This window comes from Musca autumnalis, unplaced genomic scaffold, assembly GCF_047663935.1.
Source record: "Musca autumnalis isolate F117 unplaced genomic scaffold, ASM4766393v1 scaffold_4, whole genome shotgun sequence".
Taxonomy (NCBI): Eukaryota; Metazoa; Arthropoda; class Insecta; order Diptera; family Muscidae; genus Musca; species Musca autumnalis.
Genome location: NW_027411977.1, coordinates 231705077 through 231776851, shown reverse-complemented (window position 1 = coordinate 231776851; position 71775 = coordinate 231705077). Strand labels below are relative to the sequence as shown.

General features: G+C 37.2%; 5 protein-coding genes across 54 annotated transcripts; 2 read left to right on the top strand and 3 right to left on the bottom strand.

Annotated features, from left to right (window-relative positions):
- Positions 1–11827: 11827 nt before the first annotated feature.
- On the bottom strand, positions 11828–14586 carry Pex3 (peroxisomal biogenesis factor 3). Its single transcript, XM_073987658.1, has 3 exons — positions 14136–14586; positions 14007–14062; positions 11828–13609 (listed from the first exon to the last, which is right to left on the bottom strand). Exon 3 carries the CDS (start codon positions 13294–13296, stop codon positions 12175–12177), a length of 1122 nt encoding a protein of 373 aa, XP_073843759.1. The 5' UTR covers positions 13297–13609; positions 14007–14062; positions 14136–14586; the 3' UTR covers positions 11828–12174.
- A 12306-nt stretch (positions 14587–26892) lies between these two features.
- On the bottom strand, positions 26893–53903 carry FoxK (forkhead box K). 50 transcript variants are annotated; one of them, XM_073983650.1, is made up of 11 exons: positions 53410–53517; positions 53185–53283; positions 51722–52592; positions 34990–35808; positions 34391–34917; positions 31887–31987; positions 31574–31797; positions 31327–31511; positions 31151–31261; positions 28269–28329; positions 26893–28192 (listed from the first exon to the last, which is right to left on the bottom strand). In XM_073983650.1, exons 4-11 carry the CDS (start codon positions 35790–35792, stop codon positions 27847–27849), a joined length of 2358 nt encoding a protein of 785 aa, XP_073839751.1. In that variant the 5' UTR covers positions 35793–35808; positions 51722–52592; positions 53185–53283; positions 53410–53517; the 3' UTR covers positions 26893–27846. The 50 variants fall into 50 exon arrangements, with proteins under 50 accessions (XP_073839751.1, XP_073839752.1, XP_073839754.1 ...); XM_073983651.1 differs by having other exon boundaries at positions 53377–53472; XM_073983653.1 differs by lacking the exon at positions 53185–53283 and adding an exon at positions 52685–52862 and having other exon boundaries at positions 53377–53418.
- Positions 53904–60999: 7096 nt separating this feature from the next.
- On the top strand, positions 61000–61751 carry LOC141402428 (uncharacterized). Its single transcript, XM_073983702.1, has one exon. It carries the CDS (start codon positions 61125–61127, stop codon positions 61737–61739), a length of 615 nt encoding a protein of 204 aa, XP_073839803.1. The 5' UTR covers positions 61000–61124; the 3' UTR covers positions 61740–61751.
- Positions 61752–63520: 1769 nt separating this feature from the next.
- mRpL2 (mitochondrial ribosomal protein L2) lies at positions 63521–64651 on the top strand. The gene is made up of 2 exons (XM_073981835.1): positions 63521–64083; positions 64144–64651. The coding sequence occupies exons 1-2, from the start codon at positions 63600–63602 to the stop codon at positions 64560–64562; spliced, it is 903 nt and encodes a 300-aa protein (XP_073837936.1). The 5' UTR covers positions 63521–63599; the 3' UTR covers positions 64563–64651.
- On the bottom strand, positions 64551–65970 carry Ufd1 (ubiquitin fusion-degradation 1-like). Its single transcript, XM_073981836.1, has 5 exons — positions 65807–65970; positions 65619–65745; positions 65127–65554; positions 64889–65071; positions 64551–64830 (listed from the first exon to the last, which is right to left on the bottom strand). Exons 1-5 carry the CDS (start codon positions 65807–65809, stop codon positions 64666–64668), a joined length of 906 nt encoding a protein of 301 aa, XP_073837937.1. The 5' UTR covers positions 65810–65970; the 3' UTR covers positions 64551–64665.
- Positions 65971–71775: the final 5805 nt, after the last annotated feature.

Genomic DNA, 71775 nt, shown 5'->3' with positions numbered 1-71775 from the left:
TGGAAATTGAAAAAATATTTTTAAAAAATGCACGTCGTTGTTGCAATCTAAAAAAAAAAATATTTTTAAAAAATCCACGTCCTTGTTGGAAATTGAAAAAATATTTTTAAAAAATGCACGTCGTTGTTGCAAGCTAAAAAAAATATTTTTAAAAAATCCACGTCCTTGTTGGAAATTGAAAAAAATTTTTTAAAAAATCCACGTACTTGTTTACTTACTTACTTAGCTGGCCCATTACAGAACATTTGTTCTATAGGCCGAACTAAGAAAAGATCTCCAATTCTCTCTATTTGTTGTTTCGCTTTCTGGAATACAGCGCCTTTTCATCTCATCATCCACTTGTTTGCGCCATCTATTCCTTGGCCTGCCAATTCTGCGTGCACCGCCAAGCGGTCCGTGTTTTTACACCTTTTTAGCGGGGTCATCATCGCTCATTCTTTGATATGGCCTAGCCAACGCAATCGCTGCATCTCGATACGTTTAACAATATTGATGTCGTTGTACAGCAGATACAGCTAGTGGTTCATGCGACGTCGATATTCACCGTCAACGCAGATTGGTCCGTAGATCTTTCGAAGAATTTTTCTCTCAAACACACCAAGCACTGCCATGTCTGCTTGCGCAAGTACCCAGGCTTCGGAGCCATACATCAGCACGGGTAGTATCAGTGTTTTGTAGAGCGTTATTTTTGTTTGACGAGATGTGGCTTTGTTTTTAAACTGCTTACTTAAACCAAAGTAGAATCTGTTGGCCAATACAATTCTTCTTTCTATTTCACAACTGATGTCGTTTGTTGTGTTTACGGAGGTGCCAAGGTAGACGAAGACTTTTACTACCTCAATATTATAGGAACCAACATCCACAGTCGGTCCGAGCTCAATGGATGCATTGCGCGTCGACACCATCAACTTGGTCTTCTCACCGTTTACCGCCAGACCCGCTTTAGCAGATTCTCCTTCGACCTTCATAAAGGTATCAGTTACTTCTTTTACTGATCGGCCTATGATGTCTATATCATCAGCATAAGCAAGTAACATGTGACTATTGGTGTAGATTGTGCCACTTCTTTTGACGTTTGCCTCTCGTATAACCTTTTCTAGCAGGATGTTGAAGAGATCACACGAAAGGCTGTCTCCTTGTCTGAAACCTCTTTTGGTACCAAACCCTTCGGAGACTTTCTTTCCTATTTTAACTGATGACCTCGTGTCAGTTAAAGTCATTTTGCAAAGCCGGATGAGCTTTGCGGGGATACCAAATTCAGACATGGCTTAGAATACCTTTGAACGAAGCGGGCTGTCGAAGGCTGCTTTATAATCAACAAAAAGGTGATATGTGTCGATCTGCATCTCTTGGGTCTTCTCTAGGATTTGCCGCAGGGTAAATATCTGGTCAATGGTGGACTTGCCAGGTCTAAAGCCACATTGGTATGGTCCAATTATTTCGTTGACCATTGGCTTTAGTCGTTCGCACAATATCCCTGACACTATCATATAGGCAATAGGGAGAAGACTTATGCCCCTATAGTTTGAGCATACAGTCTTATCTCCTTTCTTGTGGACGGGACATAGGATGCTCAGGTTCCAATCGTCGGGTACGCGTTCCTCCTGCCAGATGGTGCTAACTAGCTGATGCATACACCTTATCAGCGCGTCGTCTCCGGTTTTAAACAGCTCGGCTGGTAAGCCATCGGCTCCTGCCGCTTTATTATTCTTCAGCCGGTTGATTGCTGTTTTTATCTCATCTTGGCCGGGCGGTATACATTCTATACCATCTTCTGGGATTGGATCTGTGGTATCATCGTCTTCGCTGCTATTGGATACCAGCAGATTGGAGAAATGTTCCTTCCATATCCTGAGCACGCTATCTGTATCTGTTATCAGATTACCTTGCTGGTCTCTACAAGAGGATGTGCCTGTACCAAAGCCATCTGTTTGATGTTTCACTCTTTGGTAGAATTTTTGGACTTCATTCTGGCTCCTGTACATCTCGATTTTTTTCACACTCCCACTTTTCCATTTCTCTCTTTTTCTTGCGGAAAAGACGTTTCTCTTCTCTCCTTTTCTCCAGATATTTCTCTCGTGCGCTACGCGTTGCTACTGATTGTAAAGTAGCTCTATATGCCACATTTTTCTCTTCGGTAGCAGCACGACACTCCTGGTCATACCATGAATTCCTTTGCGGAGGTCTCTGGAATCCAAGTATGGATTTTGCGGCTGTTTGCATGGAGTGGCCAATATTTTGCCATTGTGTTGTTATGTTATCGGGACAAGGAGTGCTCGCGTTAAGCAATTGGGCTAGTTGAGTGGAATATGCTGTGGCTATCTGTTGTGTTTGCAGCCTATCGATGTCCAACTTCCGCGTTGTGTCTGTTCGTGCTTTATTTGCAACGTATAGACGGGTACGTACCTTTGCTGCAACAAGGTAGTGGTCCGAATCAATGTTTGCGCATCGGAACGATCGTACATCCAACACGCTCGATGAATGTCTTCCATCTATCACAACATGATCAATTTGATTACTTGTTCTTTGATCTGGAGACAGCCAGGTGCCCTTATGAATATCGAGATGATTAAATTTGGTACTGCTAACTACCATGTTTTTTGCAGCTGCAAAGTCTATCAGCCTCATACCATTATCAGATGTTTCACTGTGGAGACTGAATTTCCCGACTGTTGGTCCCAAGGTATTCTCCTTTCCAATTTTGGCATTAAAATCGCCTAGAATGATCTTAATGTCATAGGCAGGGCAACGGTCATATGTTTCTTCTAAGCGCTCGTAAAATATATCATTGGTCTGTTCGTTCTCTTCTTCAGTGGGAGCATGAGCGCAAATAAAGCGGATGGGAAGGGGGTCTCTGAGTTATGTGGGGTCAGCAACGCCCGAGGGAAACTGAAGGTGTTTCTGTCTTCACATACCTCAGAGACCCTAAGGGGTTGTTTTTCAAATCGGGGTAGTTCCCTTAAATAAATCAACTAAGATGGGTAAAAGACAAAAAAGGAGTAAAGTTACGGTGCAGGGAGTTAATAACCCAGTACCGGCGGTAAGCGTTGGTGAGATCACAAGCCACGTGCCGTCGAGATCAAGCGATTGTGATCCGGCTGTCTTAGGTGTGGATGCCTTGGCACCTACAGCCGTTACTGCTACAAGTGCAGAAAATGCAACCCAAATTATTATTGACGAACCGGATATTCCAAAGGACAATGCTTTAGCCAAAACTGGTGTTAATCAGACCTACACGGAAACCTCAAAGTGATTGGAGACAGTCTTGAGAGACAGAGTAGGGAACTCCTTGACCAACTGGAGAGACTTGTTCCGACCATACCACCAGAGGACATGCTAAACAATCTCACCCTCACTGACGACGAACTGGACATTACGGTGATCCCAGCTGAGTCAACAAGGAGGTCTGACGATGACATGTCCACTGACGGTGATGTGGTCGAAGAGGTTGTGAACCTAGGTGCGCAACCAGTCTGGTCCTGTATCGGCTCTAGCCGATACTAAGCTTCGAAGGCAGATTGCCACTGAGTGAATGGATGTTGATGGAGAATCAAAAGAGGATCCATCAACAGCCACTGACTCTAAGTCGATGACCAACGAGGGGGAATCGACGGAAACTCCAACAATAGCCACTGACTCTGAGTCTCCGGCCTGCGTTGGGGAATCCAAGGAAACCTCATCGACGGACACCGACGCAGCCGCAATTTCCGCCAAAGAGGCTTCAGATACGTGGCACTATAAACGTGGGGCTTCGTATCTGCGCAAGTTCGTGGGAAGGGACGCGTGCTCGCATACTAAGAGGGATATTATGTTCTTCAAGAGCAAGCTCAAGTACATCAGGAAGTTCGAAAGAACTTATCCATAAGGTGGAATCTAAAGCTGTTCCGAAGCCGAACCCGAGCCAGAAAGGACTGGAAAAGGATAAGGGGCATAATCCAACACCGAGAAGGTGACTGTCCCAAATACGGATCCTACCCCAACTGACGGGGGTAAAGCGGATGAACAGAAGGTGTCTAAGACCTGCGCAAGCCACTCGGGAGTAACGACGGGTGGATCGACTGGGACACCATCGACTTCTGAGAAGACGAAGAAGTCCTCGCAGCCAAAGACTGTGAAGCGGGTTCGCTCTTCAAAAGGCCCACAGCCTTCGCCAAAGAAGACGATGATCTCCCAGACGGTCAACACGGCGGACTTTTATGCTGGTGTTCTTGCTCGCAAAGCCAAGAGAAGTAGCACCAGTACTGAGAAGGCGTCCACCTCCTCGGGAAAAGCTGCTACCAAGGACGTAGGAAATCCTACACCAAAACGGCCACAGTGACAAACGATGACGAGCTCCTAGTTGCAATCATCGGAAGAGCTGACCCCTTCGGGAAAATCAGCGAAAGTCACTGGTTGCTCTTCGGGACTCGACTTCGTAGAGCCATTGTGTCCACTGAGGCGAACCAGGGTGACCGTCAGTTTGGTGGTGTCTTACTTCAGAAGGGAGTTAAGGTTATTTAATGTCTCAACAGGAGCTCGCAAGAGTACCTTAAGAAGACCGTTAATGACTTTGACGAACTTTGGAAGGGGGCAAAAATTGCTGCTTTCTCTGTAGCGGAGATTCCATCTAGGAAGGTATTCCCGGCATGGGTTCCCCCACCTCCCGTGCATAAGGAACTTCTGCTGAGGATGGCTGGAACTCCAGAACCCAGGTCTCCTTACTAAGGACTTCCATCAAGGAAGGTATTCCCAGCATGGGTTCCCCCACCTTCCGTGGATAAGGAACTTCTGCTGAGGATGGCTGGAACTCCAGAACCCAGGTCTCCTTACTAAGGACTGGACTGTAATGAGTCTAACCCCTTGTAAGGAGAATGGAGGGATGGACGTTAAGATGACGGTAGTCTCCTCAGGAGAGGAGTACCTTAAGGTTCGTGAGGGAATGCTGAACTTTGGTTCAGGATGGGTTCGATTACGACTGAGTCCACCACGCGAAAATCAGTAGGAGTAGGTAGGCGGCAGGTGCTACGCATTTTGCAGATTAATCTGCATCATTGTAAAGCAGCTGCCGCCGAACTACTCCTGTCCCTCACGAACTCAGAGGTGGACATTGTTCTAGTCCAGGAACCTTATATATACAAAAATAAGATCTCTGGACTGAACAATGCCAACTTCGAGGTCTTTGCATCGTCCGAGGGGGACAAGGTGAGGACCTGTGTTGTAGGTAGGAAGAACCATAATCTAATCTTTCTATCTAATTATAGTAATGGAGATATGTACACGGTGCGACTGGAGAACGGTAGAGACAAGCCCACTCTCCTGTCCTCAATCTACATGCCATATGAGGACCCTGATCCACCAAATCAGGTGGTACACAGGCTGCTAAAGGAGTATGTGACGCCAACGCCCACCATTTCCACTGGGGCAGTAAAGACACAAACACTAGAGGTTAGTCAATTTTCAATTTTATATTATCTTACAATTTAAGAATATGTAATAAAGGAAATGACCCTAACTTTAAAATTAGAGACAGGGAGGAGGTCATTGATCTAACCCTGTCAAATTTAGATGATTCTGTCGTCAAGAACTGGAGGGTATCCAACAAATGCTCCTTTTCGGATCATATGAGGATATACTTTGAAATCTCTTTCGACCGAATCCGCCAAAATCCTTATAGGAACCCGAGAAGGACGGACTGGGGCAGGTTCACTGATCTGACAAACCATCAACTGACACTCACCGGAAGGATAGTATCAGTTGCTGAGCTTAACAGTAAAGTGTCCAAAGCGAAATCGTCTGTACTATTCACTTTTGCTGGCATCTTTGCCGGGCTTCCATAGTGGGACCACCCTGCCCATTTTCCAGACTTCGGGAACAATGAGAGTGGATAGCGACAAGTTGAGAACTTTAGTGAGATACTCCACTCCCGGCTCATCCAGCTGCTTCAGCCTTACCATGGAGATTCCATCAGGGCCCAACGCTTTGGATGATTTAGCGTTCCTGATGGCATTGGCAACATCATCCATTGTAAACTGTGGTGGTTCCTCTTCGGCAGGAAGAGATCTGATAATCTACGCCCTGTCACTCTCGGAGTGCTCGACAAACTGTCGATTGAAATAACTTGCGCACCTCTTCGGGTCAATCAACGTAACGTCGCCAAACGTGACTAATGTCATATCTGTGACACTCTCCTCTAATTCTGGTAGGGGCGCCCTCATTGACCGTGCAAAACGTAGAGCTGTCAATCTGCTCAGCCAGCGCTTTACCTCTCTGGTCGTTTCCGAGGGCCGAATGCCACATCCCATGATGCGCATTAAAGTCCTCCAGGACCAGACGATTATGACCTTCCAAGAGCGGGCTAATGTCAGGCCTAAAATCTGAGATACAGCTATTTCTCGGCGGGATGTATACGTTCAGCAACTCCACTTCTGGTGCGATCTTTCCTTAGCACATTGTAACCATCACAATGCTCTAAGCTGTGGTTGTTGTTGTTGTAACAGGTTGTCTGCAACCAATTGATTTCCCCTGTTGATAAATAGAGATGTTAAATCATTCGTGTGTCATAAGTTGGTGTGGGTGTGGCATGCAAGGGTTATTGTGTTGGGATGTGTAATGGGATATTGTGTTTGGATGAGTATGGGCTGAGAATTGATTGTGGAGGTATATTGTGTTATTGGGATATTGTGGGTTAGTTGTGTGTGTGTTGGTTGATTGATGTGTGTGATATGTGAGGATATATAAATATGGCTAATTGTCTATTGGTAGTTGTAGAAAACGGGCCACTTCCACCGGTCTTATCCAGAGATCCACGGGGCGCAAATCCGTGGGTTTATTCGGACAAGAGAATAAATGTGCGGTATTGTGCGGAGACTGTGAGCAACTTGGGCACTGGTCCAATGTGCCTGGAACTATTCTGGCACGGTAACAGTTCAATATGTTGCTATAACCAGATCTGAGATGTGCCAAGATGGTTCTGGTTGATCTGGGAAGTTGTCTCTCGCTATCAGAGATTGCTGGTGGGTGTTGGTTAAGGACTTTGTTAGGGCTGTATCTGTTGACGGCCTCTTGGACCGCCCGAGTGTGCAGCTGTTTCAGACCTGCTGCTATTGACAATCTGTTGAGGTCTGATGGTATGACGTCTTGGATGTCCGGGCAGTAGCGCCTGATGTCCTTCCGTATGTGTCGTGGAGGAGGATCCTGCATCACTATGTGATGGTTGGGATGACTAGGCAGATGGCAGGCCAGGAGGAACTGTCTAGCAAGCAACACATTATGTTGCTGTACCGACAGTACCCTCGTCTCCTCATGTAGATGATCCACACTCGACATCAAAACACATCCGGTAGCAATCCGCAAAGCACTATTTTGAACTACCTGTAATTTACTCCACTGGGTGTCACTCATAAACGATGTCCAAACGGGGGCAGCATAGCTCAGAATTGAGCGACTGATTGCCTTGTATGTCGCTGTGAGCGTTTCTTTGTCTTTGCCCCAAGTGGTACCTGCCAGCGCTTTCAGGACCTTGTTTTTGGCTTGGACTTTTGTCTTTATGTATGCGGCGTGTCCTGTGAAGTTGAGTAAGTTGTCGAACACAACACCCAGGATCTTCGGGTGCTGGACGGTCGGTATTGTTCTTCCATCGACGCTTATGTCTAGTTCCATTCTTACTTCACGTGTCCATGATGTGAAAAGGGTAACTGTTGATTTCGACGGTGATATTGAGAGATGTCTTTCCTGCATGAAGGCTGAGATGGCGGCTAGGTAGTCATTCAGTCTAGCGCTTATTTCATCTACATTTACTCCAGACGACAGGATCGTGCAGTCGTCTGCGTAGGAGACCATCTTAATGCCTTGAGGAGGAGCAGGAAGCTTCGCAAGGTAAAGGTTGAAGAGGAGCGGTGACAAAACTCCACCTTGCGGTACACCCATTTTTAGTTTGCGGTATTTTGACTTTCGGCCTCGGAATTCCACATATGCCTGTCTTCCATTGAGATAATTACCAAGCCAGCGCTTGGTAATATTGGGCAATGTGGAATCCATAATGTCACCCATCAGGATCGAGTGATCTACCGTATCAAAAGCCTTTGACAAGTCCAAAGCGGCGATCACAGTCCGTGCTGGCGGTCGATACTGGTTGAGACCATTCGCAATATGAGTAGTTATCTCGTTTAAAGCCGTCGTTGTGCTATGAGCCTTTCGAAATCCATGCTGATGATTAGCTAGTTGGAGATGTTCGGTCATGGATGGCAGCAACAGCGCTTCCAGAACCTTGGCAATAGGTGATAATAGGGAGATAGGACGGTATGATTCTCCAAAGTTTGCCGGTTTATCAGGCTTAGGAAGTGGGATAACCCGTGCAACCTTCCAAATCTCTGGTATTACCAACAGGTTTACCGAGAGAGTGAGCAGTTGCGCCAGGAATCCCAGGGCTATTGGACCGAGGTGCTTTAGCATCATCATGGAGATGCCATCGGGGCCATGAGCTTTTGATGGTTTAGCCTTGGAGATTGCGGCTTCAACTTCAACAGCTGTGAAGGAGCAGGGATTGGTCTCGCGTGGGAGTTTCCTGAATTTCCGAAGGGTTGCTCTTTTGGCCCTGTTCTGCGTGGTGGGATGGGCAATAAATTGCTGGCAGAACTTATTTGCGCACTTTTTGGCATCTGACTGTTGGGCGTTGTCGAAAGTTATAGCAATGTTACCCTGGTTGCTATGTACGCCAGATAGACCTTTGATCGTAGACCACAATTTATGTGAACCAGCATCACAGTTGTTGAGGTGATTGATCCATTTTTCCCGACGGTGCTGGTTTACCAGAGTATTAATCTCTGCCGTCAAGGATGCAATCCTGTGGTCATCAGGGCTTGTAGCACGCAGGTGGTCGCGTTGGTCAGCAAGTCTTGCTGCAGCCGTAGGATAACCCGGTCTACACTGCGGAATTCTTCCAGCGGGGATATGACGCTTGGCCGCCCGGAGAATAACATTCCTTAAGATATTCTCACCCTTTCTGGCACATGAGGGGGGCGGCTGTTGACTAAGTGCAGTATCAACTTCATTCGTGAAGCCATGCCAGTTGGCTTTGTTGTAGTTCACGAATGTGCGTATATCATGCTCCATAAAGTCGCTTGACTTCTCCACCGTGATCAAGATGGGGATATGATCAGAGTCTAGGGCCACATGAGTTTGCCAGGATGTTGTGGCAATGAGCGACGCGCTGACGATCGTGATGTCTGGGGAGCTTGAACAGTTGGCCGTAATTCTGGTGGGGAAGTTTTCATTGATGGCTGCGAATTCCGAGTCGTCTATCTCATCGGCAATACTGAGCCCACGTTGGTCTTGGGCAAGCGGCGAGTACCAGGTCTCATGATGCGCGTTAAAGTCACCGAGTATTATCCTGTTATCACCCTCTAGGAGGTATCGGATGGAGGGATGATAACTTGACCCTATGCTGTTTACGGGCGGGATATAGACATTGACTATCTCTAGCATATTGCCTCCTTCGGTTCGCACTGAGATAGCCATCGCCTCGAGGTATTGGTCGTGAGGCTGGGACGGGAGGTGGGTTAGCTGATAATTAACGTCACGGTTAATTATAAACGCAAGTCCTCCACCATGGTTGCGCTGCCTGTCCTGTCTGACGATGATAAAATTTGCATGAGAGTTGAGCCTGGTATCGCTGGTCAGTTTAGTCTCCTGTATTGCAGCTATCGGGATGTTGTTGACATGCATGTAGTTGGTGATCTCCACTACTTTATTTCTTAGACCGTTGCAGTTTAGCTGCAAGATCTTAAAGGAGTGGGAATCACCAACACCATGATGTGATGGCTGCAGATGTTGAGAGGAGTGGCTCTGATTTTGTGGCTGTGTGGCAGCATTAAGCAGAATCTGTTGTTGTTGTGGCGGTATGCTTATGCTGCAGTGTCCTGAAATGTTAGATGGAGGGGAGGACAGGGTGCTGTTAGGAGACATGGATGTTAATGTGCCAAAATGACTGCTGTTGGTGGTGTTGCTCGTTGAGGTTGGTGTGCTGCTAGCTATGGTAGAGTTTGCGCAGCAGTCCGCCACAAAGTCTTCTGACCAATCTCGATGTGAGCGCAGATTTGTGCACCGTCTCAAGTGGCACCAGTTATTGCATCTATTACAACGCACTGATGCAATATTGCTCCAAATAATGTTGCTGCAGACTGAACAGCGCCAGACTGTTGACGTTGTCGCAGTTCGGCCACGAGTTGTTGCTTGGCCAGCAGCTGGAGGGGTACCACAACAGCTTGCCACAAATGTGTCTGTGTAGTCGCGATGACTTGCCAGACCAGAGCAGCGCCTGAGGTGACACCAACCTAGGCACTGACTACACTGAACCTGTACTAAATTACGTGTAATTCTAGTGTGACACACGGAGCAGATTGTGACCTCGGTGGAAGTGGGGCCTGGATTCTGCTCGATGCCAGCCATAATCAACAGGATCTTGAGCAAAACGGCTGGCATGATTTGATCACCTGGGGAAAAAATTGGTTTGTACAGCTGGTGCTGGGTTGACAATCCCTGGCCGAGAAGAACTCGGGTCGTTCCGGAGCGTAGATCCGATTGTCGTGGGAACGAAGCTGTGGTTGTCGTTCAGCTTGGTTTCTGGATCTTACCTCGGAGTCCATTGCATTTAAATTGCAAAAAGGATGCATTCTCTGGGATTGGGACAACAACGGCTGGTGTTAAAGGCTGCGCGTGCGGTTGTTGTCGAGGGGACTGCGGGGGAGTTTCGTAGTCAGACGACGAGGGAGTCTCGTAATCCGACGACGACTCACTGGGGACTGTGTTCACGCATCATGCAGCAACATAGTCCCTGTCGTAGTCTCACACGTGGACGAGTTCAGAGCAACCCCTTAGATGCACCCACTCCTGACATCTATTGCATCTCACCGAAGGTTGGATGTGGGTGAAGATGCGGATGTGACAAACTGAGCACAGATATATTGGTCCTGGGTTTCCCTCCGTCCCGGCACGGACCAAAAGAATTCGTAGCAGGCTTTCCGGGATATGCTGCTCCCAACACAGAAAAACGAAACAAATACAAACATATGTACACTGAGGTGGCAGCCGCTGGCCGTAACGATGATTTTGTGTTGTTCCGGGTCAATCCGGTACGAAAGAACCCGCTGCCATGGGATTGCTTTGTTGTTAGTGTTGTTGTGTGTCCTTTTAATGATGTCTTAATAAAACCCGTTTTTACTACTGTCGTATGCTTTTCATAAGGGAGAGTAACAGTATGTTTACGCTATGGTTTAGAATATAAAATAAAGCATTCTTTTAGGCGCTATTGTAAAAACGGTTTAACAACACGAGAGAAATCGAATAAAACGGGAAATTTTAGTAAAAGCTGTTTAATGATTATTTGATTTCCACGTAATGTTGACTTTAATGCTGTCTTTTTTGTTTTTGTAATTCAACAATGTCTACCAAATTTGTTTTGAGAAATAGAACGTTTAGATTTACGATTTCATAGAACATTTCTGAAAGAAAGCGAGCTTCTATAGACCATTTCTTCTTCTATAGGCCCTTTCGGAAAGAAAGCGTCATCTGTGGACCCATTCTGAAAGAAAGAAAGAACTTCTATAGACTCTGAAAGAAAGCGAGTTTCTATAGACTCTTTCTGAAATAAATCGAGCTTTTATAGATCCTTTCTCAAAGATAGGGTGCTTCTATAGACCCTTTCTTTTAGAAAGCATGCTTCTATAGACCCTTTCTGAAAGAAGCGAGCTTCTATAGAGCCTTTCTGAAAGAAAGCGGGCTTCTATAGACCCTTTCCTCCCAGATCTCGGAAAGTATGGAAGTTCCTAGTGATCTGAATAAAACCATTAGCTTTGTTTATATTGTCCAAATTCAAATTTTTATTATATTATTTATTTTTTCTGTACACAAATAATTATTATTTAAATTTTATTTTGTAAACTAAAAACAAAATTAAAATTAAGAATGGGAATGGTCGTTAAAGTTAGAGGCATACAGAAATGGATTTTTTAAGTTTCGATATTGCAATTTTTCGATTAAATAAAAAACATAAAAAAATGTAGAAAAGAATTTAAAGTTTTGTTGTTGTTTTTTTTTTTACATTATTACACCATACATAAACTAACATTTGTTTTTTTTAATATAAAGCTAAAATGCTCCTCGCACACCCACGCTCACCATTTCTCGGACCCTCAACTTTTACGTCGAAGAAAAAGTTTCATAAACATTTGCACCCAGCACTTTTGTTTTGTCCGATATCACATAGAATGTTAGCAGGGATGTGGCCAGATTCTGGGGTCGTGAATCACTGTCATATCCTTTGGCTGTTAATGTGCCCACAATTGGAATAACACGCGCCAAGGCAATTTGTATGCCATTGATATTGAAATCATTTTGTTGATGGCTGGTTGATGCACTGTCATTGGCGGTACTTAGTGTGTGCTTATAACATTCTGCCATCGCATCCACAGCCAATGAAAAACCACGACAAATATTATTTGAACAAACGCTGCTGGCCTCATCACTTTCCAAGAGGTCCAACGTTTCGTTGAACATTTTTTGCATTAAAGCACCACCACACATGTAATCTGGCAGCTGGGAAGGTAACAGGTATTGCGACATTTTGGAACAAGGATCTGTGGTTGGGTCACTGTTAATGGCCATTTGTAGAGACCAAAATAGTTGTTCAACATCCGCCAGTCCAAAGGGTTTTGTTAAAGGCAATTGACGCATAACCGCAATAACTTTGGAACGCACCAAACGTATCAATTCCGAAAGGCCACCTTCTTGGATGAAATATCTTATCAATGATAGATATTGTTGTTTCAGTTCATCTGTTATTTTTCCTGAACATTTTGGCTTTTTACCAGTTTTATCGGAGCTAGTTGTTGTGTCCAAATAGAGATAGCCTCCAAGTAAGTTTAATTGTATTCTTAAGGCCACCACCAGCATTGAGGAGGCATAAATGAATGTTGTTAGACGAGTAAATGATTGTATTTTCATTTCTTCCCACAACTCCAGCTTGTTGGGAGGATTTTGTTTTAACTGTTCCAATAACTCATCTGTGGAACATTCTTTGATAATGGCCTGCATTAGTTCAGCACCCATACCCAGGATAACTTGATTGCAGGTCTTTTCTGTAGATTCAAAATGTTGCAGCCGGCGACTTTTGTCCAAAAATTCTCTGGCCTGCTTCTCTTGCACCTCCACCAGCTTATTTTGGGCATATTTGAATAAGATTATGGAACCACCAACCACAACACCGGTTACAATAAATTTCCGACGATGGCGTGTTAAAAATTCACCCATGCGAGACAACATCTTGGCGGGTTTAAAAAGGTTCTCGTGATGACGTCTATTAGAGACTGTTTTTAAATTTCAATTTATTTAAAATTTATTCCCCTCCTCTCACAATGCACTCGATTTGGTTGGTGGTGGGTGATTGATTTGCTGTTATTGTTATGTTCTATGTCTCCTTGGGTGGAATGTAGGTGTTACTTTGGTTTTGGTAACTATCGTCTGTGAGATCCGTAACAGATGTTTGTTCTAGTTTCCCCCACGTTTATTGTTGTCAGCTGTTGGCACTGTAACCCCAAAACCTTGTAACGTTGTTATTGGAATGTTGCAGGTAGAACTGTAAAATGAAGGAAAAATAGAACATTTAATTGTTTTCATTTAAAATAGGACAGATTGGGAAGGATGGTTATAGTGAAATAAATGCCGACAAGGCAGAAGTTGCAAATGTCACACTTATTTATATAAAAAATCAAATACGAGAATGTGAAGCAACGGTTTTTAAGAAAATAGGAAATGCTTCCAACGTGCATTTGAATCGTCTAATTTAGCTGTGTGTAAACAAACAACACATTTGAACTTTACCCCCTCCTTGGCTTTGGCATCGATAGAATAATTTTACTCCTAATGCTTCGTACATATCAGTAAAGTATGCACTAAGATTAGTGAACAACTTTTCATTTCGATAAGATTATCTAGAATACGAAATTACCAAATGTTTAGACCTTTTTACCCACCTTTTCCTCAAATATATACGGTCTAATTCCTCCTTTATTTCTCTTTGGTGGATGACCTATAATTGTTCAAAAAAATTGAAATGAATAATTAATAATTACAATATTGATTTGTAGATAAATTATACTTACTATAATACGATTCTCTTAAATTTACAATTTGGCAAAAAGTTGCAAGTTTTTGGAGAAATTTATTTGTTTAAAATACACAAAATGATTTTAATAATAAAAAGCGTACACACAAAGTTCGAAAGTTCGTCGATTGTTGTTGTTCTTGGAATTGTTTATTTTATGACATCAAGAGAGTGTCTTGTAGATAGATTAAACACAAACGGTTGAAAACGAGTTTTCACGTTTAATGACTCCCTTTTTATTAAAGTTCTTCCTTTTTGTTGTTTAAGAATGTAAGAATGTTATTTTATAGTTTATTCCATTAATTCTGCGTCCAGAAAATAAATCAATGAACTTTATTCCGTATTTGACGACTGTCTATGAAATGCTTGTTCTACCATCTTATGTTATCAAACACATGTGAATGATAGCATTCACAAGTCATGGTATCCCTAGACAGCTGTTTGACACTGAGGTTAGTGTAAGACGTAATGTAATTGTTTGGTAACAAAAACATAGGGCATAAATAGAATACTCTCCCACCTGGCGGAAAAATCTGGAAAAATTACCACAGGTAGATCTTGATCCTGATCACAAATATATAAACTTTTCCGGGGGAAGTCCATAATTCCCGAGATATGGGCCTCTTAAGTTCCGAAAATTTCCTTGTTAAAGTAAAAAAAATTTTAAATTAAAAAAAATGTTGTTTTCCTGCCCTAAATTGGCTCCTGTCCATAGGAGAAAGTCTTAAATACCCGGCCGAATGCAGGCTACTTAGGAAAAACTTACAATTTAAAAAAAATTTTCAAATTTTTTACGTCAGCTGGTAGAGTATTCAATTTGTTCCAAAAATAGAATTACTTGTTATTTGAAATAATTTTAGCTTTGTTCCCGTTCTATTTAATAGTAAAACTTGTAAAAGAGAGGAAGAGAGAAAAATTGTTCTCACACAAATGTTTTTTTTTTCGAAGAGTCAAATAGAAAAAACGTCAAAAAAGCTGCAACAAATGTTAAAGTCGCCGTAGCAGCCAATCAGACCCCGGCACCCAAGTTATCATTTTTTACTCGCCCAAATTTGTCGTGTAAAAAGTTTTTAAAAAGAGCGTCATTCGTCGCCATGTTTGTTTAGAGAAATGAACACTTTACAACTTTTTTGGGTGCGGGAACGGTTTTTCGGTGCATAAAAGTGGTAAAAAATTTAAAAACTCTTTAGTTCTGGAACAAAGCTTTAATTTGAATAATGTTTTATAATGCCTTGTTCATACTAAGGCTAATTCGCTCTCTATTCGTTGTTCGAACCCAAATTACGATATAATTACTTCATTTCCCATACAAAATTTTGAGAACGAACAGCGATTTTTGTACATTGTTCAAATTAAATTACTCTCAGAACGACGATAAAATATATCCCATCTCTAACAAATGAGAGAATTTATCAAAATAAATTAAATGACAGATAAAAATTTATTAAAAACCCAAACATTTTTAGAAAAACTGCAAAACGTGAATGAAAAGTAAGCGGTTTAACGACTAGTATACATTCAAGTCATAGCAAGTTTTGTCTTCTCTTTCGTTGCAGTTGTATTTCTTGTCCATCGTTTCAAATTCGCGTGCAAATCTAGAAACAAAAAGTTATTTTGACAGGTCTCTCTCTCGTTAATTTTTAAAATAGAAAAATTTGAAAATGTACTGAAAATACCAAAATTGTGAGAACAAATGGAAAACATGAAAGAAACTGATATAATTTAATATTAAATAGATATCTGAAAGGACAAATATTTTTTCAGTTCACACAATTAACTTAACTCGTCTTTTGGCTGAAACTTTCTTTAAAATCGGTAAACAAAAACTATGAAAATATGAATCATGTTGCTGTGAATTGTGTACCATGTCTTATGAATGGATTAATTCGTGTACGTAATTATGAGAACGAACGACGTTATTCGTATGCTGGTATGAACATGGCATAGGGTAAAGAAACGCCATTGCCTTCACAGGTGAAGTGCATGTGTGATGTGAAATGGATACACCGTGAATTCCAGAACATGCCCGATAAATACATTTTGAAAATCCTCCAAGATAGAACAAGTGTAAATATAATAATAGGTTTATATATAACCAGATTTGACAAGCCCACTGGGTTTCAAATGTCAATTCCTTTGCGTATATCTTAAATAAATGCTCATTAAGAAGGTTAACCCTGCAAAAGGCTATAATATAAACATGGCCTAAGTAATCAGAACCGCATTGGGTCCTTTTTATTACACGTTTAGGATGGACCCTATTACATTTTGAAAACCAAATTTACAAAAAAAAAGTAAAAATACAGCTGATTGTCAATTCTACCCTCTATAAATGTGCTTTGGACGTAACCCGCAAAATCAAAATTTTACAGGAGAAGCAAAAACGTTTTAAAATGAAAAACTGTTTTATATAATATCAAGGCCTCGACACATAAGAAGCATGACATTCTTGCTGAAGTAATATGTATCTGATAAAAGACTCAAGACTAAGTTCGACCTAATAAAAAGATTTCAGAATCACATTTGAATTAGGTCAAACCTGGTCATTAGTCATTTACCAGATATGACTTAAGCAAGAATGCCATGCTTTTTATGTCTCGAGGCCTTCAGTCTTATGAGGGCGAATATTTGGAGTATTATCAATCATGTACGAATGGGAGTAATAGTACATTTGTTTTCATTCACTTACATTGTAAGTGAGAGAGAGAGAAGCAAATGCAAAAACAACTCAGTGGGCGCGATCACTATACTGTCTTTGCAAAGATGCGCGTCCCTGATTCAGACCAGGGGCTCAATTCTGTTTCTATGAAAATGTGAAATGAAAACTTTTATAAGGGCCAAACCCTGCGTGTTGCGTGTGCGAAATACATGTATTTTGTTTTTGTATTTTTGAACGCACCCGCAACACGCAGAGCTATAGGTTTGGACCTAAAGGAGAAAACTGTCAAATGAAAAAAAATTCTAAAGGAAATATTTTTCATTTCAAATTTTCATAGAACAGGAATCCAGCCCCAGGTATCGGCACCAATACAAATGAAGTATGTACGGTCACACGCATACAACATCGAGAGCGTAATTTTCGCTCTCTCTACAAACATCGTGTGGGTTAATGCATTGCTAAAATTAAAAATCATTGGAAAAAGCGACGACACAACCTTCTTCATTGACTTCTGAGTGAAGACTAAATGGTGGTTGTTTTGTTGTTACTCTCATCAAGGGCACGCGAGCCCCTTTTTGCCTGATGCTGGTTTAGACAATAGTGGATTTAGCAAATCCAGTCGATTTAAGTTGTTATTTTCATACAATATACATATGTATGTCAAATAAATCGAGATAATGCTCTTATACCCCGGATTAACCCAGTGGGTTTGAGTTTCAAATGTCAATTCCATAGCGCAAATGTCAAATAAATCCTCAAAGTGGGTTAACATCGTGGTGGAATAAGAACGTGTTACATCAAATCATGTCAAACGTCAAATTAGCTTACAATGATGCATTACTGTGAATTGCTTGTTTACATTTTGTATGTGATTTTATTCACAATAACGCATTTTGACAACTGGCATGAAGATCAGCTGTTTTTGGCGTTACATCTTATTATTCCACCATGGTTAACATGTTATAAGTGTGTAGTATAACAGGTGTTTAAGTAATGAAACTGAAACCGCGAAAACGACGAAATGCCATTTCTTGAATAGGATCGTTATTTTTGAACGTTGAAGCTTGAAATTTTGGGGTCGATTATGCATTGCCACTAAAATTGAGCGCGACTGAGATGAAATGTTGTATTATTGATGTCCATGGTGTAAGAAAGAAGGTGATACAATAATAGCAACCTATGTCTTCATTTGCTGTCAAAACATATTTTTAATCAAAAATAAATAACAAATATTTCGCTTCTATAAAAAAAGATCTGTGTACAAGATCTTTGTTTAAGCTTCGCGAATAATATTTTAACGTTTTCTTCTAAATTTTGTGGATATTTCGCGCAAAAAAATTTTGACAGCAAATGAAGACTACAACCTAACGTCAACTATTGGATCACCTTGTTAAATTCGCCTTGATTGATGTCAACCCAACTGGGTGGTCGATAAACGTGTTATATCGATCAGTGTTTTTCCAAACTTGTGAACTCTATATTCAATCCAAAACACACAATTCACCAAAAAAAAAACCTATTTTAAAATGATAAGTTCAGGGAAATTATTTTTTGATGATGAAGGAATGTACAGGACATTACATCTATTAGAAGAAATTTCAGGGCAGCCAAGATCAGCCATATACGTTAACGTGACTGCAACAAAAACATGTGCTCTCTTTTTTCCATGATACAATTAGGAAGGTAGATGCATCGGCGAATTGCTACAACAAAGCAACTTTTTTTGTAATGTAAACTGTCAACATTTTCGCCGAATGGTCTCTTGTTGTCTCTTTTTATCGCTTGTGTTTGTCTTTAAAGTGATGACATGCTATCTCTCACTTGCCCAATCATATGGTTATTTGTTTTGATTTTTCATGGCGAATTCCTAGTTTTTTGACGTTTTAGATTCGATCAGCTGGGCTGATGCATCTACCTTCCTAATTGTGCCATGCTTTTTTCTCATCTGTCGTGGTTTAGCAAAGGAAAGACTCGCTCAAAGAGACTAAGAACGTTTTCACACGATAAGGTTTGCCTGCTCAAAAATGCGTTGTCCGTTTTGGTTCTCATTCGTAAATTGTGTCAGTGTTGAAACAAAATGTGGAAGAAGTGAACGAACACGTACATAAAGTACCATACATACAACACTAGCATGTAAGATATTATCTACCTGTTTCATCATATTTTTTACAAATAAAGGTGTTCTTCAAAACATGACTTCTATGTACCTGTTAATAACAAAGGTATTTCCCTATTTCATAAAAATCTTTCTTGAAAAATTTACGCTGGTAACGCAGGTATCATCTTACCTTCAGGTGGTAAGAATTATTACATTATTTTTTACATGGCATGCGCGCATGAGGCAACAATTTTAACAACGCATACATTTTACCCAATTTTATGGGATTCACAAGAATTACTTTTTTAATTTTCAAATACAATACACACATAAACCTTTTTGGTACATTTATGTAAAACCGTACTTCTTTTTGTTCAAAAAGTACGCTTGTATAAAATGACTTCAAAAACGCAACACTAGATGTGAAAATTACGAATGAGAGTCAAAACGGAAACCACGTTTTTGAGCAGTCAAACCTTATCGTCTGAAAACGTTCTAATGCACAAAATATTTTGAGCACCACTGTTTTAGGGACAAGACTAATCAATTGGAATTGCCATTTGCACTGTAAGTCCCAATTTACATTAGGCGAGTTTACTTGCGGCAATTGTCAGTTTGTGGGTGAGAGAGGGTGTTGAGAGGCAAAGGGTTACCATATGCCTCACCTCTCTCTCCATCAAACTGACAATTGCCGCAAGTAAACTCGCCTAATGTAAATTGGGACTAAGTCCCAATTTACATTAGGCGAGTTTACTTGCGGCAATTGTCAGTTTGTAGGTGAGAGAGGGTGCTGAGAGGCAAGGGGTTACCATATGACTCACCTCTCTCTCCTACAAAATGAAAATTGCCGCAAGTAAACTCGCCCAATGTAAATTGGGACAAAGTTGATAGTCGTGTTGGAAATAGGTGTGTTCGTTTACGCGATAATTTGTACAAATTTGTACAAATTGTTACGGGATGTTGTTCGTTTACACAATTATCCAGCAAAAGAGAGCGAATTGAGAGAGTACTTTTGACAGTTGTGTGACTGAGAACTTACAAATTCTTGCTGGGAAAATTTGTCCAGTAAGAATTCGTAAGTTAGATCAGCTGTTCATTAATCAGTTGTTTTGCGGTAAACAAACAAACTGAAAACAAAACAAACAAGAGTTTTCAGAATAAATTTATTTTTTTAACACTTTCAAAGGAAAAAAGCAAGTAAAAATAAAAAATAACTTTTGCAGCTGTTATCTTGCAAGTGTTTTGCTAGATGCTGTTCGTTTACTTTTTGTAATTTATTCTCTTGTGAGAGTAAAATTTGTATTTATTCTCAGTAACTTCTTGCTGAGTAAATGTTACGGGAAAAGTAATCGAACACACCTAGTATCTGTATAATCAGTAAACTATTTTAGGTTTAAGGCGTATTTTCGATTGCCAAAGGATGCCGCAGTTTACTTTGTGGAAACGTTAAAGGATGACTTTTTGCGGAGGGAAGTTTCCAAAAGTCCCATGGCAATGATTACATTGCATTTCTCAATCTACATTGTCGAACGTATTGAAGGAAGTTGTCCAATTGATAGAGGATAAATTGTGCCAATATTGGGTCGTTTCGAAGTTGTTGTTTTGTGGTTATTTTCACCATATTTTTGATACACAAAATTAATTAATGATGCAAAGAACCAACAATTGTTAAGAAAAATAGCCGCTTCGTCAACTGAGATTCGCGACTTCAGTTGAAAGTTGCCATACATAAAGCAATTTTGGCAACTGACAACGCCACTCAACGATAATTGCTATCGATAAACGACCCCTTTACCAGAGCATGTATTTTAGCTTTATGTATCAGATTACAACAAAAAAAAAAAAACTAATTTCGATTCATGTGGGTTACGTCTTCGGGCATTAATGGTGACGTTATTTGGTGACTTGAATTATTTTTATTTTTTATACCCTCAGCAACGAGGGTATATGCACTTTGATACAACCAAAAACGTGCCTCATCGAAATAACGGTTTTGGACCCCAAGTATCCAAGTATGTTTGGACCAAATTCGTTTCAGACAATTTGGAGTCGATTTAGCCATGTCCGTCCGTCTGTCTGTCTGGTTGGCTGGCGCGCACGATAAGTCTCGAATCGACCGATTCGAACCAAAATGTTTTAAGAACCCCAACTATGAAAAAAATTCTCACTCAATCCATTCCCATATTTTTTGTTGGTAGTTACGTTTTATTAAAACGAAGCTTTTTTGTATAATTTTATATATACGTTACAATACATTCCGTAAACGACGATACATTTGTTGGTTTTGTTTTTCAACGGTTTGTGTTCTTTTTTTGTTTATTAATTTCTTTTGTTGTTATTTTTCTGTTGTTTTTTGGATAGAACTTACAATAAATGAGTTCAAAGATTTCTTACATTTTGTTTTACGTTACGACGTTATCTGATGCAATCTCTCTCACAATACCTATTGGTTGGTTGTTTTGTTTGTTTTTTTTTTATTATTTTATTATTATAATAAACTGTTTGTGGTTATAACACACATTGATCAAATTGTTTGTTAATGCATAATTGCCAATAATTTTGTTTTGTTAATATAGTTTCTGTTCTATAATATATATTGTTTTTTTTTTTAAATTTTGGTGGTATTTTGTTGTTGAATTTTTTTTCCGTTAGAAGAAGAATCATCATCTCAAAGCATTTTGAATTCGTCGTGTTTTCTTTAAGAAAAAAAAAAAAAACATGCACACAAAATGTTTAGTGTTTTTTGTAAATACATATATATTTGTTAAAATATATAATGATGACGATGTTACGATGTTTTATTTACTTCAACATGTGTGTGGGTAATTGTTATTTTATTTCCTTTGTTTTAAATAAATTTAAAAAATTACATTAAAAATGAAAAAAAAGAAAAAATTATTTTATATATATTTTTTGTTCTTTTTTAATATTGCTATAGCAAAAATAAAAATAAGAGAATCAATAGCATAATATATCCGTTTAACGGATACAGACAAAAATGTGTGTATTTTCTTTTAAATAAAAATAATAATAAAATTCCTTTTAGTTTTTCTTTGATAGATAAGTGGAGCACAAGAGCAAATTTTTAAAAAAGAAGACACAAAACTAACTTATTTTATATAAACCCATAAAATATTTTCTCTTTTTTTGCGTTAAAACTCAAAAAGGAGCTTTCATAATTTATAAAAAAAAAAAAAACAATAAATGGAGTTTAGGAGGCACTTTCCCCAAAATGCCATTTAAAAACAAGAGTAGAAAAAAGTGGGGAAAATAAAAGAAGTATTGTTTCCTTAATTGATTATTTGGTCAAAAACAACAATTCAATATACTTTGCGTCAAAACGCTAATTTTCAAATGTAATTCGAAAGATGAAAACTTATTTTATGATAAAAATTAAATATAAAAATCCAAGGGATTTCTTTATTTCAAGAAAGAAGACTTTCAATTCATGCTGAAAACTTGGCTCTAAATATTTATAGAAGAATTAAAATAAAATTCATAAATCCTTATGAAGACTTTCTCCTTTTAGGCTTACGTTCAGTTTGGAGGCACTTCAAGGATAGCTGTAAGATTAGTACCACTTCTCCCTTCTTCCTACTCTGTTACTGGTCATCATGTTTTTGGGTTTCCCTAGATTTTTTTTTGTGGAATTTTTACAGCAGCTGGGCTTTGGTACGCAACGACTGAAGTTTCCCTGTGGCAGTCTATAATCAATTCTTTACTGGCCTAAAAGGACTTCTTCGCCACGCTCAAGATCAGTTTATGGACTCATCTGGGATCGTTTTCAAATTTCTAGCACAGGTGGGCATAGGACTGCCGATCACAGCTGTTTATTGTTTTTCGGGATTTCATAGACCTCTTTCTTCAGTTCAAATACTCCTTTTCGATCAGTTTAAATTTTTTTTGGCACAGCCAACGTCAATTAGAAGTAATCAAACTACAACTTTTCAAATTAAGTTCGAAATATTTTAGTTGGAAGTTGTAACATTTCATTTGTAATTCGTGAATTCAATATGTAATTCGAAACTTTTCCATTGTAATTCCAAGTATGATTCGAGAATTTCATTTGTTAATTCGACTTTTTTGGATTTTATTCCCAACATTTTAGTTGGAATTTGTAATATTTGATTTGTAATTCGAAACATTTGAATTGTAATTCGAGAATTACATTTGTAAATCGAATTATTTGATTTGTAATTCGAACTCTTTTTACATTTGAATTTAAAAATTTTCGGATTTAATTCGCAGCATTTTAGTTGTAATTTGTAAAATTTGGTTTGTAATTCGAAAGTTTTCAGTTGCAATTCAAGATTTACATTTATAATTCAATGTTTTTTTCAATTTAGAATTTGAATTACTTCATTTGAATTTTGAATTATTTCATTTCTAATTCGATTTTTTCCATTTGAAATGTGAATTATTCAATTTGTAGTTTTCACTTAACGATTTGTAATTAGAAATATTGTAATTCAATTTTTATCCATTTGTAATTCAATTTTCATTTCGAAACATTTTATTTTTAATTCGAAAAATTTTATTTGTAATTAGAAAAACCAAATATAAAAGGCTTACAAAAAATGTATTTTTTTGTTTCGAATTTCAAATGAAAATTTGCAATTTCAAATGGAAGAAATTTGAATTACCAATGGAAAAGGTCGAATTACAAATTAAACAATGGAGTTCGCGAATTTAATTAAAATCTTTCGAATTACAAGAGAATTCAATTTGTAACTCAAAACATTTCAAATGTAATTCGAGTTATCATTTGTAATTCGCATAATTTTAATTTTATTTGTTATTCGATTTTTTTGCATTTGAAATTTGAATTATTTAATTTTTAATTTCCACTTATCGATTTGTAATTAGAAATATTGTAATTCAATTTTTTCAATTTTGCATTTGAAACATTTTATTTTTAATTCGAAATATTTTATTTGTAATAAGAAAAACAAACTATAAAAGGATTACAAAAAATGTATTTTTTTGTTTCGAATTTCAAATGAAAATTTGCAATTTCAAATGGAAGAAATTTGAAAAACAAGTGGAAAATTTCAATTTACAAATTAAATAATGGAATTCTCAAATTTCATTAAATTATTTCGAATTACAATATTATTCAGTTTGTAATTCCAAACACCTGAATTGTAATTCGAATTATCTCATTTGTAATTCGCATAATTTTATTTTTAATTCGAATAATTATTTGTAATTCGCATTTTCCATTTGTAATTCAAAAATTTTCATTTGAAATTTGAATTATTACGTTTGAAATTCGATTTATTTCATTGGGAATTCGATCTTTTTTTCATTTTGACATTCGAAATTTGAATTATTACGTTTGAAATTTGATTTATTTTATTTGGAATTTGATTTTTTTTTTTCATTTTGACATTCGAAATTTTCCATTTGTAATTCGAAATATTTTATTTGCAATTTGAAACTAAAACAAACTTCGAACTTCAAATGTTGTAATAATTCAAATTTCAAATGGAATAATTCAATTTTACGAATGATAAAATTTAAATTACAAACGGAAAATTTTTCAATTACAAATGGAATAATTCTATTTTCAAGTGGAACATTTTGAATTACAAATGGAAAAATTCGAATTACAAATGCAATTCTCGAATTACAATTAAAATAATTCGAAATACGTCAGAAATACACCTTTTTCAGATGTAATTCGAAACATTTTAGTTGAAATCCGTAACATTTCATTTGTAATTCGAATTATTCCATTTGTTATTCGAATTATTCCATTTGAAATTTGAATTATTCCATTTGTACTTCGAATTATTCCAATTGAAATTCGAATTATTCTATTTGTAATTCGAATTATTTCTTTTGTAATTCGAATTATTTCATTTGTAATTCGAATTATTTTATTTGAAATTACACATGAAATCATTCGAATTACAAATAAAATAATTCGAACTACAAATGGAATAATCCGAATTACAAATGGAATAATTCGAATTTCAAATGGAATAATTCGAATTACAAATAGAATAATTCGAATTACAAATAGAATAATTCGAATTACAAATGAATAATTTGAATTTCAAATGGAATAATTCGAATAACAAATGGAATAATTCGAATTGAAATTGAAATGTTTCGAATTACAAATGGAATTCTCGAATTACAAATAAAATGTTACGAATTACAAATGGAATTCTCGAATTACAACTAAAATGATTAGAATTACATATGAAAAAGGTGTACATCAGAAATAGGTGTAGTATAACCTTTTTTTCGGGAGGAAGTCGGTAGATATTTACCCATAAAGACCTTCCATGGCGCTCAAGTTTAGTTCAAGGACTGTTACCGGATCTATTTCACGCTAGTTGCACAGCCTAGGTCTAGGATTGATGATCACAAAATTGTAATTTTTTCGTGAGGAAGTCCATTGATATTTATACACAGGTCAATAAAGACCTTCTCCTGACATTTATGCCCAACTTAGGCCGTCTGGGTTCTATAGACCTTTACTGATTCTATAAAGACTTCTTGCTGATAAGCTAGCCTCTTCGTACAGGTCGTCTATAAAAATATACTGGAAAAATAAGCGTAAGGGTGGTGAACATAATGCTCCGTTCTGATCGTCTATAAAAACTACCTTCCGACGACCGTCTGTAAAGATTCTTCTTTCTGCTCATCCACAGAAGCTACGAAAGTATTGCTTCAAGTCGCCTATAAAACTCCCTTCAAGTTGTCTACAAAAGAAGGAACATCTATAGACTTCCTTCGGGTCGTCTATAAAGCCTCCCTTCTCCAAATCTATAAACTCTCTTTTGGCCGTCTATAAAGACTCCCTTTGACTCGTCTGTAAGACTGCAAATGCCCTTCTTGTTGTCTATAAAGTCTTTTTTTCTGATCGTCTATAGACTTCCTTCAGAAAGATCGTCTAGACTCCGTTCTGGTCGCCTATAAAAACTACCCTCAGACGACCGTCTGTAAAGACTCTTCATTCTGATCGTCCACAGAATCTACGAAAGTATTCCTTCAAGGAAAGGACTCCCTTCAAGTTGTCTACAAAAGAAGGAATATCTCTATAGACTTCCCTCGGGTCGTCTATAAAACCTCCCTTCTGCAAATCTATAAAATCTCTTTTGGCCGTCTATAAAGAATCGCTTTGACTCGTCTATAAAAGCTCCCTTTGGGTCGTGTATAAACATTCCCTCCGACCCTTCACCGGTCGTCTATAAAAACTCATTTCTGCTAGTCCACAAAAACTTCATTCTGATCGTCTATAAAGTCTCCCTTCGGTTCGTCTACAAAGACTCCCTTCATGTCGTCTACCAAGGCCCCGTTCAGGTTACATATAGGCTGACTTCCAGTCAGTTGTTTTGTATTCGTGCATGAAACTAGGGGTTCTTAAATCGAGTTCCATACTAGAGTAATTTTATGAAATTTCAGTAGTGGGGAAAACGATTTAAGAACCCCTAGTTTCATGCATGAATACTAAGCAACTGACAATACGGAAGTCGGCCATACAGACTTCCTTTGGTTTGTCTACAAAGGATCCCTTCGGATCGTCTAAAGAGTCCCCTTTGTCCGTCTTACCCTTCTAGTCGTTTAAAAAGACTTCCTTCCAATTATCTATAAAACCCCTTCTGGTCACCTATTAAGACTCCCTTCTGATCGTCTATAAAGTCTTCCTTCTGTTCGTCTATAAAGACTTCCCTTTAGGTCACCTATAAGACTACCATCAATCCAGGTCGTCTATAAAGACTCCCTTCAGCCCGCCTATATGTTTCCTTCAGGCCCGTCTAGAAGCCTTCTATGATTCCTGCCGATTGTGTAAAAGAGTACAAATGCCTTCTTCTGGTTGTCTACAAAGATTCCAGTAGGTTAAGCAGTTTTTTTTAAGTTGTCTATAAACTACTCGTTTAAGAGGTTCCCAAAAGCGTTTTCTTTTTAAATTGAACTTCCCCTGCTTTATACTTCCCTTTCGAATTACATTTGAAAATAGGATTTATGCTGTAGTAAGACGTGTTTGTTTTTGTAAGGTAGGTATTTGTTTTTAATTTGTTTCCTTTTTGTTGTTGTTATAATAATAATAATAATATAGCATTAAAGTAGTGTGTATGTGTTTTACTTTTTTTTTTGTTGAAGAGGATTTTTTTAGGGGAGAGTTAAGAATGGTGTGTGTTTTTTAAAAACAATAAATTTTTTTTTATAATAATAGTACATAATTATTATTAAATCAAATAACGTTAAGACGACTTTTTTTTTAAACGTTTCTCAAATGGTTTCTTGGTTGCGCATTTTTTTCTCCAAAGAGAGAAAAGAAATGTGGGAGAAAAATAAATGATAATCATAATAAAAATAATAATAATATTAAATGTAAAAAGAAAGGGGGGAGGGGCGTTGGTTTGATGCTCATAGTTTTGTTGTTGTTGTTGCAGTGATAAGTCCAAAGTTTAGATGAAATGTTAAGCAAAAGGGGGGCGGGGGCAGGGCAGGTAATCCAAGTAGTAGAATTTAGAAGAACAAAAAAATAATAATAGACGTAGAAACAAAACTTAAAGTCAACAGGATGTTTAGGTGTGTGTGTGTGTGAAAATCAGATACTGTATGTGAGGAGGATTAAAAGTAGCAAGAGCAGAGTAAGACAATATTGAAGCGATAGTGATAGTTTTTTTTTTTGGAAAGTAAATGATGTAAATGTAGTTGTTGCTGTTGTTTTGGTGTAAATTTGGGATTTCTAAAACATGTTTCCAATTTTCTTTTCTTTTGGAAAATAGAAATTAAAGCCTAATTTGAAAAACTTAAAAAAAATTCTTATCATTTTTATGGTTATGATAATAATTATTTGCCAACAACAACAACGACCGTGGTGGTAGTTGATGATGAAGATGATGACGATGATGATGTTGCAGCAGCAGCATTGCTTGTTGCCTTCATTAATTGTTGTTGTTGCTTTCTCGTTTTCCTTTTTCCAACACATCAGAGTACTTCTACTTTTGGCCTTTTAGTACCAGCATCACATTCATCACCCGATTCCACAATATTGCCACTATAATCTGTTGGCATTTCCTCATAGATTATATCTGGATGTAGACCCTGTAAATTATGCTGTTGTTGTTGTTGCTGATGTTGCATAGTTATTGCTGTATTACCACCACCACCGGCTGCATTAGTACCAGCTGCAGCCATTGCATGATTACGTTTGAGAGCAATAAGAGCACCAACACCGCCGCCACCACCACCGCCTCCACTGGCCGTACCAACAATTTCTTGATGATGCTGCTGCTGCGTTATAACTTGATTTTGATTTGTTATATAGGGGCTGCTGTAATGATAAAAACAGAATAAGGGGATTATGTTAACTTGGACCAAGTTTGGATTACTACCACACTACAACTTACCTATATTGATGGGCATTATTGGTACCGAATTGTTGAATATTCTGATTTTGGTAAACAATTTCTGAAAGTAAAAGGAAAGGAGAAAGAAAATGTTAAAAACAAAAGAATTTAAATAAATTTGAAATTTTCTGAAAGGAAGGGTGCTTTTATAGACCCTTCCTGAAAGAAAGGGTGCTTCTATATACACTTCCTGAAAGAAAGGGTGCTTTTATAGGCCCTTCTTGAAAGAAATGGTGCTTCTATATACACTTCCTGAAAGAAAGGGTGCTTCCAGAGACCGTTTCTGAAAGCAAATGTGCTTCCAGAGATCGTTTCTGAAGAAAGGGTGCTTCCAGAGATCGTTTCTGAAACAAAGGGTGCTTCCAGAGACCCTTTCTTAAATGAATGAGGCTTCCAGAGAACCTTTCTTAAATGAATGAGGCTTCCAGAGACCATTTCTTAAATGAATGCGGCTTCCAGAGACCCTTTCTTAAATGAATGAGGCTTCCAGAGACCCATTCTGAAAGTTATTGGGCTTCCAGAGACCCGTTCTGAAAGTAAGGGGACTTCCAGAGACCCATTCTGAAAGAAAGGTACCTCCAGATAACCATTCTGAAAAAAAGGTGCCTCCAGAGAACCATTCTGAAAAAAATGTGCCTCAAGAGATCCATTCTGAATGAAAGGGCACTTTTATAGACCATTTCTGAAAGAAAGAGTGCTTCCAGAGACCCTTTCTTAAAGAAATAAGGCTTCCAGAGACCCATTCTGAAAGTAAGGATGCTTCCAGAGACACATTCTAAAAGAGAGGATGCTTCCAGTGACCCTTCCTAAAAGAAAGGGTGCTTCTATGGACCCTTCCTGAAAGAAAGGGTGCTTCTACAGGCCCTTCCTGAAAGAAAGGGTGCTTCTATAGACCCTTCCTGAAAGAAATTGTGATTCTATAGACCCTTCCTGAAAGAAATTGTGCTTCTATAGACCCTTCCTGAAAGAAATGGTGCTTCCAGAGACCGTTTCTATAGACCCTTCCTGAAAGAAATTGTGATTCTATAGACCCTTCCTGAAAGAAATTGTGCTTCTATAGACCCTTCCTGAAAGAAATGGTGCTTCCAGAGACCGTTTCTGAAAGAAGTGGTGCTTCCAGAGACCGTTTCTGAAAGAAAATGTGCTTCCAGAAAGTAAGGAGGCTTCCAGAGACCCATTCTGGAAGTAAGGGGGCTTCCAGAGACCAATTCTACCTTCCGCTTGTCTATAGTCTTCCTTCCGCTCGTCTATAAAGACTCCCTTCCGCTCGTCTATAAAGACTCCCTTCCGCTCGTCTATAAAGACTCCCTTCCGCTCGTTTATAAAGACTCCCTTCCGCTCGTCTATAGACTCCCTTCCGCTCGTCTATAAAGACTCCCTTCCGCTCGTCTATAAAGAATCCCTTCCGCTCGTCTATATACTCCCTCCCGTTCGTCTATAAAGACTCCCTTCCGCTCGTCTATAAAGACTTCCTTACGCTATTCTATAAAGACTCCCTTCTGCTCGTCTATAAAGACTCCCTTCTGCTCGTCTATAAAGACTCCCTTCTGCTCGTCTATAAAGACTCCCTTCTGCTCGTCTATAAAGACTCCCTTCTGCTCGTCTATAAAGACTCCCTTCTGCTCGTCTATAAAGACTCCCTTCTGCTCGTCTATAAAGACTCCCTTCTGCTCGTCTATAAGGACTCCCTTCTGCTCGTCTATAAAGACTCCCTTCCGCTCGTCTATAAAAACTCCCTTGCGCTCGTCTATAAAGACTTCCTTACGCTATTCTATAAAGACTCCCTTCCGCTCGTCTATAAAGACTCCCTTCCGCTCGTCTATAAAGACTCCCTTCCGCTCGTCTATAAAGACTCCCTTCCGCTCGTCTATAAAGACTCCCTTCCGCTCGTCTATAAAGACTCCCTTCCGCCCGTCTATAAAGACTCCCTTCCGCTCGTCTATAAAGACTCCCTTCCGCTCGTCTATAAAGACTCCCTTCCGCTCGTCTATAAAGACTCCCTTCCGCTCGTCTATAAAGACTCCCTTCCGCTCGTCTATAAAGACTCCCTTCCGCTCGTCTATAAAGACTCCCTTCCGCTCGTCTATAAAGACTCCCTTCCGCTCGTCTATAAAGACTCCCTTCCGCTCGTCTATAAAGACTCCCTTCCGCTCGTCTATAAAGACTCCCTTCCGCTCGTCTATAAAGACTCCCTTCCGCTCGTCTATAAAGACTCCCTTCCGCTCGTCTATAAAGACTCCCTTCCGCTCGTCTATAAAGACTCCCTTCCGCTCGTCTATAAAGACTCCCTTCCGCTCGTCTATAAAGACTCCCTTCCGCTCGTCTATAAAGACTCCCTTCCGCTCGTCTATAAAGACTCCCTTCCGCTCGTCTATAAAGACTCCCTTCCGCTCGTCTATAAAGACTCCCTTCCGCTCGTCTATAAAGACTCCCTTCCGCTCGTCTATAAAGACTCCCTTCCGCTCGTCTATAAAGACTCCCTTCCGCTCGTCTATAAAGACTCCCTTCCGCTCGTCTATAAAGACTCCCTTCCGCTCGTCCATAAAGACTCCCTTCCGCTCGTCCATAAAGACTCCCTTCCGCTCGTCCATAAAGACTCCCTTCCCCTCGTCTATAAAGACTTCCTTCCCCTCGTCTATAAAGATTTCCTTCCCCTTGTCTATAACGACTCCCTTCTGCTCGTCTATAAAGACTCCTTTCTGCTCGTCTATAAAGACTCCTTTCTTCTCGTCTATAAAGACTCCCTTCTGCTCGTCTATAAAGACTCCCTTCTGCTCGTCTATAAAGACTCCCTTCCGCTCGTTTATAGAGACTCCCTGCTCTTCTATTCAGAATCCCTCCTGCTCCCTTTGTCGCATTTGAAGTCTTCTCTTATCACTTACCATTATCAACATTACGATTTTCCAATGACATACCAGGAGAACCAGGAGCAGATTGTAAAACAATGTCCTGCAAGGGTGAACTTTCTCGGGAATTATCCGCAGAATATTCTTCTAAAAAGAAAAATTACTATTTTACAAAGAAAATCACACAAAAAACTGTAAGCAAAAAAACCTACCCATGTGACTGGGAGAAACAGGTGCCGAACGTGGCATGCCATATGGTGTTCGGAAATTTTGGCTGCTGCGTTGACGACGCTTTTTATAACTATGATCTATTAGTTTTGCACCACTATCCGGATCAATGCGCCAGAAGCTACCTTTACCGGGTTCATCTTGAGAACGAGCAACTTTAATAAAATACCTAGATAGGAAAAAAGTTAGCTTAGGTTACATAGGAAAAAAAAAGAAATCTTTCTTTCTCACCTATTTAGACTGAGATTATGACGTATGGAATTTTGCCAACCCTTATTGGTCTCTTTGCGATAATAAGGATAATGCTTGACAATGAATGAATAAATGCCCGACAGTGTCAATTGTTTATCGGGTGCCGCCGATATTGCCTGTACAATTAATTGAGCATAACTATAGGGTGGTTTCTCATTGTGATTATAACTGGCGGTTGATGGGGTTTGGAATAAATCTTGTTGCTATAGAAGAAAAATTGAGGAGGAGAAGAAGAAGGAGAAAACATTATTAATAATAGAAAATACATTGAGGTTAGGTTTATCATGCTTACATTTTGTATATTATTGTTACTATAATTGTTATAGTTATTTTGATTTTGATGAAAACCTTGACGCGGACTAGCCGGGCAACTATTGGCTGCACTTATTGTACCTGGAATGGAAAAAATAAAACAAATTAATACAAATTTGAAGTATTGAAAAGAGAAGAAAGGTTTAGAGGAGTTTAGCAATGATATATAAAGCCACATATAAGCCTATTGGTGCAAATTACGTAACTTAACCTGAAGTATAAAGGGTGCAGAAACCCTTTATGAAAGAAAGGCTGCCTCCAGAGACCCTTTATGAAAGTAAAGGGGACTTCAGAGACACTTTCTGAAAGAAAAGGGACTTCCAGAGAGACTTTCCGAAAGAAATGGGGCTTCCAGAGACACTTTCTGAAAGAAAAGGTACTTCTACATAGCCTCTCTGAAAGGAAAAGGTGTTTCTTTGAACACTTTCTGAAAGAAAGTGTGCTTCTATACAGTCCATAGACCCTATAGAATGAAAGGGTGCTTCTAGAGATCCTTTGTGAAAGAAATGGTACTTCTATAGAGCCCCTTTTAAAGAAACAGCTGCTTCTTTACACTTTCTGAAATAAAGGATGTTTCCAGAGGGTCTTTCTGAAAGAAATGGTGCTTCCGGAGACCCTACCTAAATGAAAGGATGCATCTATAGACATTTTCTGAAAGAAAGGGTGCTTCTTTAGACCTTTACCGAGAAAGGGTGCCACTATAGACCCTATCGCAAAGAAAGGGTCCCATTATAGACCCTTTCGGAAAGAAATGCTACTTCCTGAAAAAAAGGCTGCTTCCAGAGACCTTTCCTGAAAAAAGACTGCTTCCAGAGAACCTTTCTGAAAGAAAGGCTGCTTCCAGAGACCTTTTCTAAAAGAAAGGGGGCCCCAAAAATACTTTATGAAAAATGGGCTTCCAGAGAGACTTTCTGAAAGAAAGAGAACTTCCAGAGGCCTTCTACAGACCCTTAGGGTGCTTCCAGAGAACCTTCCTAAAAGAAAAGATGCTTCCAGAGACCCTTTCTAAAAGAAAGGGTGCTTCCGGAGACCCTTTCTAAAAGAAAGGGTGCTTCCAGAGATCCTTTCTAAAAGAAAGGGTGCTTCAGGAGACCCTTTTTAAAAGAAAGGGTGCTTCCAAAGACCCTTTCTAAAGGAAAGGGGCCCCCAAAAAAACTTTATGAAAAATGGGCTTCCACAGAGACTTTCTGAAAGAAAGAGAGCTTCCAGAGGCCTTCTATAGACCCTTAATGAAAGGAAGGGTGCTTCCAGAGAACCTTCCTAAAAGAAAAGATGCTTCCAGAGAACCTTCATAAAAGAAAGGGTGCTTCCAGAGACCCTTTCTAAAAGAAAGGGGCCCCCAAAAAGACTTTATGAAAAATGGGCTTCCACAGAGACTTTCTGAAAGAGAGCTTCCAGAGGCCTTCTATAGACCCTTAATGAAAGGAAGGGTGCTTCCAGAGAACCTTCCTAAAAGAAAGGGTGCTTCCAGAGAACCTTCCTAAAACAAAGGGTGCTTCCAGAGACCCTTTCTAAAAGAAAGAATGCTTCCAAAGGTCCTTTCTAAAGGGAAGGGTGCTTCCAAAGGTCCTTTCTAAAGGGAAGGGTGCTTCCAGAGACCCTTTCTAAAAGAAAGGGTGCTTCCAGAGACCCTTTCTAAAGGAAAAATTGTTTTTTATATCCTTTCTTTTAGAAAGAAAATGCGCTTCTGTAGACCTTTCTGAAGGAAATGGTGCCACTGTATACCTTTTCTGAAGGAAGAGGTGCTTCTGTAGACTCTTTCTAAAGAAAATTGTGTTTTTATAGACCCTTTCTGAAGGAACGGGTGCTTCATTGAATCCTTTCTGAAAGAAAGATTGCTTCTTTAAGCCCTTTCTGAAGGAAATAGTGCTTCTTTGGGTTTACTATAATTTAGGAACTGTAATGGAATGGCTACAAAGCTTCTACCTGAAAAGACCCCTTTAGTTGGTCTTTAAAGGCGTCCATAAAGACCCATTTAATGAGCCTTTGAATTCGTCTATAAAGACCTTAAAAGGCGTCCATAAAGACCCCTTTAAAGGCGTCTATAAAGACCTCTTTAAAGGCGTCTATAAGGACCCCCCCCCCCCCTTTAGAGGCGTCTACAAAGACCCCTTTAAAGGCGCGTATAAAGACATCTTTAAAGACACCTATAAAAACCCCTTTAGAGGCGTCTGTAAAGACCCCTTTAAAGGCGTCTATAAAGACTCCTTTAAAGGCGTCTACAAAGACCCCTTTAAAGGCGTCTACAAAGACCCCTTTAAAGGCGTCTATAAAGACCCCTTTAAAGGTGTCTATAAAGACCCCTTTAAAGGCGTCTATAAAGACCCCTTTAAAAGGCGGCTATAAGGACCCCTTTAGAGGCGTCTGCAAAGACCCCTTTTAAGGCGTCTATAAAGACTCCTTTAAAGGCGTCTATAAAGAAGAAGAGTAAGGAAAAGGTAAATATTATAGATAAATTTATGTATAAAAAAGACTAAAACTTGCCAGTGGGTGATAAATAAGGACTCTTTTGTTCCTTTTTAGGTATCGCTATTTTCAATGGTGAATAAATAACATTCGAATTATCCACCGGTAACAAATGTGATGCAACGCCGCCGCCGCCAGCGGATGTGGCATGATGCTGCTGTAGCTGTTGTTGCGATGTAACATGTTGCATTTGTTGGCCACCACCGCCACCAACAGCATGCAATTGTTGTTGATGTGGATGATGATGCTGTTGTTGACTGTTCAACTCATCGGCCGAGGCAGGTGATATTATAACTTGATGAACATTACTGGCATTGATGCCACTGCCGACACCACCACCACCACTACCACCACCACCATGCCCACTTAATATGTGATGAGAAGAGGCGGAGGAAGAGGATGAAGATATATTATGATGATTATTATTCATAGAGTTATTACTCATGTTATTGTGGCTGCCGGTTAATGAGTCCGGTGGTGAGTCCGTGTGCAAGAAACTCTCAAATTGGATGCGTATTTCGGTGCTGGGAAAACGAAAATAGCAACTGAAACGGCAAAAAGAGAGAGACATTATAGAAGATTCTACTAATAATAAAGATCAGGTCACACCATCTTACCTGGCTGGTAATTTCAAATGATCCGCATTACGCCGCTGTAAGAAATCATCCACAAATATACCATTCTTACTTAGGCATTGTACATAGAAATCTCTGGTTTCGGGATCAAACAGCACTTGAAAATGTTTGCGGGATACCAAATTATTTTCGGCCACATGAAAATGTACATGTGACGTTGAGGAATTACGTCCAATAACGGTGCAGGTTTCGGTGATGTATAACAGTTGGTCTTCATATTTGAGAAAACCCACAGCATGTTCAGGAGGTGGCGGTGGTCTTTGTTGTGGTTGCAGTTGCATTTGTTGCGTCTGCTGCTGTTGTTGCTGCGGTTGTTGTTGGTGTTGAGGGGCAGGTGGGGTTGCTAGCGTCATCGTATTTGAAGAGTTACGATTATTAATTGTGGCAGAAGAATTTAAAGAGGAATTGTTGTTATTGTGAGCAGGTGAATTTAAGCCATCATTGATGTTGTTGTTGTTATTGTTGTTATTATTCAATGCCGAACCATGATGCAATTGTAACATATCTTTAGCTATAGCCACAGTCGCAGCGTCGGCCGTAACCGTAACACTGCTGCTGTTGCTTGTATTTATGTTATTGTTGCTTATGGTGAGGCTGTTACTGCAACTGTTGTTGGAAGATGTAATGTTGTTGTTGTTGCCGTTGTAAATGTAGCTATTACTGCCGTTATTGTTGTTGATATTATTATTGGTATTGCCGTAGTTTTGGGTATATTGTTGCTGTTGGGTGGGCGGGATATTAAGGCTGTTGTTGTTTGTTGTTGTTGTCGTAGAACCGGTGGCCATGAAATATTACAGTTTTCTGCAAATAGAATAAAAAAAGGAAAAAAATTAAAATAAAATCACAAAATTGGAAATATTAATAAGTCCTTTGGAAGGACAATGAACAAAATCAAGGCCCTGGGACCCACGGAATTCGGTCGCCATAAGCGATTGTCCGTCCTTATAAGCGATATTCGCTTGTGCATGGTATAAAGGTATAAATATGGTAAAGCGGTAAAAATTTGTGACATTTAGATTTGGCTCTTTTAACCGAAATGTCGGCGTTGTAAACGATTTCCTCTGTACTTTTTAAATAAGTCCATTTTATGACCTCCTCGGGGACTCTGTGTCACGACTTCCGTTGGGGATCCCTTGGGGACCTGATTACAACGATATACATAGATTTTATGTTGCTGAAGTCTTCTCAAGAAATGGACCTTCAATTTCCGTTCAGGAAGTATTTACTTCCGCAACAAGAAATGTATGTTTTTGTAATCAGGGTCTCAAAGAATACAAAGTGGTTCGCGAGGGGAGGTCTTAAAGTGGACAAAAAACAGATTTGAAGGTTATCATGAACGGAAATTCCCCGTGAATTTTTTCACTTTCTTCCTTAAGTTGCAACGGCAGAAAAACAGGACTCACGGGGAAATTTCATTCATGATAACTCCCTATATGAAGTTCATGTTGGGTAATGTAAGGTTTAGGGGCACAACACAGTTGTCTATGAAATCTTAAGAAGTGGTTGGTTTTGTTGCCCTGGTTACAATGATATGCATCTTTTGTTGCGGGATGTCGTAAGTCCCGAAATATGTTTTTTAGGCAAAAAAGTTTTGCTAGAAACTTAACCAAAGTTAGGATTTGAGGTGCTGACCGCAATGACATAAAACTTTTTAAGACTGACGGTTGTTCTTGTAGCAGCATAGAAACCTACCTACGTAGGTAAAACCATAGTTTTGATGCTAGGTTGTTTTTGGGTCAATTCGGTACGAAAGAACCCCTTTCAATACTGGTCTGTAAATATTTCCTTCCAAAAGTAAAGTTTTTATCAAATTCTCTCTGTTAGTTTTGAAACTTTTTTGAAAATTTCTTTAAAAAATCTACCTTTTATGGGAAAAATACTTAAAAAATCTACTTTTTATGGTAAGAAATTCTGGAGCAAGTTGAGTTTAAGCATTAAGCTCGGATAAAATTATAATTTTTTCTATAAAGCCGGCCTTTGGCCGGGGATTTAAGACTTTCTGCTATGGGCAGGAGCCAATCTAGGGGACGGGAGCAACATTTTCTTTTTAATTAAAATTTTTTTCTAAGTAGCCGACATTTAACAAGGGTTTTTTCGGAACTTCGGAGGCCCATATTTCGGGTAGTATGGACTTCCGCAAAAAATGTTATATATATTTGTGATCAGGGTAACGAGACCTACCTGTGGAAAAAATTTTGTCCCGATCCGAGCTTAATGCTTAAACCCATCTTAAGCCAAAATTCTTTTAAAAATCTAAAATTTATGGCGAACAAGTGTTAAAAAAATTCACTATTTATGGGAAAAAAATTCTGTGAAAAATCTACGATTTGTTGGAAGAAGTTCTTTGAAAAATCCACGATTTAGGGGATTTAAATTCATATTTTATGGGAAATTTAAAAAAAAAAACACAATTTGTGGGAAAAATTATCTTTAAAAAATCCACGTTTTTCTACGAAAATGATTTGGACGGTGTCATCAATTTATTCACTATAGGAATATAAAGGACTGCACCCTCCCGAGCGTAGTTGTACCAAATCTACACTGGTTTGTCGTGGCTGCTGACTCCCCATAGCTGCGATAGATGATGGTTTTTCTCCGAGGAATCTGAGTATGCGACTTCATCTGTGCGAATGATATTTAATCCTGCTTCTTCATAGGCATGCTGATCTAGGGGTTCTCTCTTGTAACGTAGGACCTCTCTTTCTAGATCATGAAGATCGCTCCTGACATCCGTGGGTGCGGGGTCCTATCCACTACATGGCGATAAACACTTTTTATTCCTCACTACTGTGTAAGGGGCGTTGGTTGGCCCACATTAGAATAGTGCCAATTGGCAAGGCTCTTAGCCGGGAAGTATGGACCTTCCCCCCGAATAATATTTATTTATTTATTTATTTATTTATTTATTTGCTTTGCAATTGAAGCCAATTTTGAGGCCAATTTATATAATTACAAAGAATCCACCTAGATATCATAGCTACTCTAAAAACAATTTCATATATATAATTCATCTTAAACCTAGAAATTGGAGATCTAATTATTTTGGTTACAATTATATTCTTTAATTTTTTTTTTTTTAAATTCTTCATTACGTCATAGCTACTCCAATTTTAAAGCAACAGATTGATAATAAGTATATCGTATAAGTTATTAGTTAAATTATGAAATGATCATTAAGAGATGTATGATGTGGTATGCAAATGATAATAAGTTTTCGCGCAGTGATAAAAACTGGTTAAAGCTAGAAAAAATTCTTCATTACATCATAGCTACTCCAACGTTAAAGCAACTTGTAAATTGAATACAAATTAATAATACAATATAAAAAATTTAATGTTTATAATAATCAACAGATATATGATGTGGTATGTATGTAAATGACAATCAATTTTCGTGCAGGGAAAAAAGTTGTTAAAGCTAGAAATTGGAGATCTAATTACTTTAATTACGGTTTGCTCTTCCGTTTTTTTTTTTTTTTTTTTTTTTTTAGAAAGTTCTTCATTACATCGTAGCTACTCCAATTATTTCATAGCTACTCGGTTTATTGCCTACTCATAGTGGAAAATATTTATAACAATTTTCGCAAAAAAGAAGCACATAATATACAGATAATCAGTTTAGTCGACGTGACGAGTGGAAAATAAGCTAAAAATGAAACATCAATTATTCATTTCAATTTCAGCAAAATGTTGAAGAAGCTTTCTTTTATAAGTAGAGTACGAGTAGCAAAAAACTTTAAGACTATTCGGAAGTATATTAAACAGCCTAGCTACTCTAACTGCAAAAGATTCATTCATATAAGGTCCAACTACGGGTATGATTAGTTGATTCAATCGAATCGAATTAAAGAAATTAAAGTAGTTTGTTATAAACTGTGGATGTTGTTGTTTGTATATCTTGTAAAACAGTAACAATAGTCTATAGTTTACAAATGATTGAAAGGAACAGCCTAAAAAAGAATTAACACAGGGGGAAATGTGGTCAAAAAGACGTCGAGAATATAGATATCGCACTACTCTATTAAAAACAAGTTGCAGTTTTGACAGCTGCCTTGCATCCGTACCCGAAAATACTTCCAGACAGTACAGAATGTTAGGCATAATAAGGGCATGAATTAGTCTCTTCTTTTCAGTACGGGGCAACACTAAATCTGTATTGTACAACTGCCGAAGGGCAAAATTCGTATGCGCAACCACCGTGTCTATGTGGTATTCAAACGTAAGTTTGTCATCCAATACTACCCCTAAACATTTCATATGATGAACAAATTCTATATTCACTCCCCTATATTTTAATTGCAAGCTAGGAAGGTCTCTGTTTGAGAATAACATTGCAGTAGTTTTAGCAGGGTTTACACAAAGGTGATTATTTAACATCCAATCACTAAGCTTGTTTAAAACAAGGTCAACTTTCGATTGCAGTACATTAATGTATTTGTAATCACCCGCAAAAAGCAACTGCACATCATCCGCATAAGCATAAGGAGTACACCAGCTATCCAAATACGTATATAAGTCGTTTAAATATAGAATGAATAAAAGAGGGCCTAAAACGGATCCTTGAGGAACCCCGCTCTTAACGGCAAGAACATTAGATGAACAGTTTTTAAGATATACAAACTGTTTCCTATCACAAAGATAGGAGTATAACAACTTGCAAGCGGTCCTATTGAAATTATAAATACTGCTAAGTTTTTTAACCAAGTGATAATAATCAACTTGATCAAAGGCTTTTTCTAGGTCGAGGGAAATCAAGACACAACATTTGTGTTGGGCAAGGTATCTTCTCGTAGTATCCGTTAAACCAGACAGCAACATGGATGTTCCTCTACCAATTCGAAATCCACACTGGCAATCATTAAGCATACTCTTGCTTTCAATGTATGAAATTATTTGACCACGCAACACATATTCAACAACTTTTGAAAGAACTGGCAATAAAGCAATCGGACGATATTCGCAACTAGAGGCACCATGATTTTTCTTTCTGATGGGGTTTATTTTTGCAGTCTTCCAGCCACATGGAAAAGTAGAAGTCAATATAATGGTATTGATGAGGTGTAAAAAAAATCTTGAAATGTACGGAAAGACCAACCTAAAAAACTTTCTTGGAAAACAGTCATTGCCCGCAACGTTAGATTTTACTTTGGAAAAAGCCTCCATCATTTCATTGTAGGTTATACCAGAGAATGAGAACCCATATTCATTGTCAGTAAAACTTAGCCAATCATCAACTCGACCTTGAGGATCTAATTGGTTATTAACAAATAATGAATTCATCTCATTAGCATTCAAACCATCATCATTGGAGCAATAATTGTCTTTGTTAATTAAGCCATGATTTCTAATTACGTTCCACATTTGCTTTGGACTACTGCAAGTTTCGAATAACTGTGTATGCGCTTTTCTTTTCAGCTTCCTTTTAATATTTTTTGTTCTATTTCGTAATTTGCAGTATACCTTCCATTTGTCCTCAGACTTGTCCTCGAGATAGGCTTTATACGCCAAATCAGACAAAGATTCATTGTAACGAATATGAGGGGAACGTATCCAATTATCACTGCTGTAATTTACTTTTCTTGTTTTCCTTTTAAAAACACTGTGCACAAAAGTTAGACCTTCCATTAATATGTTCAACTGGCCGTCAACATGTGGAATAGCAAAAATTCGTTCCAAACCTGCATTTGCTGCCTTTTCTTCCAACTCTTCAATACAGAAATCATTGTAGTCAACATATTCGTAAAAGGATTCAGTACGCCTAGGAGGATAGTTCATCGAAAGAAAAATCAATGCGTGTTTGGATATATTCGGACATATAGCTTGACCTGAATGCTGAACAGAGTCATATTGAGGCACTAAAAAATAATCAATCAGAGATGTTGATTGGTGAAAAGTGTCATAGTGTGTCGGACAGTTATTATGTATAATTTTAATATTCATTCTTAAACAGGATTGTCGCACAGCATAAGCCCTTGAAGGGTCAAAGAGATTATTATTAAAGTCACCCATTAAAACGAAGTTACTGTAGCATAACAGGAGGTCAGAAACTTCATTTTCAAAAGCTTCGAAGTTACCATTAGGTAAATATACCACGCCTATTAAAAGTGGGCCAGTTCTCGCTGTAACTTCTATAAATAAGCATTCGACACAGCCAAAATTATTGCCAGCGCAAATAACTTTATATTTTAATTTCGATGAAATCAAAAAGCCAACACCACCCCCTCTGCGATCGGGCCTATCATTTCTGCAGAAAGAATACCCACAGACATTCACCATCTCTGAGGGAATAGACGGCGTTAACCACGTTTCAGAAATACCAACAACGTCCAAGTTACTGTCCTCAACAATACTTTTAATTTCCGACAGTTTTGATGAATTAGGATTAATGTTTAAACTTTGAGAATTAAAATGCATTACATTAAGGTTCTGCTGCAGATTTATCAAATTCGATCGAAAAAACTGATTATCGTGGATAATGTCTCCAATATTGTTTAAGTTCATGGCTATGATTACCTAAAAGAAATTTAACATGTAGCTCTAAAAAATTTTAAAGACAAAGAAAACAAAGGCAAAGTGCATAACAAAAAAAATCGATCATTGAGAAAATGTAATAAGCATATAAGTAATACTACTCTGTAACATTCGAAAAACCAATTCACATAGGGCTAGAAGTGGTAGGCACCGCTGACACTCCAAAAGAAACGCCTTGATCCAAAAGATCTGCACACTGCCCCACGTCGAGAGTACCATTGGTACCATTAGGGAATGTCACAAACACTTTTGGGATGTCTGCATTGTAAAGTTTATATTTCTGAATTTTGTTTTCTCTTCTCAATCTACGACATAAGAACAGAAGCTTGGAGGCCGCTTGATGCAAGTGATCATTTAGGTATACTTTGTTTCGCACCTCACCACCAAGAATGTCCGACAGTGTTAAGTGACATCCCTTGTTGTAGTTTGCCATAATTGAGTCTCTGGTATAAACGGAGTTAAATTTAACTAGGACTGATTTCCCCTGTGACATATAACAAGTATGTTGTATATCTGACGGATTCAGATTCACGTTACATAACTCCGCAATTTTAATAACAGGCTCTCTTAAGTCATGTATGGCATTCGGGAGTCCATTTATCACAATATCAGCCCTATTCAGTCTTCTTCGCTGTATATCATTTTGGATTTCCAAATCTTGAATTTTTCTTGCATACATTGCTTCAAATTGTTTACCAACGGCAAAACAATTTTTAACATCTTCCTCAATTTTACGTATTTTAATATTAAGTTCTGTTTTTACTGCATCTAACAATTCGTCCATTTTGTCTTTAATTCGGACTATCTGGCTCTGGATGTCTTCATTCAATGTCGAGTAATTATTTTCAATAGAAGATGAAAATTCAGCAAAACGTTTACGCCATTCATCGCCCAATTCCACAGCGTTATTGCACGACGCATCTGTTGTGTTTTTGGTAGGATTTGCGTTTACTGGTTTGTTGAGACATTTAGGGCATTTATATAAAAACATCTTGCTTTTATGTAGGAAAGAATGTTGTTCTTTTGTAACTTTTGCACACGCAATGTGGTAGAATTCATCACACATGAAGCATCCAATGCTATTCTCATTAGCCTTAACTCGCCTCTGGCATTTGGGACAAGTATATATCTTAACAGGCATTTTAGTAGGCATTATGGGTGGGAGGATGGATATATAAACAAACGTAAGTATTTTCTCAGCGTATGGAACAATAACAATCATTCAGAGATGACGATCATCCACTGGTAATTAGGCAAGGGGTGGATGGGTGATATATATGAGAATATTTCTCTTTATTTGTCTTTGCGTGCAGGAACAACAAAAAATTGTCACATTAAAGACTCCCAAGACTGCACGTAACAACAGCAGCAACAACAACAACAAAGTACAAGCAGCAAGACAACTTTTAATATGCAGACCACCAATGCAGGAAAGCGGGCAGGCATACAAAACCAATACGTTGGAAAAGAGTAAGTTACCAGCAGCACAGCTGCGACTTCCAAAATTAGTTTCTGTTTGAACTTCAACCAATACGCATCAATATCAATTAGATGGCGGCAAATCGTTTTTGTTTATTCCTTTTTTCTTCTTCTTCTTTTTGTGATGCAGTAGCAAGAAAACTACTCTTTTATTATAATACAATTTGAAACGAATTTAATCCAAATTCGATCTGCACAACGTAAATAATGTTCACTTTTAATTTTTTTTAACACGTTGAACTACTATTAAACTTTGTTTTCCAAGTTTTTCTTTAAAATTTTACGAGCGCGAGTTTATTTACAAGTTATTCATTGTAGGGTTGCCAGACTCTCCTCAAATATATATCGTAGTGATCAGGATAACAAGGACAACAAGTGGTAAAAATTTCAACTCGATCCGAGTGGTGGCCTTAAACGAGATTTAAGGCCTATCAACTATAAAATTGAAGGCGACTCTAAACTAAACTTGTTCCACCTGCTTGCTTTTTCAAAGACAGAAGTCGACGTATAGTTTTTGGGGAGCTAGTCCATACATCCAGAGATATTACTCTCCATAACCATTAAAATGATGCCCAAATTGCCCACATTAGAATAGTGGCAATTGGCAAGGCTCTAGCCGGGAAGTATGAACTTTCCCCCTACAAACTATATATCACTGGGATCAGGATAACAAGGAGCACATGTGGTAAAAATTTCAACTCGATCCTAGTGGTGGCCTTAAACGAGATTTAAGGCCTATCAACTCTAAAATTGAAGGTGCCCTTAAACTAAACTTGTTCCTCCTGCTTGCTTTTTCAAAGACAGAAGTCGACGTATAGTTTTTGGGGAGCTAGTCCATACAACCAGAGATATTACTCTCCATAACCATTAAAACGATGCCCAAATTGCCCACATTAGAATAGTGCCAATTGGCAAGGCTCTTAGTCGGGAAGTATGGACTTTCCCCCTACAAACTATATATCACTGGGATCAGTATACCAAGGAGCACATGTGGTAAAAATTTCAACTCGATTCGAGTGGTGGCCTTAAACGAGATTTAAGCCATTTCAACTCTAAAAGTGAAGGTGCCTCTAAACTAAACTTTTTCTTCCTGTTTCCTTTTTCAAAGACCTTAACGACCTCCTTCATTTCTGAAGGTTATTGATTCGTTAATGATGTTGTTGTTGTAAAAATATAATTTCAATGAAATTTGGTATCGAACTATTCTATGGGATACTTCCTGATATATGAGTCTAGACTTTTTTAGACCAAACTATTTTAAATTTTGCAAATTACCCTCCATAACCATTATGCGATGTCCATACTGCCCACGTTGGAAAAGTGTTAAGTGGCAAGACCCTTAGTCGGAAGGGGTATGAACATTTCCCCCTACAAACTATATATCATTGGGATCAGGATAACAAGGAGGACATGTGGTAAAAATTTCAACTCGATCCGAGTGGTGGCCTTAAACGAGATTTAAGCCCTTTCAACTTTAAAGTTGAAGGTGCCTCTAAAGTAAACTTGTTCCTCCTGCTTGCTTTTTCAAAGACCTTAACGACCTTCATTTCTGAAGGTTATTGATTCCTTAATGTTGTTGTTGTAATTGTGTTCCATACCCATTGATTTTCCTATTCGTACCCAACGAAAATCTATAATAAAAATGTTATTTTAATTAATTCCTTTATAAAATGCAAAATTCTTTTAAAATATTTACCAAATTTATTTCTATAAATATTAATTTTTGTTTTGTGATTTGACCAAAATATTTTGACCCAGCATCGAGAGGCCTGCGCGACCACAAATAAAATTCTAATATTTTTCAACAAACTTGTTTACAAAACAATGTCGCCATCGTCATCTACCGCGCTGTTCGCATTCAATAATAACAATAATAATAATGCTGCCGACGAGCCGAGAAGAAGGGATGATGAATTTGTGGGAAAGAGAAAACCAACCGGGTAAACAGCAGCAATCAATGGTAATGGCATATATTGCTGTGTAAGGGGAGAGGAACAAAACAAACTTCTGCAAAAATTCCTTGAAGAAATAATAGAAAGAACAAACCACCTTTTTAAGAGGCAATCCAATCCAGCCAACCATCCACAAACTCTGGGCTAACAACATGTATTACAAGAAAAACAAGCTATTCATCATGGCATAGACGAAAATAGACAGACGGACGTACAGCAGTTAAATTACAAATAAGAGTAATGGACATGTGGCCGACAAAAAGAAACAATTTTCAAACAAAATGTGGCTTGTTGTGACAAGACACCGTGAAATTATTTTAACCCTTCGTTTGGGTTTTGTTTTCTCCAACTACCATTTCATGTTCTTCTTTCAAAACACACTTTTTTTCTTGTATTTTTTATAATTATTTTTTCCCAAAAATTTTCTTAAATGCCGCAGACTCAAAAATATTAACAAGTTATACACACGAGGGAGTTACACTCTCACATACACACCGCACAACACCAACCAGCAATTTATTATTGTTTTCTTTTGTTTTTGCAAAAAACAAAAATAATATTGATAAACAGTGCAAATTATTTCATGTTGATGTTGGAAGAAAATCCACGTGGATTTGCGAACAAAGTCATTTATAAATAACACTGCTACTGTTTGCTTTGGTTTTTGTTAACTGAAATGAAATTTAGGTTGATGCAGCACAACCAAGCAACAAAATCACTCACACTCTTCTCACAAATCCGCTGCTCTTCTAGAATTAACAACAACAATGAGCAACAATAACATTAAAAAAATGAAAAAAACACACAATACCGAAATTAAACATAACCTTATTTTTTCGTTCAATGTATATTAATTACATTATTTACAAAAGGCTGGCACAGCAGCAACAGCAAAGCAAAGCACAAGTAGCAATCGTCGGTCGTTGTGTTCTTTACTGACTGGCTCTGTACACCACCACCAAGCACATACACACGACGCACCGCACTTACACACACTTGTAGTAGTTGAAAAAAAAAATAAATAAAAACAAGAAAAATTCTGCACCGCACCGCTCACCAAACACACAATAGCCCCTTCTTCCACTCGTGTACAACTCTCTTTTAATAATAACAATAATAAAAAAAAGAATTGGATATACCACCAATAGCAACAGAGTCAGCAGCACAGCAAACAGGCAAGTCAGTCAAGCAGGCAGCAACAACAACAGCAATAATAATAACAGAAACAATGAAAATAATAATAAAAATAAATATCCACAAAAACAAATCAACTGAAATGTGAATACCGACAAAACACGAACTCGTCGAAGCGGCAAAGGGAGAATAGCAATGTGAAAAACAAAACGGAACAAAAATAAAATGGGAACAAACTAATGGTGGAATTAGTCAAACGTTATGGTAACGTAAGACAGCTGTGTGGGGTTTTCTAATTGGAATAATGCAAAGGTAATAGTACGTTTATATATAACCGGATTTAACAAACCCACTGGGTTTCAAATGTCAAATCCTTTGCGTATACGTCAAATAAATCCTCATTAAGAAGGTTAACCCTGCAAAAGGCTATAATATAAACATGGCCTAATGTAAATTGTGGTATATGTTTATTTTTATTTCTTAGGGGGGAAATAGATAGATAATAGCACGTTTACATCAGTCATGAGTATTAGGCGACTTTAAAGAGGTTGTCAATTTTTATTAATTTGGATATTAATGTATTTGGACAACATTAATTTTTAAAATATGTTTAAATCAGCAAAGAAACATTAAGAAAAATGCAATATTAGACTTCCCTTTCTCGCTATTTCGCTCACCACTGGTGAGCGTTGGATTAAAACAAATCCTATGAATATACATACATACGTCCAAGATATCCTCAGAAAAGTTTAAACATGATATAAGACTATGAGAAAGAATAGCATATGCAGATACATAATTCAAACCTATAAATATGTTGATTGAAGAGATTATTCATAAAAAAATTATTGAAAGGATAATTCATAAAAAATTGTTGGAGTAGTTGAACATCCCTCCCTCTCCTTGCTGGAGTAGTTTTAATTCATGCATTTAAATCATTCAAAAAGTCAAATAGTTTTATTTTTTTTAATAAGATTTTTTATATAACTTATATATTTTACTATTTTAATACAATCAATTCTTAAACCTTGTACGTTTTGATTGGATTAGTTTAACAGCCTTTCCTTATTAATTTTAAGCTACTATATTAAGTCATGCAATTTATTATTTTAAATTCAAATGTAGTATACATTGAATTGAATTGAAATAAATTGAATTGAATTGAAAAAAGTTGAATTGAATTGAAAAATAATTGTACTACTTGGTTTTGAGTGCAAAAGAAAATTTCAATTGTAGTTTCATTGAATTTTAAATCCCAATAGATTCTTTTGAAGGGAAACATAACGATCAACCGAATTTATCGGGCGACCTGGTATATACCTAACATGAAGGAGGTTAACCCTGCAAAAAACTCTAATGTAAACATGGCGTAAGGCAGTTTACATCAAACTGATTTCAATAATAGCATGTTCCCACGAGCGTTTGAATTACGTTGTTCGCCTGTCGAACGACGTACACTAATTAACCCGTTTCCACGACACCATTTGTCATTCATAGTAAGTCCCAATTTACATTAGGCCATTTTACTTTCGGCAATTATTATTTTGTGGGTGAGAGAGGGTGTTGAGAGGCAAAGGGTTACCATATACCTCATCTCTCTCTCCATCAAACTGACAATTGCCGCAAGTAAACTCGCCTAATGTAAATTGGGACTAACATGCTTCATTCTTTCTCACTTCTTGTTTCCTTTTTTACGCGATTTGGAACTGATGGACAAGAAATGTGTGTCAGGGATGCCAACTGTTCCGAAGTAAAAATCGCTACAGCCACATACGCACCATAGGTCTGTAGCGATTTTTACCTTAAAACAGTTGACATTCCTGCAAAAACAGTGGTTTTTGTACGTCAAAAATCACCACAAGTAGCGGGAAAACCACCAACTTGGCACCCCTGATGTGTGTGGGATTAAAAATGAGACGCCACATTCTTTCTTCTGCATCTACATAAAAGGTTCAGTTCTTCACTTTTCATTCATCACTTTCTTTTTTTCTGAAAAATATCGTGTTTTCAATAAATTTTTAATTCTTGAATTTAGACATGTCATAATATATTTTTTCGATAAATTCTCTCATTTGTTAGGGATGGGACATACATATCTATTCGTCGTTCAGAGAGTATTTCTACTCGAATAACGTAGAAAAACCGTTGTTCGTTCACAGAATTTTGTATGGGGAAATAAGTAATTGTAGAACAACAAATAGAGAACGAACGTACGACGTAACGTAGAAACGGCACATAAAACTCGTAATTTTAAGTCTAAAGAAATTTAGAAAAAGCCCCATTTAAGATGTCAATTTCCTTGAATATTTGTCAAATAAAAAACGTACCTGCTAAAAACAATGATACCAGTGTAAATAAGGTTTAAATTCAATGCCTTTATATATACGTCAAATATAATAATAGAAAGGTTTTCACAATGTAGAAAGGATGCTTCTGCATTTCTGCATGAAAGGTTGCTTCCATAGAGGACTTACGTAAGAATGGGCACTTTTATAGACGCCTTCTGTAAGAAACAAAGACCATTCATGTAAGAAGGATGCTTTTATAGACGCCTTCTGTAAGAAACAAAGACCCTTCATGTAAGAAAGGATGCTTTTATAGACGCCTTCTGTAAGAAATGGTAATTCTATAGACCCTTTCTCTAAGAAATGGAGCTTCTATGGACTCTTTTTCTCTAAGAAAGCGTGCTTCTATAGACACTTTCTCTAAGAAAGCGTGCTTCTATACACCCTTTCTCTGAGAAAGGGCGACTAGACCCTTTCTCTAAGAAAAGATGTCGCTATTGTCCCTTTCTATAAGAAACGGTGCCTCTCTCTAAGAAACGATGTCTCTGTAGACCCTTTCTGTAAGAAACGGTGCCTCTATGCACCCTTTCTCTATGAAACGTCTCTGTAGACCCTTTCTGTAAGAAACGTTGCCACTCTAGACCCTTTCTCTGAGAAAATTTGCCACTCTATACCCTCCCTACAAGAAACGATGCCTTTATGTAAATACATTTTACGCCAGGGCACTTCCGGCGACTGTTAGTGAGACAAAAAACTATGATTTAACTTGTGCAGGAATCTTTTCGGAATTCTAGGACATGAAGAGCTAACTCTGTCGGCTTATATTCTCAAAGAGAGAGGGAGAGAGATAACGATACCGCATGGACAAATATAGAATCGGACAAATTTGAAAAAAAAAAAATAACGGTGTACGACCCAAAATTCAGTAGTGGTGGCAAGTGTTGCCGTGATCACATGTCCTGTGCTGTCGAGTGTGACCTGGTTGACTTAGATGTGAATGTCTTGACACCTAACGCTGCCATGTCCACAAAGGATTACTTGGGCGGACGGGGAATTTGGATCGGATACTCAATTGTCTGCAACACCTAAGCAAACTGGCCTATATCAACAGCCACAAAAAAATCATGTCCCGTCACATGATACAAGTCAGTAACTGACGGCTATTGAAACATCAAAAGGCAACTTAGGATGATTGGGGCAATATTACGAACGAGGAAATGGATTCGAAGGATCAATAGGCTACAAGCCCTATAACAGCTAGTTTATATCAGCGCCTGCAAAAATGCCCGTTATGCGCAAGATGATTTGGGCACCATGGCGGACGAGGAATTTAAATCGTAGACCTCTAAACCAGCTGGAATATATTTTGCACGGGCAGAAAAATCCGTTCTGCATAAGACGCAAGTCAGTTACTGATGGCTGTTAAGATATGAAAAGTCGTTGCGGATTCTAAAGTAATAATTTTTTTGAGATTACAAAAAAAAAATCCAATACTTCAAATTAGTTGAGTCTCATGCACCTAAGCGCGAACTCCAACTCGACAATACATTCCCGAAACGAAGCAGGCTCAATCCAAAATCTCCCAAGATGTTGCTGCCGTTTGCTGGGCATACAAGTCAAAATTAGTTACCTTAGGAAAAATATGGATCCAAAAATGAAAGGATGCTAACCTAACAAATGGTGACCTAGAAGGTTAGCAAAAGGCCAAAGATCACTCTGACAAAACCGGAGCATAATGAACTTCGAAAGACTCTACTCAGGCATCGAAACGCAACTGCTAGTGGATGAAATATTCCTTTCATACCAAAAACTGAGAGGAGACGGCAGCAAAACGACAACAAAACTCCCGTACCCACGACAATTGGATCTACGTTCGGGAACCACCTCAACAAAGTTCAATCAAAAATTCGAGCGTTCTAGCACAAAATCTGTTACAACAAAAACTCCGAAAAGCCATAACTAGACGTGTTAGGCAAAAAGATGCAGCCAAAAAGTTTCAATATTATCCAAAAACTCGTGACTACAAAAAGTGAGCAAACAACTAAAGAGCCTGTCTCAATGCTATCACGAGCAACAGAGCCGAACCGAACGACAAAGTCGAATGTCAAAAATATCCCAGACATCCCCATATTTACCCAAGAAAACGATGGTCTTGCAAGGAACAAAGAAGTAAGGTCAAGCCGCTGAAGTTATTTTATACCTCACTTATTCCGAAACGCACACGGACAGTGAAAAAAATAACGCCTCCGTTGCTTCCGATAAGGAAAATATGGGAGAAAAATATATATCAACATCAAAAAGCCATTCTTCAAGTAGCTGTAGACTTCTTGTAGGGAGACTTTTCTCATATCAATGAGTGCACGCCGATTCATATTAGCTCAATGATATGGGACCTACTGTTTATCGCCGAGTCCGAACGGCGTGCCTTAAAGACACCACTTGTAGAGAAGTTTACATGGCTGAAATACTCAGGAAATGTCGCCAACATTGCTGATGGGTCTTTTGCCGCCGTTGGTGTTGCCTGGCCTGGGAATCGAACCCACGACCTTCTAACAAAGCCCTGAAGGACTTCATACTGAAAACATATTTGACTAACAAAGTTAAATCCAATATTGGAATCTATATATAAAAATGGTGTAAAAAATGTATAGTAATTCATAAAATGAGAACGGCTAGGCCGATTTCTGTAAAATTTTTCGTCAGTTATTCGTATTTTCGAGGAGAAGGTCTTTACGGAAGAAAATTTTGGAAAATCTCTCTGGAAAAGTCGGAAAATTGGAAAAATCGAAAATTGAGTTTTTGTATGAAATTTTATTCCTTAATAGCGAGACGAAGTTCGCCGGGTCCACTAGTATATTATAAACTTATGTATGTATGTATTTTCGGATCTTTTAACGCCCATATACCTATCGGGAAGTGGGGACATTTCCCATCTAAGGAAATATATATTCTTGTGTTCAGGATAATAAGTTCTATCTCCGGTAAAAATTTCAAAGAAATCGGGAGGTAGCGCCTGAAGTCAATTTAAGCACCTTCATTAAAATTGTCAGTTCCATTGAATAACTGTCAAATAAATAATTTGTTTGCGAAAATATTTATTTTATGTGCACTTAACCGAATTGAATAAACCCACTGGGTTTCAAAAGTCAATTCCATAGCGCAAACGTCAAATAAATCCTCATAAAGAAGGTTAACCCAGCAAAAAGCTCTAGTGCAAACGCCGTTTAACCCCATTTTTGTAAAACACATCGTTTTACAAACGTTACGCACATTACGTGCAGTTTACGTTAGACTTACAATAATAGGATGTTAACATTTTTTCTCCAATGTTTACCTTTTTGTCTTGCTTTTCGTTTGCTGGTTATGTTTTGTGCTGCTAATTCGCCAATTTAGAATCCGCAATATCACACACACAATACACTCTCACCAAGAAGTAGACACAATTGGATCGGTGGTGGCGGCGGCGAAACGATGAAGAACGACAAATGTTGCTAATTCGGGTCTCTGTTGTGTTTACGTACGAAGACGACAACAACGAACGATGAAGATGATACCTTTGCTCGTGTTTTGATTCTTGTTTTCTTGATTTGTCTGTCTGATGCCTGCCTGTCTTGCCTTGCTTGCTGTGTTGTTATATTTTTATGGCGAGTTGTTTTCATTCAATTTTCCGCAAGTCGACTGTTTTAGCAACACTTGATTAGTAGTAGGCAACACTGTTTTTTCTTTTCTACTTAATTCTTAATGCTAGCTCTGCACAACTCAATTGAAGCTTCGTTCGTTTTGTTCGCCTTGCCTTTTGCCGGGAAAAATGTAAAAATTTACATCTGTCTCGTTAAAATTTGATTTGTTTATTTTTCCCTGGGCTTTCTTCTCGCACACCACTCACTCACGTTCTCTTTCTAATAACCGCGCTATTACATTTGCATCAATCACTTGCTCTCTCACTCTTGTTTCCTCGAATAAAACCCATTCAATATCGATTCGTTTTCGCGTATAAATTCTGCTATGCCCCTGCTGTTTGGTTGTTGTTGTGTGTTGACTTGTTGTTGTTCTTTTCCCTACTTGAATGTTGTTGTTTTGTTGTATTGTATTATTGGTGGTGTTAATTTGATGTTAAATATTGTTATTATTATTGTTGTTGTTGCTGCTCCCTCTTGTGTTGTTGACAGTGTTGATGCTGCTGTTGTTGTTGTTGGTATTGCACACTGTAAAATAGGAATAACAAGAAACGAAATAAAAATAAAGAATCCACCAAAATAAATACCGCGCAGTACACAAAACACACACACACTCTCACAGCCGACGAGGCGCACTCAATACACACACACACTCTCACAAATCGGAGGCCGACACTTCAAAATACAACTCTGCTATTGTTTTTTTGCCTTATTTTATTTTGCTCGTTAAAAGCCGCTGTTTTTTTTCTTTCTTCTTTGCTTTCCACCATACGCCTTTCATTCGTTTTCAGACTCCACCTGTATTTTTTATGGATTTGTTTTTTCTCTCTCAACTCGTAAATACACAATAAATTACGCGGCGACGGCCGGGTTTTGATGCCTGCCTATGTGAGCCCTGTTCATTAAGCGGAAGCCGCCCCGCAAACCCCCTTCCTTCCTTTTTGCTTACTTGATTCTTGCTGTATTTATTATTTGAACGACGATGGATGTTCAAACAAAAATAAGCAAATAGAAGAAAAATCCTCCATTAACAAACCGACCCCGACCGACGATTGCGTAAAAGCAAATACTCAACCGTAAAGTAAAATAAAAACACAATACAAAATTAAACAATACCGACCGAATCGAAACGAATGATGTAGAAAAAATATGCGCCCAGCCAGCCAACAAGATTTTTCATTCACATTTAAAAACAATTGCTTTGCAATAACTGTTTACACTATTCTCGAGAAAAATAATTAATAAATTTTTTAATTCAATATTTTCCACTTGTTTTTATGTTGGGGATTTAATTTCAATGAAATTTCATTACTGAAAAAATAGCACGTTGTTTTTCCGTCACTACCGTTTTGTTTCTATGCCGTGTCCGTTCGTTGTCGTAAGTCGCGTATTGTTTCACTCTTCTCTTTCTACTGCACCACCTCTCCTAAGGCAAACACACCGAACAACTGACTAACTCGAGTCAATTCCACTGTTGTTGTGTGGTGTGTATTTTTTCTGTATATGTGTGTTATTTCTCTTCTTCACGATGTATGTATATTTTTATTTTATTTTTCAATTGCTTTTCTATTTTGTTTTTTCTTCAATTGAACATTTTCAAAATTAGCAATTGTTTTTCACTAGACTTTCATATTGCCCGCTATCAGTTCAACATTTAAGCAGGTCTCTGCTTAATATTTGTTTGTTTAATAATAAAATAAATTAAACAAAATAATTGTTTTTAACTCGCCTTTTGTGCAACTAAACGAACGATACGACTATTTGTCGAAAAAGAAAGAATATCTGATAAGAAACGGTCATGGAATGACGGAATATCGGTTAAGAATGACGGAACAAACTGAAACAAACGTAAAAAATTGCGCACTTTGCATTGATAACATATGCAGGAAGAAGAAGAAGTTCACTTGAATTTGCAAAACTAGTCCTTCTTGTTTATTAAAATAAATGTGTATATTATGAATGGTTATTAAATTCCATTCCATGAAAAATATTTAATAGATTTTCATTATATATACGTATGTGTGAAAACTACTTCCCGCCAAAACAATGCACAACTGTGCGCAAAAAAATGCACAACTCATGGTATATGTAAAGAGGTAGGTGCAGGTCCTCCACCAAGCGAATTCATAGAAAAACAAAGATTTTAAATGTCAAAATTCATAAATATTTTTGTTTGACGAAACAGAAAATACCATCTGATCGAACTTGAACTGCTAAAATAAGTTATTGTAAATTAAATTCTCATACATAACACAAAAATGTTGACATTTTACGTCTACAACATTAAGTTTATTCATGGTTTAATAATAAAGGTTAGCCAAAGCTTTATGTCAATTTAAATTTTTTCATTCGAGTATGCCTAAAACTTCAAAACAATATAAACAAACTGTGTATGTGTGTGTGGTGTTTGAATAATATGCCAAACAATTTTAAAAACAATCGAATTCAATGATTTTTAAAATTGTTTTTAGACCATTTGTATGGAAGAAATTGGTGAGATTTGCATTGAAACAATCAGTTTATTATATTCACAACTCGATTATGTGGAGAAAACTTAACTCTTCATTCATTTTTCGCGTTTTTTATAAAATGCTCAAAAAATGCATTGTAAACAAACCCACTTGTTGCTTTTATTTTGAAGTTTTAGGAATTCAAGAAAAACAAGGGTTCTATAGATTTTTTTCATTTAAATCTACCTCTTTACTTATACCATGAGTTTATTTATTTTCTTTTTTCGAGATACATCTACCTGTTTCTGTACAGTTTAACATTTCTATAGTCCGTGTCTAGACACACGGGAAAGTAAATTCAGTTTTTAGGCAATAGGGGGTAGGAAAGAGTATTGAGGAGCTCTTTCCTCTCCGCTCTCTCCCAAAAACTCAATTTACTTTCGCGAGAAATTTGCGTGTCTAAACACAGACTTACCTCACAGCGAATTCAAATGACAAATATGAATTTTGACAGCTCAAATCGAAATCATCTGATTTTGCTGGGGGCCCGTTATTGGGCCATGGGTAGGTTTAAATGAAAACAATCTATAGAGCCCTGCTTTTTCCTGAATTCCTAAAACGTCAAAATTACTAAACACAAAAGCAACAAGTGGGTTTGTTTATATAATATAATTGTTCCACAAACATCCCAGATGGGACAAGGGAGACTTCTCTCATATCAATGAGTGCACGCCGATTCATATTGGCTCAATGATATGGGACCTACTTTTTATTGCCGAGTCCGAACGGCGTGCCTTACGACACCACTTGTAGAGAAGTTTTTCATGGCTTAAATACTCAGGAAATGTCGCCGGCATTACTGAGGGGGAATTTTGCCACCGTTGAAAATTTGATGTTGCTTGGCCTGGGATTCGAACCGCAGACCTTCTGAGTGCAAGGCGGACGTGCTAACCATTGCACCACGGTGGCCGTTTATAATGCCGTTTATATAAATTTTATAATAAAAAAACGCGAAAAATGAATTAAGTGTCAAGGTTTCTCCACATAATCGAATTGTGGATATTATGAAATGATTGCTTCAATACAAAGCTGAAGAATTTCTTATATACAAATATTCTAAAAACAAATTTAAAAATCATTGAATTCGATTGTTTTTAAAATTGTTTGGCATATTTTTCAAACAATACACACACATACACAGATTTTGTACATTGTTTGGACATTTAAGGAACACTCGAATGAAAAAAATTGAATTGATAGAAAGCTTTAGCTAACCTTTCTTATTAAACTATGGCACAACTGCCATATCTGCCAGGCAAAAAAGGAACATTTTGCAACTGTTTTGGTTTACGGGAACGCATTTTGGGGAAAAATGTGTAAAAACTTTTTAGTTCTGGAACGAAGCTAATGAACCCGGCAAAAAGCTCTAATGGCCCAAATACATACGGTCCGTTGTGCGACGCGTTGCACGTTGAAAACAACAACCACATGAAAAATGTGTAAGTGATGCCATGTGTGTTCTTGAAGTTTTCATGTGGTTGTTGTAACGCAACGCTCAACGCGCCGTATGTGCAGCGGCCTTAATGCAAACACCGTTTAACCCGGCAAAAGATGTATTGAAATCATGACTCTGCATTGCACTACTTGCAAACTTTTTTGCCTGGCAGATATGGCAGTTGTGCCATAGTTTAATAAGAAAGGTTAGCTAAAGCTTTCTATCAATTCAATTTTTTTCATTCGAGTGTTCCTTAAATGTCCAAACAATGTACAAAATCTGTGTATTAAACATCTGCATGAATGCGAAAAAAAGCCATTCATGAGACACTCACACATAAAACCAACCCTTATTCATTCAATCCACTAGCAGCGAGAAGCAGTGAGTGAGTACAAAAAGAGAGAGATAACTTGTAATTTTCGTACTCACCACCATTCATACTCGCCACAACTCGGTAATCGTCTAACTCACTAAAAGCGGTATGAATGAGATGAGTCCGTTTTTAAAATTTGAACATTATTCGTATTTATTCATCATTTACTCAGAATGAGTAATAAGCAGCCGAATGGAACAATATTATTCGAGTTACCCGAGTTAAAATTCCTGTAGTCAGTTTCACAACCCCGCCAAAAAATTAAACAAAGAAAAAAAGTACATATTGCAACTGAATGTTGTATTATAAAGGAAACATTTTATATTTATTTTTTTATTAGTTTTTTTAGATGTTACTAAAAAACAAACAAAAATATAACTTAAAACAAATGAAGTTTTTCAATTCATAAACATAACAATTCATAAGCATAAACAGGTACTCAAACGTAAAAAAATATTTATATTTTATTTCATATTGGAATGAAGAAACATTATTTTCTCTACTGAATCTGGATTAGAACCAATAAGGCGCCGTTTTTCTGAGAGAAGGTGTCTAGCGCATGAAAATATTCGTTCGGAAGACGCGCTGCTTGCAGGAGTTGACAATATTCTACAGCTCGCTTTATAAAGCAATGGATATTTTGATTTATTAAATTCCCACCACTGAAGAACGTCAAAATTGTCGTGCATGGCAACGCTCTCGTTTTCGTACAGCATTAATTCATTTTGCACTTTGTCGGTGGTATTTGTTGAATGCAAAGGTTGAAGAAACCCTGAAAAAAGGAGTTCCTTATTTCTTGTTAGAGATTCGGCTTGTGAAAATTCATTTAGATTATTTAGATCATCATTTAAAAAGCTTTCCATTAATGTTTTGCAATTTGCCTTTATATCGGCTTTTTGTTCATTTGTAAACTGCGATAGACTATTTGTTGGTGGAAACAGGAACAATGCCATTTTGTGAAAAATAGTCATGTTGGTCATAACAACATCATCTAAAAGTTTCACCAATTTTTCTTTTAAGTTTTTAATGCACTCTAAATCATAATTTTCTATTTCACATATTCTTTTTAAAAAGTAGATATGAACAATGGCCAAATGTATAGTAGGATATTTCTCTGCTTCAAGTTCTTTCGAAGACGATTCAAAATAATATAAAAGTTTTACAGTCGAGATCAAAATGTTAAGATTAATATCACTTATTCTGTTAAGTTGTTGCTTTTCCTGCAATATATTGCCAATATCAATCCAGTTCTTTTGTATAGATTGTAACAAATAATAAATAGTATTCCATCTGGTCGGAGAAAAACTTTTGAGCGTAGTGTTTAACTGTGCATTGACACCAGATACTTTAAAATACTTCACAAGCTTTGAGCCCGCTGTGCATAGGGCTTTAATGTCATCATTTTCATTAATGGCTTTCTCCACTATGTTATGTAATAAATGATTAATGCAATATATATGATCGTTTGATCTAAATGCAGCTACCATATTGGAACCTCGGTCTGTAACAATTATTGCCTTATCAAGATTACAGTTGAACTCTCTTAAGGTAGCGGTAACTTTGTGATGAATTCTTTGGTCTATGTCAAGTTAAAAGTTTATAAAGAAATGTCAAAAATTAGTTGCTTTCAAACAACATATACTAATGAGTATAGTTATACTTACTGGTACAACGCTCCATATTCGTGGATCTAAATGCTAGCATTTTCGTGTTTTACTTTCCATTTTTTATAAAGTGTATAGTTAAAGCTAAGTACGACATTTTTAGATAATTATCGCTCCAAAGATCCGAACTGAGGCCATATCCTTTGCCACAGACTTCTTGTATTTCTCTTTTAATGGAGTCATAAGTTGCCGTATACATGTTGTCTATATTCCTAGATACCTATAGTTGTGGGGTGTGGTAGAAGCTTATCTACATCCACATTTGACCCGTGTTTAGCTCCAAGCGTTATCATTAATATTGCAAATTTCTTTAAACCATCATCTTCAATCATTTTAAAAGATCGACAATTAATTATCATCCATTCGTAACTGTACGAACTACTTCTACTTCTGTCTTTGTGTCATTATCGACATCAACTTTGGGTTTGTTTTTAATGCCTCCCTTATATTTTTATAACATCTACCTATGCTTTACAAGGTTAGAAGTGCTGTTAACATATTTGTAAACATTGTAACAGTTTTTGAATGCCACAACATTTTCTATAAAGGTTCCGTCTTTTTGAATTTTTCCAAAAATCTCCCAAACCTTGCTTTTTCCAATTGGTAGAATAATTCGATATTCTCCTGTTTTAATTTTCTCTTTTATTTCGGAGATTTTATTACTTTCAGCTGATGTAGAAGGTTCTGATGACAGCTCCGATTCATATGAAGCATCCTATATTATGTTATTAAAATTAGTCTACTTCTTACATTAACTTCTTAAAATTAAAATTCTTACCTCCATGCTGAAGCAGACGCATTAACAAACTAAACCAACAATGCAAAGCACATGTCACGTGACAACACAAAAAGGAATAACAAGTGAATCATTGATGTCAACGCCTGCACGTTGTCGTAACAACAGAGAATAACGAATTCAAATGAGAGCTATGCCAGCCGTTGTTTAACAAAGGGACATTACTCTCCCATCAATTCTTTCTCATTTATTATGGACACCAATGAAGTGAATGCACAACCAAGCATAAAAAAACTCACTCATAGCATTCTTATTTGTGTCCACTCTCTCTTGCCGAATGTTGTTAGGTTGAGTTAGATTGTGTTATGGGACGAATGAATACAATCTCCAACAACAAAGAGAACAACAACGCACAACACAACTTCACTGAATGTACTCATTCAAACTCACTCATTGGAGAATTTGTACAATAAGTTACAGTACTAATGAATGAATGATGTTGTGCATTCATTTGATGAATGCATTCATGCAGATGTTTACTGTGTATGTGTGTGTATTGTTTGAAAAATATGCCAAACAATTTTAAAAACAATCGAATTCAATGATTTTTAAATTTGTTTTTAGAATATTTGTATATAAGAAATTCTTCAGCTTTGTATTGAAGCAATCATTTCATAATATCCACAATTCGATTATGTGGAGAAACCTTGACACTTAATTCATTTTTCGCGTTTTTTATTATAAAATTTATATAAACGGCATTATAAACAAACCCACTTGTTGCTTTTGTGTTTAGTAATTTTGACGTTTTAGGAATTCAGGAAAAAGCAGGGCTCTATAGATTGTTTTCATTTAAACCTACCCATGGCCCAATAACGGGCCCCCAGCAAAATCAGATGATTTCGATTTGAGCTGTCAAAATTCATATTTGTCATTTGAATTCGCTGTGAGGTATAGAAATGTTAAACTGTACAGAAACAGGTAGATGTATGTCGAAAAAAGAAAATAAATAAACTTAATGTTGTAGACGTAAAATGTCAACATTTTTGTGTTATGTATGAGAATTTAATTTACAATAACTTATTTTAGCAGTTCAAGTTCGATCAGATGGTATTTTCTGTTTCGTCAAACAAAAATATTTATGAATTTTGACATTTAAAATCTTTGTTTTTCTATGAATTCGCTTGGTGGAGGACCTGCACCTACCTCTTTACATATACCATGAGTTGTGCATTTTTTTGCGCACAGTTGTGCATTGTTTTGGCGGGAAGTAGTTTTCACACACACGTATATATAATGAAAATCTATTAAATACTAGCGGACCCGGCGAACTTCGTCTCGCTATTAAGGAATAAAATTTCATACAAAAACTCTATTTTCTATTTTTCCAATTTTCCGACTTCTCCAGAGAACTTCGTCTCGCTATTAAGGAATAAAATTTCATACAAAAACTCTATTTTCGATTTTTCCAATTTTCCGACTTCTCCAGAGAGATTTTCCAAAATTTTCTTCCGTAAAGACCTTCTCCTCGAAAATACGAATAACTGACAAAAAATTTTACAGAAATCGGCCTAGCCGTTCTCATTTTATGAATTACTATACATTTTTTACACCATTTTTATATATATAGATTTTCCATGGAATGGAATTTAATAACCATTCATAATATACACATTTATTTTAATAAACAAGAAAGACTAGTTTTGCAAATTCAAGTGAACTTCTTCTTCTTCCTGCATATGTTATCAATGCAAAGTGCACAATTTTTTACGTCTTGCTTTCTCACACACACAAAACCGAAAAGCAGCGAAATTTCTATTTATTTCAATGAATTATAGGTTGTGGATTTTTGTTCCGATAATATCGATAGACAAAACTATCTATCCATATAGAATTTTTAAAGAATAATCGATATTATCGATAGTGCCATCGATTCTTTGCCAGCTCTACGGTGGACTATTTGACAGTAATCGATAATTCCAACAAATCGATAAATGTCAAACTGTCCAGCAATCACAAAATATTTTGTGGCTGCCTGATGACTGACAAAAGTGAGCGGCCACACTGACAAGCAACCGATTATTTGAGCAAAACTGACACTCAAAACTGATCGTGTGTACCCCCACTTTAAAGGAACAGTGCTATTGGCCGTAACAGCTGTTTACATTTATTCGATTTATATAACCCTGGTATCATTTTCAAACGTTGAAACCCCTTCTTATTTGTTTTGGTTTCGCTAGTTTGTCACGGAATAGTGGAATAGTTGAACATGTCTAGTCTGATTTTATTGTAATTTCGTTTTAATTTATATTTCTTTCTTATCGTAGAAAACGAGTGACGAAATGAGCAGTGAAAGTCTTAATTTACAAACAATTAAGCTGGAACCAGCTCCCTCAACCCCACCTGAGGATAGGACAACTCAACACGACATCAAAGCAAAGCTACAATCGCATGTGAAACGACGTTTACATGAATATGGACAGAGTTCTTCGATGGAGGACACCACAATGGAAGCACATTCCAATGTTGCAGCAGCAACAGCATCTCTGGTGGGTGATAACAAAAGAGACCAAACCAAGGAGGTGCGACAAAAGAGACCGTATCACAAGAGGACGGATAAGACAAAAGATGCTGCTGGCACCAGCGCAACGACGACACCGCCTCAACGAAAATATAAACACAAGTTGAAGCAGTCTGTTGTTTCCTCGGCAGGCGATTCCCAAGATGATAATAGCATGCCACCAACCACAAGTAGTGGTACTATGACTTCAGGAGCAATAAGTGCAGGCGATGAAGATGATGCCGCTGGACATGAAAATGATATGCGTACAAATCGTGAAAAAGAAAAATGTCCCGATGTCTTGGCCATGGTCTTAAGTATGAAGAAACGTGCTCTCATGCAAGATCCTGAAGTGCAAAAATTTCTTGTAGATGTTATGAATGTATTAAAAAGTTGAAACGAAAGAACAGGGGGGTTTGAATTTTTTTCCATTTGGGTGTTAGCAATTTTTTTAATATAAAAAGTGTATGATCGAATGGGAAATACATATGTATATTCCAATCATTTCAGAAAGCATCCTATAGAAAACTTTTAAGGTCTTCTGTTGCCACTAAAAGACCTTCAAAGGACTTTCGTCGCCTATAGAAGATTTTCGAAGGACTTACGTTGCCATTAGAAGTCCTTCAAAGTACTTCTGTAGCCTATTGAGGACCTGCAAAGGTCTTCTGTAGCCTATAAAAGACATTCAAAGGTCTTTTGTCGCCATTTAAAATCAAAGGTCTTCTGTCGCCTGTAGAAGACTTTCGAAGGACTTCTTTCGCCTACAGACGGCATTCAAAGACCTTCTGTCGCCATTTAAAGTCCTTCAAATGTCTCCTGTAGCCTATAAAAGAACTTCAAAGTTGTTCTGTCGTCTATAGAAGCATTTCAAAGGTCTTCTGCCGCCTATAGAAGACCTTATATTTTCCGTCGCCTACGGAAGACTTTTAAATGCCTTCTGTCGCCTATAAAAGACGTTCAAAGACTTTCTGTCGACTATAAGACCAACGAAGGATTTTCTTCACTTCTAGGAAGCAGATGGCTATGCATAGTGTAGGTGACTGCTTCACCCGAAGATATTTGTTCATCGTGCTCATTGTATGAAGAGTTTTTATGGTTATTGCTTGTTGGATTGTTGAAAGAAGTATCTATGTATTGTCATTTTGTAGATTGATGGTTTGTGTTTGAATTAGAAAGAAGTTCATTATCTACTTTCTACTGTATGCTTGCGAAACGGTTGAATCTTCTTGCATTTTGCTATTTTACGATACGTCGCCAAATAACCTTAATTTCTTTAGCAAAAGTTTCCACAGCCATCAACTTTTGTATATACATTGGTTTATATGTTTTTAACCACCAACTTATAATCCTTTTTATTCCAATTGGTCTTTCTTTCATTACCACCCTATTATACACACCATTGCATTCTCAGCTGATTCGCTCACAATCATTTCTTTTCTAAAACAATTTTATTCTGCGTTACGTTACACAGCCAACTAACTATGACCATTACCAACAGTTTTCACAAATATCACCTTTGGTATGTACTTCTATTTACACAAAAAGCATTTGACTGTGGTCTCCTGCATTTTACTGCCATATTATTATAGCTTTGTTCCTTTACTTTTTTAATGGTAAGGGTGGTTAAAGAGAAAAATGTCAAAATTGCTCTCTCATAAACATTTTTACCAGAAAAGTAAAGGAACGGAAAAATGGTAGGTCTGGCAGCAATGTCGAAAAGAAATATAAAAAAATAAATTTTTGTCTTTTATTTCACAGTTTTTAATTTAGTTTTATCAGCGTTCGACTTTTTCTTTCGTTTTCGTCAAACAAAAGTCGAAAAATCAGTTCTGCCATTTTTTACCTGCAGAAATTTTGCTGGTAGCCTGTGGTAGAAGAGAAAGCCATTTTCGCTCTCTCTCCACTCTCACTCTCTTAAAAATTGCTTCCAGTTTTGCCATTTTTCGGGGTTAAGGAACGCTTTGCAGGTTAAAAATGGTAACAAATGGTAAAAATGGTAACCTCAGGTAATTAAAGGAACACAGCTTATACTTTATTTCTCTTTGCACTACCCTTTATTACCCATTATTCCAACTGCATTACTTGTTTAACACACTACGTTACGTTATCAACTAACGCCGTAATTTCATATTGGCAAATGTTTTCACAACTCTCATCTTTTGCATATGTCTCTCCACTCACATTATTCTCTTTAGTTCTTCGTGGGCCCCTTCGTTGGGTGTTTTTGTTAAATAATCAACGAAAAATAAATTAAAAAATGAATAATTTAACGCGATTAATGGCCAGCTGTGCCATACATACACAACGCCAAAGCCTTCTTACTCCCATCACCTCCAGCGTAGCCTCAATTAAGTTGAGAAACAAAACAAAAGTTGTTGAGAAACCTAAACCCGGCAATGGTAAGCAGTTTAGACGTATTGTCCACTTTAAGGATGAATATACAGTAGAACCTTTGACAATTACTCATTTGGCCGGTCGCGATCCTGTGACCGGACGTGTTGTGGCCAAAGGTATTGGTGGTGGTTTGAAGCAGAAATATCATTGGATAAAATGGGTACGAGATGGACCTTTAGAAGGTCCTCCACAAGAGGAGAAGGTAATTGAAATTATGGATGATGGTTGTCGTACAGCTAAGATTGCTTTGGTTGGCGTGGGAGATGAACTGAAGTATATTTTGGCCACAGAAAATATGAAGGCGGGAGATATTATTAAGACATCAAGATTTATTCCACGTATTCCAGGTGAGCACGATAATATATTTTTCTGATCCATACGATTTTAATTTATGTTTTCTTTTCCAGTTCGTCCCAATGAAGGTGATGCCTATCCCTTGGGTGCCCTGCCAGTTGGCACAAGGATACACAACTTGGAAAAGAACCCTGGTTATCCCTGCCATTTGATCCATGCTGCCGGTACTTATGGTACAATTTTGCGCAAATTCGATGATAAGGTGGTAGTTCAACTGCCCTCCAAGCGCGAGTATGCCTTTGACAAAACCTGCATGGCCACAGTGGGGCGTGTTAGTAACATTGAACACAATAAGGAACATATTGGTTCGGCACAGAGAATGCGTCTTTTGGGTAATCGTCCACGTTCTGGTTTGTGGCAGCGCAAAGATGGCCGTTTTGGTCGTAAAATTAAGAAGTTGCCTCCTATGACTTTGATTCCTCCACCACCTGCCAAGGCCCCAGAAGTCATTAAACTAACATTACCTTTGTAAAAATGTGTTTATTTTAATTATTTCTTCTCCATTTGATTAAAGTCTTAAGAGGTGAATAGATGAATATTGTTATTGTTTAAAATTAAGAATGGGAAATTTGTTTTTATTTGCGTGATTTTTTCATGGAAAATCCCTCACCCTGGAAACTTTCCTGGACCGCTGGTGCAGCATCAATTTCTGCCACCCGATCGCTAATGGGTTTAATGGAGCGATCAAATTTCAAATAACCAAATGTGTAGTCATAGTCGGGAACACCACGAGCCAAAATCTGTAAAGGAGTAGCTTTGATTAATGCTAAGGAGGAATATTGGTGGAAATTTACTAACCTTCTTTATAACGGGGGCATCCAGTTGATTATCTTTCTTCTTTTTACCATCCAAACGTACACCAGACCCCTTGAAAGTCTCCACAACCTCTTCCATAACATGATCTTGGGGAATTTCTTCTTGTGGTTCTTCTCTCTTGGATGTTGTGGCTTCTTTGTAGCCTGGTGGGGCTTCGAATTCAACCTGAGCATAAAGGTCTTTTAAAACACATACAGGGTTGATATGGCCAACTACTTACATTCATATCACATTCAATAATGCTCACAGCATTTCCAGGCTTGGTCTCCAGCACACACAACTCATAGACCTTTTTGTTGTATTTAATGGCAATAACATCTCCGGTGGTGAGACAAGCAAAATTTCTCAAAGCATTTTCTAAAACAGCCTTGGGATTGGTAATGTCCAAAAAATCAGTGCTGTGAGGTTGAAATTTAGAAAACTTGGCCACTGGCAATGAAACACTTTCAATGGTCAGAATATCTCCCTCCTCCAACAGCAGATTATCCATCATCCAATAGGGTAAATAGCATTTACCCTCGTCGGCCACAAACTCCAAGACGCCAGCATGTGAAGTGCGAGCCTTTTTGTTGTTAATCAATTTGAACAGCATTGGATATTCTACATTGAGACGGGTCAGGGAATCTAAGGCTGAAGGTGGCATAATGACTGGGGGCAAGAAAAAGACAATAATTAGATGTAAATATTTAGATAACATTTAGAGTTTGCTTACTCTTTCCACCATTTTCCACATCTTGACGTTCATTGCCCGGTAACATTGATACCGAAAAACATTTGTAGGAAGCTTTAAAACTACGTCCAGCTTCAGGGAACATCATATTAAAGCCACTAAAATGAAACTAACAAAATAACCCAAATTCATTTACAAATGATCAGCTTTTATTAAATAACTCAATTTACCATTTTGATAATTTATTGTATTTTTATGAAAATAAATTACGTTTCTCTTTCTGGCTGATGTGTTGTTCTTTGCAAAAATATTCTGTTTTGCTTGTCATTGTTTTACATAGCACAGAACTTCTTCAAAAGCGTTCCAACCATAAGAAAATAAAACGTAGAGAAATGACCGATAAATCTCAGGAATAAAAACAAAATGAAAATAATTGATAGAGACGGATGGGAAGGGAGATAGAGAAGTGTTATAAATATTAAGGGTGCTTTCGACTTCGTGAACCAGTTATGGAATGGATTTTTTTAGAATAAAAAGCAATGCAATGAAAATATAAATATTCACTGAAAATTAAAGAAAACATAAGTACGTTGCCTATTTATATTGGTTTTGTTCCTTGACTTTTTAAAAAAATATCGACTTTTAAGCCTTTACCTAATTAACTGCGTGTTGCGTGTGCGTTCAAAAATACAAAAACAAAATACATGTAGTTGTTTTTGTTTTCAATTTGAAATACATGTATTTTGTTTTTGTATTTTTGTACGCACACGCAACACGCAGTTGATTAGGTAAAGGCTTCATGTACGGGAACGTTTTACTAGGCGTTTACACCAGACAGTTTGTCTTCAAATACAACTCTGATTTACTAACACATACATACATTTGTCGTTTGTCTCCCCGCTGTCCATCATTTTTTCATAGACAGCAGAGAAGACAATTTTTTTGCACTTTTGTAAAAATAAGTGAGATAATAATTGAAATGTGTTGAAAACAAAAGAACATGAACAAAAACGAAATACGTGAACGGAAAACAAAAAGAAATCGATGATTTTCATTTAAAATTTTACAACTGTTTTTGCAGTTGTCGGGGCGCCTACGTCACACAGGCAAGTTGTGGGATTTTGACAATCAATACATGAACTCAACTGTCCTGTCATTTGTAAACGCAGGGTTAAAGGCGAGAACACAGTCAGCTTAATTTTCCTGCTTAGTTTATTTCTTCACTAGGCCGCTGATTTCTTGCTGTTACACATCGAAGCGTAAAATTTATGGGCGCTATGAACATAATTATTTCAATATATCAAATAACATTCAATGTTTTAATATGAATTGTTCGAAAAAAATTAGTCTGTCCCCGAACTGCAAGAATCTACTAATTTAAATTATATTCTTCGATAACATAAAGGGAAAATTGTTATCGTAGTAACAGCCAATTTCTATTTTTTCAGATTAAACACGTGTTTATATCAAATTGAATGTCGAAACGAAATGTCAAAAATTAAGCCAGGCAAAGAATTCAAAAGTTCAACAATTGTCAACTTTTTGGCCTGAAGCCTCGCTTCGTTGTGGCCTTTCCTATTGAAAACAGTACAATTCCACGTTTGCGCTTTAAAGCGAGGCGGGAAAAATAAGCAAAAAATCCATTGTGTACGTAAAAGAACAGCAACATCCCTCCGATTTGAGTAGTCCCCTTACGAAAAGAATACTAAGGGGTAGTTTACACTATATGTAAATGTCATATGACATGAAATTTTCCATCGTTACGCCATTTATTCTGTGTGTCAACCCCAACAAAAAGATAATAAAATTACGTCTCCACATTGCCTCCGTGGGTAGATATGGAATGTTTTTATTTCGTGTCATATGACATTGATACATAGTGTAAACTACCTCTAAAAAAAGGTGCTGGATTAAAACCCACTGGGTTTTAAATGTCAACTCCATTATGTTTGGTTTACATTCGGCGTCTTTTCGTGATTTCGAAGGCGTTTCGTGATTTCGCGCGGAATCATGCAAAATTTATTATGATTTCGCATACAAAAATGAAATCATCTCATTTCGTGATTTCAGCGAAATCAACATCGAAATCACAGTACACATGATATACAACCTTGCTTTTGCCTAAAAAAGTACCAAAAGTTGCAACCCTTTTCACGTATCACAATAAACAAGGTAGATGTGCGAATTGCTGAAACAACAAATTTTAGTATCAAAATTTGTAAACAACGTGAAAAATATTAAATAACTTTGTTCCAATGCAATTTTTCATTGTGTTCCCGTACTTTTTAATGTTAATTTTAGAAAATAGATCTAATTATAAAAAATTTCTCCCCCATACAAATTTCCTAAAAAATACGGAAACGGAAAAATTACGGAAATTGCAAAAACTCCAGCAGAAATGTCAAAATCAACGTATCAGCTATAATATTAGATACCAATGAACATATGAACATGGTTGCTGCTAGTTTCTAATAGGTTAAAATTGTATGGCAGAAAACAGGAGAAGATGGTGTTATTCGGCGCTATTTTTGTTTAAAGAGAAGTGCAAATCTTGCTGGATTTCGGAGTATGGGAACGCATTTTTAGCACTAAACGGGAAAACTACTGCATATACTAATGTTTTGTAGGTTCTGAGCACAACTTTTATCTATCAAAATTTATTATTATGATGTCTCAACTATAAAATCATTATTTATTTTTTTTTTATTTGTTGGTACTATACACAATTGATATGATATATAGATAATTTTACGATAATTTTTTAAATAAAGTTGTAAAGTTCTGTATTGTCGAATATTTTTGATGTTTAATTCAATTTACAACAACTTGTTTTGAAAATTCATGTTCAATCAGCTGCGCATATGCATCTACCTTGATCATTGTGATATGTTTGAAATCAACAAAAAATAAGTGTAAACACCGGGGTGTATTTCAGGATTTCGTGAAATCCAATGGATTTTGGAGCGCAAGTGTAAACTTGGCATTACATACACGCCAAACAAATCCTCATAAAGAAGGTTAACCCTGTAAAAGGCTATAATATAAACAAGGTATTACTTCCAGAAATGGTACTTCTATAGACCCTTACTTCCAGAAAGGGTGCTTCTATTGACCCTTACTTCCAGAAAGGGCGCTTCTATTGACTCTTACTTCCAGAAAGGGTGCTTCTATTGACCCTTACTTCCAGAAAGGGTGCTTCTATTGACTCTTACTTCCAGAAAGGGTGCTTCTATTGACTCTTTTTCAATGATAGGGTGCTTCTATTGACTCTTTTTCAATGATAGGGTGCTTCTATAAAATCTTTCAATGATAGGGTGCTTCTATTGACTCTTTTTCAATGATAGGGTGCTTCTATAAGCTCTTTCAATGATAGGGTGCTTCTATAGACCCTTTTTCAATGATAGGGTGCTTCTATAGACCCTTTTTCAATGATAGGGTGCTTCTATAGACCCTTTTCAATGATAGGGTGCTTCTATGGACGCTTTCTCAATGAAAGGGTGCTGCTCTCAAAAAAGGGTGCTTCTATAGACCCTTTCTTAACAAAGGTAGCTTCTGTAGACCCTTTCTAAACAAAGGTTGCTTCTGTACACCCACACAATTACACAGGTAGTAGCATGGTAAAATTTTGAATATGTTATGTCAAAATTTTTTTTATGTTGTTGGGCGAATTGCAACAAAAATAATTTTTTTTTGTAAAGAGATTTGTCATTTCATATTCGTATACTACGTTTACATTTACGAAATCCAATCGATTTCAACTGTCAATTCCTTTGTGCATACGTCAAATGAAAACTCAACTAAAATCCATTGGATTTCATTTGACGTTTAACTAATGGAATAGACAGTTGATTTTTATGAAATTTGGAATGTGTGACGGAATTAGGTCTAAAAATAAATGTGCCAAACTACATCGACATCGGTCCAGATTTGGATAAAGCTCCCATATTTATATTTTTCGGCCGATTTGACGATTATTTCACAATGAAAAAGAAAATGGTCGAGAAACAGAAGAAAAAGTCGAACGCTGACAAAACTAAATTAAAAACTGTGAAATAAAAGACGAAAATTGATTTTTTTATGTTTCTTTTTGACATTGCTGCCATGGTGTAAGTAAAGAGGTAGATTTAAATGAAAAAATCTATAGAACCATTGTTTTCCCTGAATTCCTAAAACTTCAAAATAAAAGCAAGAAGTGGGTTTGTTTACAATTAATTTTTTGATCATTTTATAAAAAACGCGAAAGATGAATGAAGAGTTAAGTTTTCTCCACATAATCGAGTTGTGAATATGATAAACTGATTGTTTCAATGCAAATCTCACCAATTTCTTCCTACAAATGGTCTAAAAACAATTTTAAAAATCATTGAATTCGATTGTTTTTAAAATTGTTTGGCATATTATTCAAACACCACACACACACATACACAGTTTGTTTATATTGTTTTGAAGTTTTAGGCATACTGGAATGAAAAAAATTAAATTGACATATTGTTTTCAGAGAGCAAGAGAGATTTTACTCTTTGATACGAAAATAGAGAAAAAAGTAAAAAGACAGCATTTAGTAAACTTTAGCAAGATAACAGTTTATAACCAAAACAAAAACATTGGCGCCAATGCATGAACGAAAAAATAACTCCAAAGCAATGAAAAAGTTCTTCAATTTTAAGCAAAACAAATAAAAAAAATAATTTGCATATTAATAAAATAATCAATAAATAAACCCGAGATATTATATTTATAGTATTTTTCCACAAAAATAAGATAAACATTTAGCAGCTGACCATTTGCAGATGATTAAAAAACAGCTGATCGAACTTGCTAAATGTTGCTGGGAAAAATTCTTTCAGCAACTTTTAGCAATTTCTCAGCAAACAACTGTCAAAATTGTTCTCTCACTTCGCTCTCTTTTACTGAACTTTTGTGTAAAAAGACAGCATTTAGTAACATTTCGTAATAATTATTACAAATTATCACGTAAAAAGACACAGCTAATGCTGGGCATACACTATGGGCATGCACGACAGCATTCGTAATAGTATTAGTAAATTTTGAAGTTTTTGTCAATGTATTTGGGAGTAGTTTTGGCAGGATTGAAATCAAAATAGTTTTGATTTTGTAAATGAACCCCTTTCAATCCGATGAATTTTGTTTATTTTCCAAGTAACCAACAAATAATTTTTGAAAACAACAAATATTATTTGTGAGGAAATTAAAAATTTGGAAAACTTCAACACAAAATCGAGTTCTGGAGGAAAATTCATCATTTTTGCAATATGGATTGAAGGAATGCCACACACTACTCAATCACACACGTACACAAGGGTTCATTTGGCAGTGCAGTTTCGCAGTATAGTGTATGCCCCGCATAAAGCTTTGGCTAACCTTTCCTATTAAACAATGATTGCTGCCAGATCTACCATTTTTCCGTTCCTTTACTTTTCTGGTAAAAATGCTTTTTTAAATTTTTGTGGTAATTTTTTTAATTTCTCAATTTATCTTGCAGAATTTGCTTAAGTTTGTAACGCGGTAACCCTGTATTTGTATTCCATTTTTGTGATAACTGTTATACATCCCACTGTTATTCGTATTTCTTTTAACAAATTTGTGTATTTTATTTTTTATATTTTCTGTTTTCTTTTGATTCTTATTATAATTAAATATTTGTTATTTTCTTTTTTTGTATTTTTATAATTTCCCTTTTCAATTTGCTTATTTTGCAACACTGTAACCCTACAATTGTATTCCATGCCATCTGTTGTCATTACATTGCGAGTTCGTGTGATAACTATCATCTCACTGTGATTGAATTCTTATTTTATAACAGTTTATAACAGAAAAATAAACTTTCGGACATCTCTCTGTATCAGGAGGAGGCATTGTGACTCACAAGAGAGCCCATGTGCTCTAAGTGAGCGTAAATTTGTTATCGCTCACAGCCTGTGTAGATGCTAACACGTTGTGAACAACAACAAATTTACGCTCATTGAGTGCACAAGAGAGACCCAAAAATGTTCTCTGCCTCACCCTGCTCTGTATATTCCTTTGGCAAAAAATTGAAAAAGCAGAGAGCAACCCACGACGCACACACACTTTTACATTTAATTCACACATGCAATAGCCTAGCAAACCAAATGTCGGATGTCCGAGACGTCTGAACAATTTCGGAAACAACATCGTTCAGATTTGGTTCCGATTTCTA

Excerpts from the sequence above, each read along its gene's own strand:
- Pex3 (XM_073987658.1), bottom strand. The coding sequence starts at position 13,296 with ATGTTGTCTCGCATGGGTGAATTTTTAACACGCCATCGTCGGAAATTT.
- FoxK (XM_073983655.1), bottom strand. The coding sequence starts at position 35,792 with ATGGCCACCGGTTCTACGACAACAACAACAAACAACAACAGCCTTAAT. Across the intron at positions 34,918-34,989 it reads CATTTGAAATTACCAGCCAG|TTGCTATTTTCGTTTTCCCA; the intron begins GTAAGATGGTGT and ends TTGCCGTTTCAG. Across the intron at positions 31,798-31,886 it reads GTAACAATAATATACAAAAT|CAACAAGATTTATTCCAAAC; the intron begins GTAAGCATGATA and ends TTTCTTCTATAG.
- LOC141402428 (XM_073983702.1), top strand. The coding sequence starts at position 61,125 with ATGAGCAGTGAAAGTCTTAATTTACAAACAATTAAGCTGGAACCAGCT.
- mRpL2 (XM_073981835.1), top strand. The coding sequence starts at position 63,600 with ATGAATAATTTAACGCGATTAATGGCCAGCTGTGCCATACATACACAA. Across the intron at positions 64,084-64,143 it reads ATTTATTCCACGTATTCCAG|TTCGTCCCAATGAAGGTGAT; the intron begins GTGAGCACGATA and ends TTTCTTTTCCAG.
- Ufd1 (XM_073981836.1), bottom strand. Across the intron at positions 65,555-65,618 it reads TGTGGAAAATGGTGGAAAGA|TCATTATGCCACCTTCAGCC; the intron begins GTAAGCAAACTC and ends TCTTGCCCCCAG. Across the intron at positions 64,831-64,888 it reads ATGCCCCCGTTATAAAGAAG|ATTTTGGCTCGTGGTGTTCC; the intron begins GTTAGTAAATTT and ends ACTCCTTTACAG.